The 72,089-nt window shown below is 41.9% G+C and overlaps 1 protein-coding gene across 1 annotated transcript; it reads left to right on the top strand.

Moving 5' to 3' along the window:
• The first annotated feature begins 34,805 nt into the window (after positions 1-34,805).
• On the top strand, positions 34,806-69,646 carry LOC110196858 (P2X purinoceptor 7-like). Its single transcript, XM_078151836.1, is given in 17 exon segments — positions 34,806-34,902; positions 38,348-38,543; positions 40,405-40,549; positions 43,843-43,911; positions 47,291-47,363; positions 48,559-48,700; positions 51,604-51,684; positions 51,880-52,009; positions 54,198-54,234; positions 54,237-54,311; positions 54,314-54,359; positions 61,695-61,785; positions 63,202-63,267; positions 63,353-63,502; positions 66,312-66,405; positions 66,848-66,860; positions 67,034-69,646. Coding segments are annotated over 17 exon segments (2,061 nt in total). The 3' UTR covers positions 67,590-69,646.
• The last annotated feature ends 2,443 nt before the right edge of the window (positions 69,647-72,089 follow it).

Here is a 72,089-nt window from a genome sequence, read left to right as displayed (position 1 = left end):
CCAGATGAAAGAGAAGGTGCTGCAAGCAGCCAGAAAGAAAGAATTTAAATATCATGGAACCACAGTCAGGATTACACAGGACCTTGCAGCTTCTACATTAAAAGACCCAGGGCATGGAACATGATATTCCATAAGGCAAAGGAGCTTGGAATGCAGCCAAGGATCAATTACCCAGCAAAAATGAGCATCATTTTTCAAGGGAGGAGGTGGATATTCAAAAATAGGAGACTTCCAAACTTTCCTGATAAAAAGACCAGAGCTCAACAAAAAATTTGATCTTCAAGTACAGGACTCAAGAAGGACTTAAAAAGGTAAATGGGACAGAAGGATACAATATGTTGTTAATAAGGGGGGGGCTGTTTAAACCCCTACAAGGGAATATGAGACTTGCAACCCTTGAGAACTGTATTGTTATTACACCTTGTTAAAGGAGTATACATAAAGAGGGTGGATATTAGTTGACTTTGATGTAATGATAAAAAAAAATCTAATCAAGTGGGTTAAATGGATCCAAATAAGTGGATCAATGTGATCTTAGAAAAGTACTGAGAAAGGAGGAGGCAGACAAGGGTAAATTACATTACAGGAAAAGACACAAAATCCTATTACAGCAGAGGGAAAGAAGGGGGGGAGCATTGTTTGAACCTTACTCTCATCAGATTTGGCTCAAGAAGGGCATAATATAATCAGTTAGGTATAGAAATCTAACTTGCCCTATAGGCAGTAGGAGGGAAAAGGGAAAGAAAAGGAGGGGGAAAGAAAAGGGAGGGGGAAAGAAGGGAGGGAAGCAGCAGTAAGACTAAAGGGGAAGAAAAGGGAAAGGGATAATAAAAGGGGGAAGGGACTGAAGGAGGCGGTGGTCAAAAGCAAAACACTAGTGAAGGGGAGAAAGGAAAAAGGAGAAAGAAAAGCATAAATGGGGGGAAAGGATGGAGAAAAAGACACAGATAGTAATCATAACTGTGAATGTGAATGGGATGAACTCTCCCATAAAACGGAAAGGGATTGCAGAATGGATTAAAAACCATAATCCTACAATATGTTGTTTACAGGAAACACATTTGAAAAAGAGTGACACATACAGGGTAAAGGTAAAAGGCTGGAGCAGAATATATTATGCATCAGCTGAAGTAAAAAAAGCAGGGGTAGCAATCCTGATCTCAGACAAAGCAAAAGCAAAAATAGATCTAATCAAAAGAGATAAGGAAGGAAACTACATCCTGCTAAAAGGCACCATAGACAATGAAGTAATATCATTACTAAATATATGCACCAAATGGTATAGCATCCAAATTCTTACAGGAGAAGTTCAGGGAGTTACAGGAAGAAACAGACAGCAAAACTATACTAGTGGGGGACCTGAACCTCCCCCTCTCAGCACTAGATAAGTCTAACCACAAAATAAACAAGAAAGAAGTTAAGGAGGTGAATAGAACATTAGAAAAGTTAGGTATGATAGACCTCTGGAGAAAACTGAATGGGGATAGAAAGGAATATACTTTTTTCTCGCAGTACATGGCACATACACAAAAATTGACCATGTACTAGGGCATAAAAACCTCACAATCCAATGCAGAAAGGCAGAAATATTAAATGCATCCTTTTCAGATCATGATGCAATAAAAATTATATGTAATAAAGGGCCATGGAAAGATAGACTAAAAAATAATTGGAAACTAAATAATCTAATCCTAAAAAATGATTGGGTCAAACAACAAATCATAGAAACAATCAATAATTTCATTCAAGAGAATGACAATAATGAGACAACATACCAAAACCTATGGGATGCAGCGAAAGCAGTTCTTAGGGGAAGTTTTATATCTCTAAATGCTTACATAAATAAAATAGAAAAAGAGGAGATTAATGAATTGGGCATACAACTAAAAAAACTAGAAAAAGAACAAATTAAAAATCCTCAACTAAACACCAAATTAGAAATATTGAAAACCAAAGGAAAAATTAATAAAATTGAAATTAAGAAAACTATTGAACTAATAAATAAAACTAAGAGCTGGTTTTATGAAAAAAACAATAAAATAGATAAGCCTTTGGTTAATTTAATTAAAAAAAAGAAAGAAGAAAACCAAATTACTAGTAATGAAAAGGGAAGCTACCACCAAGGAAGAGGAAATTAAAACAATAATTAGGAATTATTTTGCCCAACTATATGCCAACAAATTTGACAATCTTAGTGAAATGGATACATATTTACAAAAATATAAATTGCCCAGATTAACTGAAGAGGAAGTAAAATACTTAAATAACCCCATCTCAGAAAAAGAAATTGAACAAGCCATTGATGAACTCCCTAGGAAAAAATCTCCAGGGCCAGATGGATTTACATGCGAATTCTATCAAACATTTAAAGAACAATTAATTCCAATACTATATAGACTATTTGGGAAAATAGGTGAAGAAGGAGTCTTACCAAATTCTTTTTATGATACAAATATGGTGTTGATACCTAAACCAGGAAGAGTCAAAATAGAGAAAGAAAATTATAGACCAATTTCTCTAATGAATATAGATGCAAAAATTTTAAACAAAATATAGCAAGTAGATTACAGCAACTTATCACAAGAATAATACACTATGACCAGGTAGGATTTATACCAGGAATGCAGGGTTGGTTCAATATTAGGAAAACTATCAGCATCATTGAGCATATCAACAACAAAACCAACAGAAACCACATGATCATCTCAATAGATGCAGAAAAAGCTTTTGATAAAATACAACACCCATTCCTATTAAAAACACTAGAAAGCATAGGTATAAATGGAGTCTTCCTTAAAATAATAAATAGCAATATCTAAAACCTTCAGCAAGCATTATATGTAATGGGGACAGGCTAGAAGCATTTCCAATAAGATCGGGGTGAAACAAGGATGTCCATTATCACCACTGTTATTCAATATTGTACTGGAAACCTTAGCTTTAGCAATAAGAGAAGAAAAAGAAATTGAAGGCATTAGAATAGGCAAAGAAGAAACAAAGCTATCACTCTTTGCAGATGACATGATGATATACTTAGAGAATCCTAGAGAATCAAGTAAAAAACTACTTGAAATAATAAACAACTTTAGCAAAGTTGCAGGCTATAAAATAAACCCACATAAATCATCAGCATTTCTATATATTACCAACAAAGCCCAACAGCAAGAGATAGAAAGAGAAATCCCATTTAAACTTACTGTAGACATTATAAAATATTTAGGAGTCTACCTCCCGAAACAAACCCAGGAACTCTATGAACACAATTACAAAACACTTTTCACACAAATAAAATCAGATCTAAATAATTGGAAAAACATCAGTTGCTCATGGGTAGGCCGAGCTAATATAATAAAAATGACAATCCTACCTAAGCTAATTTACTTATTCAGTGCCATACCAATCAAACTACCAAAAAATTATTTTATAGAGTTAGAAAAAATAATAACAAGATTCATTTGGAAAAAAAAAGGTCCAGAATATCAAAGGAACTAATGAAAAGAAATGCAGGGGAAGGTGGCCTAGCAATTCCAGATCTTAAATTGTATTATAAAGCAGCAATCATCAAAACTGCTTGGTACTGGCTAAGAAATAGGGAGGTGGATCAGTGGAATAGGTTAAATATGCAAGACACAGTAGTCAATGACTATAGTAATCTATTATTTGATAAACCCAAAGACCCCAGCTTCTGGGATAAGAACCCACTCTTTGAAAAAAACTGCTGGGAAAACTGGAAAAGAGTATGGCAGAAACTAGGCATAGACCCAAATCTCACACCATATACCAAAATAAAGTCAAAATGGGTTCAGGACTTAGATATAAAGGCTGATACCATAAGTAAACTGGGAGAACAAGGAATAGTTTACCTATCAGATCTATGGAGAACAGAAGAATTCATGACCAAACAGGAGATAGAGAACATTATGAAAAGCAAAATGGATAATTTTGATTACATTAAATTGAAAAGTTTTTGCACAAAGCCAATGCAACTAAGATTAGAAGGAAGGTAGAAAATTGGGAAAGAATTTTTACAACCAGTCTTCTGATAAAGGCCTCATTTCTAAAATATATAGAGAATTAAGACAAATTTATAAGAACACAAGCCATTCCCCAATTGATAAATGGTCAAAGGATATGAACAGACAGTTCTCAGATGAAGAAATTAAAGCCATCTATAGTCATATGAAAAAATGCTCTAAATCGTTATTGATTAGAGAAATGCAAATCAAAACAACTCTGAGGTACCACATCACACCTATCAGATTGGCCAACATGACAAAACAGGAAAATGATAAATGTTGGAGAAGATGTGGGAAAATTGGAACACTAATCATTGTTGGTGGAGTTGTGAAATGATCCAACCATTTTGGAGAACAATTTGGAACTATGCCCAAAGGGCTACAAAAATGTGCATACCCTTTGATCCAGCAATAGCACTTCTAGGGCTATATCCCAAAGAGAACAAACAAATGGGAAAAGGACCCACATGTACAAAAATATTCATAGCAGCTCCTTTTGTGGTGGCAAAGAATTGGAAATTGAGAGGATGCCCATCCATTGGGGAATGGCTGAGCAAGTTGTGGTATATGAATGTAATGGAATACTATTGTGCTATAAGAAATGATGAACAGGCTGACTTCAGAAAAACCTGGAAAGACTTATATGGTCTGATGCTGAGTGAAGTGAGCAGAACCAAGAGGACTTTGTACACAGTAACAGCCATGTTATGCAAGGACTAAGATTGTTAAACTGAACCTTCTCAGCATTATGAGGATCTAAGACATCTCCAGAGGCCTCGGATGGAAAATGCTGTCCACATCCAAAGAAAGAACTATGGAAGTCGAATCGCTATCACTTACTTTTACCTTCTGTTGAGTTTTGTTTCATCTTTCTGATGGTTCTTCGTATTGGTTTTAATTTTTACTTACAACTTCACTAATGTGAAAATATGTTTAATGGGTATGTAAATGTAAAGCCTATATCAGATTGTGCGCCGTCTTGGGGAGGGTGGGGGGGAGGAAAAGGGAGAAAAATTTTCAACTCAAAAGCATATGGAAAAAATAAAAAAATTTAAATTTAAAAAAAAAAAGATATGAGCCTAGAGATTAGGAGAGAGGTTAAGGCTGCATAAGTAGCATAGAGATCACCACCAAACTCATTATCATTCCCTCTTAAAATCCTCCCCTCTTCTGAATTGCCTATTCCTTTTGAAGGCACGGCCATCTTGCAGTCACCTAGTTTTAAAGTCTTGGTGTCACCCTCAACTCCTCACTCACACTCACCTCACATACGCAGTCTGATGCCTAATCTTGTTTCTCTTTTCACGCCATCTCTCACATACACCCTCTCCTCTCCACTCACACAGCCACTACCCTAGTTTGGGTCTTTGTCACCTGTTGCCTAGAGACTGCCACTAACCACAAGTGGTCTTCCTGCCTCAAGTCTCTCCCTACTCCAGTCCATACCTTCTCAGTTTTTAGAGCACATGTGTGACCATGCCTACCCCCAGGCACACACACACACACACACACACACACACACTCACACTCACACTCAATTAATACCAACAACTCCCTGTTCCATGTAGGATCAAACGCAACATTCTTTGTTTGGTAGTTCAAGTTCTTCATAACCCAACCCCTTTCTTCCCTTCCCATTTTCTCACACTTAACTCTCCTCTAACTAACTGCCCATTCTAGACCTCCTGGCTTACATGCTGCTCCTCACATGTGGCAATCCTTCTCCACACCTTTTCCGTGGCTGTGGCCCAGTGGAATGCTCTGCCTCTTTATTGCTGCCTCTTCCAATCTGTGGCTTCCTTGAGGACTCAGCTTAACCAATAGGCAGCTTTCCCAAATCCTCCTACCCAAACCTAACTTGTACCTATGATTCAGGAATTGTTTATGCACTTAATTGTTTATGCATTATCTCCTGCACTAGAACGTAAGCTCCTTGAGGGTAGGGATTGTTTTGCCTTTTTCTGTATTCCCAGAGCTTACTCAGCACAGTGCCTTACACACAGCTTTTTGTTGTTTAGTTGTTTTAGTTGCGTCTTGCCTCTTCGTGACCCCATTTGGGGTTTTCTTGGCAAAGATACCGGAGTGGTTTGCCATTTCCTTTTCCAGCTCACTTTACAGATGAGGAAACTGAGAGAAATGGGGTGAAGTGACTTGCCCAGGGTCACACAGCAAATAAGTGTCTGAGGCCAGATTTGAACTCGGGTCTTCTTGACTCCAGGCCTGGCACTTTGCTGCCTGTTTGTTGATTGATTACTGAGCTAGAAAAACTTTCTTTCTCAGTAATTACTCTTATTTAACTATTCTTAAGTAGTAAAATTAGTGAATGTGTATAATTTCTTAACAAATGGAATCTATAACGAACGTAAACGTTGATTCAGCAAGTACTCTCTGACCTCATTCTCCCAAAGCAATGTTAGCTACAGCTCCTTCCCCAAGTGGCAGTGAGGTGGCTCTTTCTCCAAAACTACTGGAGAAAGCTTGAGTTCTCATTCTGGGCGTGTTCCTACATTGTTAAGTGTCAATTCCATTTAACCAACTAATACCAATTACCTTCTATAAAGGGATATTTACTTTAAAGATAGAGTAAGAAAGAGAGATGTAACATCTCAAAGACACTCTCCCCAACTGGGGAAAAGTGGGTTTAAACTTAGGGCATTTTTTACTTAGCATTGATTCCACCAACGTGGCATTGCCACTGAATGAGGCCCTGACTCAGCTATGGCTGGGCTGGTCCTGAGGGTCGCTACCTAGGGTCTCATGGGCGATCTGGCACAAAATCCATCCCGGACTTCACTCCCACACCTCCAGGATCTCAGGCAGTCCCCTCTCCTGACCTTTAGGAACTCACAAGATTGTTGTCTACACATTAACATCCTTCCCCAAAAATGAAAGAGTAAACGTTCAGGCAAAAACTTGAGGCTCATATTCATGGACCACATACTAGACTCAGAGGGAGAGAGCCTGAGGTTTCTCTCACCGAATTTACTTTTCCTTGACGCCATCAGCCAGGAAGAAGTCACAGGAAAAGAAGGGTCAAATCAAGAGAGGAGGATAAGGCTAACTAGTCATTCAGTCAGTCAATAAATATGCATTTATTAAGTGCTTATTATATACCAGGCAGCTAGAGTGCAGCAGATTAAGTGCTGGGCCCAGAGGCAGGAGGGCTCCACTTCCTGAGTTCAAATCTGTTCTCAGACACTTGCTAGCTGTATGACCCTGGGCAAGTCACTTCACCCTGTTTGCCTCAGTTTTCCTCATCTGTAAAGTGATCTGGAGAAGGAAATGTCAAACCACTCCATTATCTTTGCCAAGAAAACCCCATGGACTTTGTCCAAGGGAGCCAGTAAAGTTGGATGCAACTGAACAATAAATATGGTACATACTATCTCCAAAAATTGAACGTAAACTCCTCCAGGGCAGAGGTTATTTAATTTGTGTCTTTGTACCCCCAGTGTCTGGCAAACAGTAAGCACTTAATAAATACTCACTATTTAATAGATTGAAAATCATTATGTACCCATTTTCTTCTCCATGTTGCCCATCCCTTCAACTCGTCCTGTGCCTGGCCTTCCTGGTTAGTCCTTTCTGGACATTTTACACGTAAGTATCTAGTCCAAACTGTACTTGACCAAGAATGCCTTTGACAACATTCCCAAGCGATCGTGACGCTTCCTCGTGGAGACTTCCGCTGAGGCATTTGTTCATTCTGCCCAAATTTCCTGATATCAGAGCTAATGAAAGGATCCGCCTTCAAGTCGTCAAAGCCTTCCTTTTGTGTTCCGGGAGATGTCATTGGCAGGGGGGTGCTCTGGATAAGGACAACATACAGAAGTGCACTCCCATCTGAGGCTACCTACTTCACTTTTGGAAGTTTGAATAGTTCTAATTGTGGGGAAGGTTTTCCTTATGTCAAGGCATTGAGGTGACACCATGGATACAGCACCTTGCCTAGAGTCAGGAGGACCTGAGTTCAAATCTGTCCTCAGACACTTACAAGTTTTGAGACCCTGAGCAAGTCTGCCTCAGTTTCCCCAACTGTAAAATAAGCTGGAGAAGAAAATAGCAAATCACTCCAGTATCTTCACCAAGAAAACCCCAGACAGGGTCACAAAGAGTCAGAGAACAAGTAAACAACAATAAAATCCCACCTTCTTCGAGAAGTCTTTCCCAAACACCCCCCCCCGTTGATCATCTCCGATTTGTCCCGTATAGATCATTTGTACTTAGTTGTGGGTAGACTGTCTCCTCTGCCCCCCCTTAGATTGTGAGCCCCCTGAAAGCAGGGACTGTCTTTTGCCTTTCTTTATGCCCCCCAGAGCTTTGCACAGTGCCTGGAACACAGTAGGTGCCTAATAAATGTTTGTTGATGTGATTTGCCAACTGCTCACTCAACCAGGTCTTAAATCCACCTAAAACACTTGATCTGGACCACATCTCTCCATTGCATTCATCAGGACACCATCTACCAAGTATCTACCAAGAGGAAGAGTTGTAATTAGCATTGGTCACCAGATTAACCACACCGAAGAAATCACAGATATTTGAAATATTTAAATGAAGTTGGAGGTAGACTGAGAGCCTATTGTGGGGAAGTTTGTATTTGATTCTATAAGCAACTAAGAGCCACAGTTTTCTGAGCAAAGGAATTACATTATCTAAGTTGTGGAAAAATAAAACGAATTAGCCCTGGGAAGGACCTGAAGGGGTCAAGTGGTGTTTGTTTGGTTCAGCCTGCGTGAGAGCCCCTAGAAGTGTTTTCACAAAGGAAGAGAGGTTGATGTGGGAAGAAACACCTCCAGAAGATTCTAATCAAAAATAGAAAATATCGTGTGAAGATGAAAAGACTTCATTTCCCTCTGGTTTGAACTTCGCCTTTTCTAGGCAAGCTCAGACTTAGCCGGCAAAAGAACAGCAGGGTGCAGAGACCACCTCTGCAGGGAGGAAGTGAAAGTCATCCTGAATCAGAGCATTAGGCATAGGAGTGTGAAGTGGGTCTCTGCCAGGAGTGTCCATTAAGTCTGATGCTGGAAACGAAATTCTTGTCTTTGAATAGAATAACTCAATCTGCCCCCACGTATCTCTCCAGCCTTATCTTCGATCATTCCCCAAAGCAAACACTGAATTCCAAAGAGACTCACCTCCTTCGGTCAATTCACTGCCCTGCACATTCCTGCATTTTTTCCACACAGTGCCCTCTGCCAGAAATGCCTTCATTCTCCAAACCCATCCTTCAATGCCAAACTAAAATTTCGTCTGATTCGTGTGCCAAAGCACTCCAATTCACCGTGACCTTTCCAGGGGTATGCTGACAAATGTTTAACAATCACCTTGGGGGGGGGGGGAGTGCGCCACATACTTTTAAGTTTAATCTGTGTTATTAAGATTTTTTCCATCACTTTCTTAAGCCTAGGTAATCTATAAAACAAGTCAAGCCCGAATTTGTACTATTTGTCCATTTCTGAAAACTTAACCATCGGCTCTCCCCAGTACAGCTGGTTCCAACACACCGCTGCCTCACGTAGAAGTAGTTGCCAAAGATTAGAGCTGGGAGGGCCATTAGAGATTGCCTCAGTCCCGATATTTTCCACTTATAGAACATTTAACTTAAGCCTCAGTTTCCCCCTCTTTAAAATGTGCCTGGGAGGGGAGGGAAATGGACTAGGTAACATCAAAGGTATTTCCCAGCTCTAAACCCAAGATTAATCTAGCCCTCTCTTTTTATGGCGGATGTCTCAGATTGGAGAAGTCACACAGCAAAGCCAAGACAGGAACTCTGAATGCCTCACTCCCAGTCTCACCTTCTTTCCCCTGTATAGCCCTGCCCGCTGACTTGCTCTACCTTATAATCTTAAGGTACCACATATCATTAATTCACTATATGTGTGCATAAATGTATACATGGCTATGTAGATTTATATGTGTATACATGTGTGTGCATATATGTACCCATATATTGATATATGCATACATTTTATTATTTTATATTATATATACACTCACATACACACCTATATCTATAGATATGGATATTGGGGGGGTATATATGTAAACTGGGGTTTATATACATACATATGTATACACATACATGTGTGTGTGTAAATGGATAGGGATGAGAGAAATGATTATTAATAACCAATGATTTGGGGAGATCCAGAGTTCTACCTCTTTTTCTAGTACTCTTTTTTTTGGGGGAGAGGGGGCTAGGCAATGGGGTTAAGTGACTTGCCCAGAGTCACACAGCTAGTAAGTGTTATGTGGCCCTCTGAATCCAGGGCCAGAGCTCTATCCACTGCACCACCCAGCTGCCTCTCTCCCTCTTTTTCTAAAGTCCTCATTTCGAGACTCAGCCTGTGAAGGATAGGACTGATGAAAGCAGATAGGATGAACATTCTCCTCGGTCTGGGTGACCCCACCCAACCTTACAAGGAATTTAATCTATGGTGAAACTCTAGACTTGTGTTCTGCTTAGGCTCAGGAGGGAGATGTAGATCCTGGGGCTGATTTGGAAGTAAATAATGTGATCAAAGTTACACTTCCCCTAGCCTCCTATTATAATATTCATTCTCTCTCATTAATTGGGTTTTTTTAATTTTATTTTTTAATTTTTTTGCTTTTTGGTGAGGCAATGGGGTTAAGTGACTTGCCCAGGGTCACACAGCTAGTAAGTGTCAAGTGTCTGAGGCCGGATTTGAACTCAGGTCCTCCTGACTCCAAGGCTGGAGCTCCCTCCATACACTGCTCCTGTCCCCATTGTCTTAGTGGAGAGAGTGTAGGGAAGAAACCTATATTAAGTGCTTATTATGTGCCAGGCATTGTGCTAAATGCTTTAAAAATATTATCTCATCTGATCCTCACAACTTTGTCTTAGTACCTGACTGGAGAGTGCCACTTCTTAGCCACCAACAGGATGAGGAGGGAGAGAGAGGTGTCAAGATCGGGGACTGAGATGGTTGGGGAGTAAGCAGAGAGGCAGGTAGGTGGGGAAGGTTTCACACATTCCCCACCATCCTGCACCGGCCCCATGTGGCCTAACTTCCATCTAGTTAAAGGGAGAATTAGTCCAAATTAGAAGCCAGCATCTCGTAACTCTCCTCCCTTTTCTGAGCAAACTCATAGAAAATGCTGCCTAAGCTCCTTTCCTCTGCTTCCTTTCCTCCCACTCGATTCTTGTAATTTGCCTTCCAGCTGCACCATTCAACTAAAACTGACCTCTCCAAGATTGCCAAGGACTTCTTGATTGCCAAAATCCAAGGGCCTTTTCTCAGTCCTCATCTTCTTTGACCTTTCTGTAGATTTCAGCACTGTTGGTCCCCCTCTCCTCCTGCACACTCTCTCCTCCCTCGGATTTCATGACGTTGCTCCTCCTCCCTATCTGATCACTCCTTCTCTGGCTCCTTTGCTGGGTATTAATCTATATCCCAATCCCTAACCTTGGATACTCCCCAAGGCTCAATTATGGTCACTGTTCTATAATCTCTCTTTTGGTGATATCAGCAACCCCTATGGGTTCATTTCTCTCTCTGAAGACAACGTGTGTGTGTATGCGCGCGCACATGTGCTTTTTGTGTGTGTGTGTGTGTGTGTGTGTGTGTGTGTGTGTGTGTGTACACATTTATCCCTAACCTCTCTCTGGAAGTCCAATCCTATATCACCAATTACCTGTTGGACACCTCCAACTCACCAGGTCAAAAACAGAACTCTTTCTCTTCCCCTTAAATCCATTCCCCAATTTTACGGTCAATCAGACAACAAGCATTTATTGAGCACCTACTATGTGCCAATTAATTCCTTTTCAAAACTTCCCCAATTTAGGGGGAGCTAAGTGACACACCTACTATGTGGCAGCCACTATACTAAGCACCAGAGATAGAAAGAAAGGCAAAAACCAGTCCCTGCCCTCAAGGAGCTCCCAGTCTAATGGGAGGGATAATATGCAAACAACCTTGAACAAACGTTAGGGTATTAGGGTCCTGGTAGTGTCTAGGGCAGAGTTAGAAGCATAAGGCGTGATATTCACTATATGTCTTTGTTTTTTGACATGGAAATGATTTTCTTAATAAAGATGTTGAAATGTGTTAACCTCAGTAATCATTACATTAAAAAAGTTGTGAATTTGACAGTCTTATTCACAATTACAATAATAGTTTGCAAAGCTTTTAATGAATATTTCCTCTGTTTAGTCCTGCTCTGTCTCCCATTGCCTGGGTCACACCTCTCTGTTAACTGCCGACCTCAGATCCGTGTTCTCAAAGTCTCAGGCTGATGCTTAATTCGCCTTAACTCTGCAGATATGGCTAAGAGCACTCCCCCCACATCCTGCCCCAATTTATTTCCGTAGCCTGGTCTTCCTGGCTCTGAAACCATCTTTCTATCCGCTACCCAAGATGTGTCAAACGTGAGGTCCATGCAGCCCAGGACACTCCTGAGTGGGTCTGAACCAGATTAAAATGTAATTGGGAAATACTTAACAAAATAAATCAAAAGACGATATGGATAATGTTAATTTGTGGTTTTCTACTCAATATGTAGCTCCTCAGGGATCCATTTCTATTTAAGTCTGACACCCCTGCACTATGCCACACTGCATATAAGTAAGTATATGGACATATATATGCAGGCATATGTGCATATATTTATATATGCCTATGTATAGACAAATGCGTTTTTTTCAGACCTGTGATTTCATTGATACATAGCACTTCAGGATGAGTAAACTCCTTCTAAGTTACTATCTTTTCTTAAAGATGTTGCCTAGATCAGTAGTATCAAACAAATAGAAATGGAGCCATGAAACCTTACATAAGGACTCTTCTTGTTACCAATTCCACTTATAAATTTCATCTACTAAGTCTCAGGAATATCTATGAGATCAAGTTTAGATTTTCTACTTTGTCCTGTTTAAATGCCATATTTTGCACTTTAAAAATAAGTGTCTGCCACCCTGGGTGCTACCATTGGCTTTTTTTCTTGAATGTAGTCTCCAGTGAATTATTGATCGTCTCTCTTTCACTGTTCTTTCTGGTACCAGACTTGGCACATCTAGGTAGGCAGTATTAGCCCTCTTCTTCCTTCTGAATAGATTTGAAAGACTTAATTATGTTATTACTGCCCCTTCTTGGGTTCCCTCCTTGCTTGACCAAGAGCCCATCATCTATGTCTGTATTTTAAGCCATACTCCAGAAATCCAAAACCCTATCCCTGGACACTATCTTCTTAGCCAGCTGTTTGCTTCCCAAGTCTGTGGTTCTCTTCTGAACTACCTACGTTTAGGCCAAAATATTGATGAAAACACATACCAAGCCCTTCAGATCTTCACTGTTTTTTGCCCAGGATTTCAAGGTTATAGAATCTGAGTAAGAAAGAAGCCCAAAAACCATCAGGTATAAGCTAAACTATCCATGAATACTCTCTACATCGTACCTGGAAAGGGATTATCCATAAATGATCAAAGGATATGAACAGGCAGTTTAAAGACAAAGTAATCAAAGCTATCCATAGTCACATAAAAAATGCTCTATTGATTCACTATTGATTAGAGAAATGCAAATTAAAACAACTCTGATGTACCAATTCACACTTATCAGATTGGCTAATATGACAAAAAAAAAAAAGGAAAATGATGAATTTTGGAGGGGATGTGGGAAAACTGGGACATTAATGCACTCTTGGTGTGAACTGATCCAACCATTCTGGAGAACTATAAAACTGAATACCTTTTGACCAAGCAATGCCACTACCAGATCTGTATCCCAAAGAGATTGAAATCAAAAAAGAAAGGGGCCTATATGTACAGAAATATTTATAGCCACTTTTTTAGTGGTGGCAAAGAATTGGAAATTGCCCATCAGCTGGGGAACAGCCAAACAAGTTGTATATGATTGTAATAGAATACTATTATGCTATAAGAAATGACAAGCAGGATGCCCTCAGAAAAACCTGAAAAGACTTACATGAACTGATGCAAAGTGAAATGAGCAGGACCAGGAGAACATTGTACACAGTAATAGCAATATTGTAATATTGTGTGTTGCTATACTGTGAACAACTTAGCTTTTCTCGCTTTTCTCAGCAGCGTGATGATCCACTACAATACTGAAGGACTTATGATGAAAGGTGCTGTGCTTCTCCAGAGAAGGAACTCGTGGAGCCTGAATGCACATCAAAGATGCTTTCTCTTTACTTTCTTTATTTTTCTTAGATTTTTTGGCTGTGTTTTCTTTCACAGCATAACTTACATGGAAATGTGTTTTGTATGACTGCACATGTATAACCTATGTCGAATTGCTTGCCTTCTCAATGAGGGGAGAGGTGAGTGAGGGAAGAAAAGAATTTGGATCTGAAAATTTGAAAAAAGAATGTTAAAATTGTTTTTACATGTAATTGGGAAAAATAAAATATTAAATTATTTAAAAAATCATTAAGGACCCTCCAAAAAAAGAAATAAAGAAAAGATTTAATCTAGTCTTTGCTCAAAGCCCTTAGTGAGGAAGAACCCATTGAGAAGGGCCAAGGAATTAGTTGTTGTTGTTATTGGTGTTGCTCAGTTGTATCTGACTCTTCGTGACCCCATTTGGGGTTTTTTGGGCAGAGATACTAGAGTGCTTTGCCATTTCCTTCCCCAGCACATTTTACAGTTGAAGAAATTGAGGCAAACAGGGTTAAGTGACTTGCTCAGGGTCACACAGCTAGTAAGTATCTGAGGCTGGATTTGAACTCAGGTCTTCCTGGCTCCTGGTCTGGCTCTATATCTGAACTTTGTGCCACCTAGCTGCCCACTGAATTGGTGGATAACTGTAATTTTTAGGAAAGCTTTCCTCATATCAAGGCTAAATTTCTCACTATATCACCACTTCCTCTCATCACTCCTGGTTCTGCCTACTGAGTCCAAGCAGATCAAGTCTAAGAGAAGAGAAAAGGACCCAGGACAGAATGCTGAGGGACCTCTGTGGTTAGAGAGTGTGATCTGGATGAGGATCCAGCAAGGGAGACTGAGAAAGAGTGATCTGATAGGTAGGAGGAGAACCAGGAGAGAACCAGGGTGTCTAGAAAGACACCAAGAGACAAGAAAGTATCCAGGAGGAGAGAGTGATCAGCAGTGTCAAACACTGCAGAAAGATCAAGGAGAATGAGGATTAAGAAAAGGCCATTGGATTTGGCAATGAAGAGATCACTGGTAACTTTGGAGTTTGGCAGTATCAATAGAAAGTAAAGAGTTGAGAAGAGAGTGGGAGGAGAGAGAGTGGAAGCACCCATTGTAGACGGCCTTTTCAAGGAGTTTAGCTACAAAAGGAGGAAGAGATAGAGGATGATCATTAGTGGTTGGAAGGATCAAGTGAGGGGAGCCATGGGCATGTCTATAAGCAATAGGGAAGGAGCCAGTAGACAGGAAGAGATCGAAGATTAATAAGAGAGTGGGGAAGACAGAGAGGAAATGCTGGAGAAGACAGGATGGAATAGGCTCATTTGTGCAGGTGAAGGTTTGCCTTGGGAAGGACTAAGCCCACCTCTTCACATGAGACAGGGAAGGAGGAGACAGAGGCAGAAGGCAAGGTTCTCAGCTAGGGGGGAGAGGGACAGGGAGCCATAGAAAGCTTGAGGAAGGATGAAAAGGTTTCAAAGAGCCATTGTGGAGAACTGATGAGAGAGGTATAGTAGGATTGCCTAGCAGTAGTGGACAGCTGGGGCTGTGTAACACAAGTTTGTAGTGGACCCAACCAGAATAGTTGTGACTTTCTCTTCCTTCATTCTGTGTATAGGAGCAAAGGTGGTAGATATTGAGAGTGATCCAAGGCTGAAGCTTGGCAGGGCAAGATCAGAAATCTGATGAGATGACCAGGGATTCAAGAGCAGGGTAGAGTTGAACTTGTTCACCAAGAGATCAAGAAAGAGGAAGGAGGAGAGGATGGTTAGTGCAGGGCAGATGATCTGGGAGAATATTTGCTATTTATTAGTATAGCCAGTCTTTCTGCTAGTTATCCTCCATGGCTCATAGCTGGTCATTGGCAATTTCATGGGTCATGGAGATCAGCGTCTCCGAAGACAAGCATTACCCTAAGGACCTGAATATTCAGAATTTGGAGAATTGCTGTCACTGATCTCCAATGACCTGCTACATTTGTATGGCATTTCTCTTTTAGAAAGCACTCCTCTCACAACAACCTAATGAGGTAGACAGGGCAAATATTATTATCTTCTTCTTACAGATGAGGAAACTGAAGGTCATCATTGACACAGAGAAAGAGTCAATTAAATGGGTACATAGGCAGGGCACTGAAGAAAACACTGGAATACTCTTTGGTAAGAAAAATACAAGCTCATGTTTTCTTTTACAATATGGCTGATATGGAAATATGTTTTGCATGACTACACGTTAACCTATATCAAATTACTTGTCTTCTCAATGAGGGGGTGGGGAAGGAGGAGGGAGAGAATTTGGAACTCAAAATTTAAAAAATGAATGTTAAAAATTGTTCTTACATGTAATTGGGGAAAGTAGAATACTAAATAAATTTTTTTAAAAAAAGAAAAATATGAGCTCAAGCCAAAAAGGTAAACAGAAAGGACTTTGTAAAAACAACAATAACAACCACAATCTGCTAAGAGACACACACTTAGTCTTGTGCAGCTGGAATAACTCTAGTTTGCTCAAAAAGTTTATCTTCTAATTGAAAAACAATGATTCTATGACAGTTCTTCCTTATACTGGTAGTCCCAATGATCTTGGAATGATTAGAAAGCTATCACAGTTACAGGCTTAAGAAATTCTAATAGCTCTAAATCTCTTAAACTCTACCCCTCCCCCATTCTCTTACCACCACTAAATCTGTCTGTCAGTCTACTTGGTCTGCTTATGCCAATTGCCATGAGCACTTGAGATGGTTCCCTCCAGGACAGAAATGTTATTTCTACTGTTTATTAGAGTCATTCTCTTAGTGGGCAGCCAGCTGGCAGACCGGATAGAACCTCGAGGTTGTTGATTGATTGATCCCTGATAGAAGGAACAAGATAAAGATGAGGTGGTCATCATCACTAGCAAATCCTTTTCTTTTACCCTAATTAGTCTAAACCTTAAATATGTATCCTTTGTACATCAGCCTCACATTAGGGTGATGGACCGAGATGTACTTGGAAAAACTCTGCAAGATATGAAAGGCAAAAAAAAGTCCCAGTAAGTTAAGCCATTTCCATTGATGGCACTTAGGGCTTATAAAGCTATTTTTATAATACTGAGATGCTTAGGCGGTGCAACGGATAGTGCCCTGAATCTGGAGTCAGGAAGACTTGAGTTCAAATCTGGCCTCAGACACTAGCTGTATGATCCTGGGTGAAGTAATTACACATACACACACACACACACACACACACTCACATAGCTTGGATTTTGTTGCTGTTTCACAAGGAATGAGTCAGGTCATTGTTAAGGACGGAGCAATCATGGAAATTTGTAAAAATCTTTACCATCAAAAGAACGTAATAGCTCCACTTGGATCGGTGCCTCCCAGAGATGTCTAGGTAGGTGCTGGGTCAGCACTTCAAACTCTCCATATCCAAGGCCAGACTCAACATCTTCTCCCTTAAACCTGCTTTTCTTCCCAACCTCCTTTCTTTTGGTTATGGGAATGCAATCCTCAAAAACTTCACTTTTCTTTGACTTTGTCTTCTTCCCCATTGCATCTTGCCCGTTTACAGTCTAGAAATCTCATTTACAAAACATGTCCTGAATCCATCCTTCTTCCTCTCCTCTCCCACCCCTACTGCCCCAGTTGAAGCCTTCATTGACTCTTCACTCTTGTAGTACCTTCCTCACTGGTCTGTGTGCCTCCAGCCTGTGCCCTCTCTTGTGCAAACATCACACAACCAGACATAGTAGCCTTTTTTTCTTTTTTCTCAAACTCAAGCAGGGTTAAGTGACTTGCCCAAGGTCACACAACTAGTAAGTGTCTGAGACCAGATTTGAACTCAAGTCCTCCTGACTTCAGGGGCAGTGCTCTATCCACTGCTCCACCTAGCTGCCCCCAGTAGTCTTTCTAAGGTACATATCTGTCTGTCACTCTCCTGTTCGATGATCTTCAATGACTCTCCTATTACCTGTGGAATGAAATATCAGACAGGCATTTAAAAATCTCCACAATCAGGCCCAGCTCTCTAACCACTGTGCTACCTAACACACAGGATGACAGAATCCAAAAAACATCTTGACAAATCAGAATATTGGGTTGACTCTAGTAAGATGAAATTAACTAGGATTAATGTAGGATAGAGCACTGAGCCTGGAGACGGGAGCTGGCCGCAGACCCCTACTAGCTGTGTGACCCTGGGCAAGTCACTCCATGTTCCTTAATCCACTGGAGAAGTAAATGGCAAACCACCCCAGTATCTTTGCCAAGAAAACCCCATGGACAGTATTGGTGCACTATGGTGCATGGGCTCATGGAGAGACAGGAGCCACTGAACAAGAAAATGTAGTCTTGTACTTGGGTTTTAAAAAATCATTTATCCAGACATAACATCGGTCATTAAGCACCTACTGTGTGTCAGGCACTGTGCTAAGCACTGGGGATACAAAAAGAGGCAAAAACTAGTCCCTGACCTCAAGAAGCTTACAATCTAACGGGGAGGACAACATGCAAACAAATACATGCAAAGCAAGTGCTTTCTCTCTCTCTCTCTCTCTCTCTCTCTCTCTCTCTCTCTCAATATATATATTATATATACATATTTCAAATTATACATAAAACAATTAACAGAATGAAAGAGTAAGATGTGATTGGACTAGATTTTCCCCAGATGACTGGGGTTTTTTAAAGGCTGGAAGCTCCATATGAGCCAACAATGTGGTATGGAAACTTAGGAAAATAAGGTTATCACAAGCTGCCTTAAAAAAAAAAAAAAAGCCTGACTTCCTGAAATAAGGGCTAGGAAGTCCTTCTGGCCCATGCCCTGGTCAGACCACTTTCCATAGCTGGTGCTACAATCTAGGAAGCACATTGATAAATTAGAGAATATATATAGAGAGGCAAGCAGGATGGCAAAGAGCCCAGAGTCCAGGCCATATGAAGAACCTGGGGACAATTAAAACTATCCAAAAGTGGAATGGGAGGCAGAGGTCTTCAAAGATAAGCTGAATCTCCTTTTGTTGGCTGTGTTATGAAGGAGATTCTTGGCATTTGCTCAGGGAGTGGATGAGGTGGCCTTCGGGAGCCCTGCGTGAACTCTCAACCTTGTGTGATTCCATGATCTCTATCAGTTTGGAGACTTGCTTTCTGCAGAGACCCCAAAGGGATTTCACAGATTTAGCTAAGCTGCCCCCACCACCACGCTGTTCCCTCAGCCGCAGTCCTATATGCAGCTTCGTAAAGAAAAGCCAAAGTCTCCATGCCAGGTAAGGCTCAATGGTACTGTGTGGATACAGCCCTTCCCGACTCCTAGAAAGCAGCAAGTTCATAGCGGAGCTCTGCTGTCGCAGGAAAGGGGGTCCCTGTATCACCACCTCAGCCCTGTTGAAGGAGCCGTTCTTCTCCAGGTCCACGCTCAGCTTCATCTTGCTATACCAAGAGCCCTGCTGGAGATAGATGCAGATGCCTTGAACCACCAGCTCCGTCGCTGTGCCTACAGGCGCTATATCGACTGGCGCTTTGGCTCTGAGGACATGGCGGGCTTCACCATCCTTACTCAAGTTCTGTCGGTGGAAGATCCAGGAGCCCTTTCCCAAGGAGAATGGGTGGTGTAGTGATTTCAGGAATCATCACCCAAATACACACATATGGGAATTCCTTATACTACAGAAATCACAGGTTCATCCCTATCCTGAAAGTACAAGAGATACAAACAAAGATGTGACTGTCTCTGGCTCTAGGGAGCTTACATTCTACTAGGGGAAGGGGGATTAGCTATTTAATCTGTGCACAAATAAGTAGAACCCCAGGAAAAGACTTAATTAGATCAAGGAGCAGTGGGAGGGAGGAGCACGGATGGCTTTACTAAGGAGATAGTCCCAGAGTTCAACCTAAGAGGAAGATAAAGAAAAATCTCCTATTTATTGGGAGGTGATATCGTCTCATTTTCAGGTGAATTCAACTTTTAACTGATTAAAAGACTAATTAGTAGAGATATATCTAGTACTGTTCTAAGCACGGAAGATAAAGACAATGGATGAGTTTCTACTCACTGCCTTTCATTTGAAGGTCTGAATATTCAGGAAATGCTCATGAATAAATAGAGCTTCCACATTAACCTGAAGTGGCTTCATTGGTTTCCTGACCTTTTCTTTTGATTAGACTTCTGACTGTTTTTGATAGATTGCTTTCTGTTTCATTACCACCACCTCTGATTTCCTGTTTTCTAAGTCACTAAGTAGTTGCATAACAAGGATAAGCAATCTTGAAGGGTCCAAGTCACTGGGTTATAGATTTAGACCTCACAGGTCATGTCATCTAAGCTTCTCATTTTACAGAGGGCTCTAGCTAAGTGGTTAAAATGGGATTTGAACCCAGGCCAGGCCCTGCTCTTATGAAGCTCACATTCTAATGGAGGAAATGACATGTACAAGATATATCCAGAATAGATGGAAGGTTACCCCCAGAGGGGAAGGCACTAGCAGCTGGGGGCACTGGGAAAAGCTGAGCCTTGAGGGAAGTCAGAGGTGAGAAGAGAGGGCATAATAGGCATGAGGCACAGCCAGGGCAAAGACATGGAGTCAGGAGGTGAAGTGTTGTGTTTGAGGAACTTAATCAATCAAAAAACATGTATTCAGTGCCTACCATGTCCCTGGCACTAAGCTAAGTTTTGGGGATACAGAAAAAGGGCAAAAGACAGTCCCTGTCATCAATGAGCTTAAAATCTAGTTAGGGAAACAATAAATAGCCGTGTGTAAACAAGCTGTTGTTCAGTTGTGCCCAACTCTTCTTGACCCCATTTGGGGTTTTCTTGAAGTTGTTTGCTTTTCCTTCTCTATTTTACAGATGAGAAACTGAGGCAAGCAGGGTTAAGTGACTTGCTCAGGGTCACACAGTTTGCATTTGAGGCTGGATTTGAATTCAGGTCTTCCTTACTCCAGGCCTGGAGCTCTATCCACTGCACCACCTAACTGCTAACAAACCAAGTTATATACGGGATAAATAGGCAATAACTAACAGAAGGAAGGCACTGGAATGAAGAGGGGTTTGGGGAAAGATTCCTACAGAAGGTAGGATTTGAGTGAAGCCAGGGAGGTCAGTAGTGGGAGTGAAGGAGTGAGGGTGTTCCAGGGAGGGGGATGGCCAATGAAAAGTCAGATTTGGGGGACCAAGTGTTATGTGTGAGAAATAGCAAGAAGATCCATGTCAATGGGATACGTGTAAGAAGACTGGAAAGGCAAGAAGGGACTGGGCGAGTGTCCATTAAGTATCCAAGCTGGAATGTGTCCAAGCTAGGGTACATGAGAGGTAATGTGGAGTAGTGGATGGAAAACTGACCTCAAAAGACCTGAGGTCAAGTTCCACTTGCAACATATCCTGGCCTTGCAACCCCAGGGAAGTCTAGAATGTCTCTTAGCACCCCAGATAACTCTCTGTGACTATTTGATGTCAATGTAATGGGCAGAGTTGATTTAAGTCCCCAGTAGAAGAGTCAGGAGAGCCCACTTGTAGAAAGACCCAACAATATATAATTGAGGCACTTTGAAGAAGGTTGGAGCATGATCCTGTCTGCTAATCACAGGGAGAGGAGGCTTGTTGTTTGGCTCTGGAGCTGGAACTGGTGCTCTGCCTGTTTGAGTGAGACATGATATTGTAAGGGGAGAGGCCTCGGACCCTCCCCATCTAAGGTCAGCAAGTGGTCCAGGAATACAGTTCTCTGCCCTATGCCTCTTATCACTTATTTTTTCTTGGTTTAGGAGAAGGAGATTAGAGAGGGCTACAACCTTGTGAATTTCAAAAAGTCAGAAGAATGAGACACCAGGAGGTCTGTGATGGGTTCAAGCAGCCAGCCAGTCCCCAAGGCTACAACCTTTGGGACCCAGTTCAAGAGTAGTAGAAATGGAGTCTTAATGTACCCTTCTGCCATGAATACCAAATTTGGAAGTGAACTTTGATGTGACCAATGCTATATAGAAACTGCATAAGTCTGAGCCCACCTTCCCCAGGGACAAAAGTGGTCTCGCATGACATCATGTATCATTTGAGAAGTAATTGTCCTTCTTTTCTTGCAATATCTATAAAGTAAATATCTCTTTATAAAAGCTAATTGATGCTAATTGATTCCCATGACTGAATGAAGTTTTCTCTCAAGACAGAAATTGTACTAGACCCATAATTGAATGGAAGGTGAATTGAGCTAGCTCCATAACCCAGTCACAAGATGGAGGTGTTGAAAATAAACAGAGGAAATAACGCAAATAGGTAAGTTAGACAGACTCAGGATGAGTGAAGCAGGGAAACCTTGAATACACTTCCCTCAGGAAGCAGGTGTGGAACTCAAGATGAGCACACACCCTCCAGAAGCCAGAACAAACCTTCTGCAAGTCCCTCCTAGCTGACTTTCATAGGTAGAAGTCAGCGCAGGTGACAGACTTCCCCAAATACCCACGCTCCCCTAGGTAAGTTTCAAGCATGTGCACTCTAAGTAAAGCTTAAACTTTGTCCTCCTTCCAGCCTCTTTAATCAAACTGAAGAGGTCTAGGACTTTGGGGACCCCAAGATCACGGTACCAGGCCCTGCTGAATGAATTCAACTCAAATCTTCATCCAGAGGAAAAGTTTATTAGTGATAAATCACATTGATCAGCTGATGCCTGTAAAGATGAGCGGGCATCAGAGGTTCTCAGCCCTGTGGGCCTGAGATTCTCAGCATCTGAATGAGGGCCAAGGTGGAGAAGGGGGTTGGGAAAAGGGTCTAGGTAACAATTCTAATTGGAGAGGTCTGAGAGATTGAATAGACAATGGGAATAACTAATGGAGGGAACAGGAAGGCAGAAGCTTGAAAGGCATCTGCACAAAATCAAGGTGGGGCTAGGATTTTCAAAAGGAGATAAAGGAAGGCCTTTCTGGGGCCTATAGACAAAAGGGAGCCAGATCTGAATAAGATTAAGGCTAAAGCTTTCAAAGGGAGATGAGGGGAGCTGATTAGGAAATTTGAAGGTTTAAGGGTTTTCCGGGTCCTGTAGACAAACAGGAGCCAGATTCTATTCAGAGCAAGGGTTGAAGGTGCATCTATCTGAATAAGATCTAAAGGTAAGCTAGGGCTTTCAAGTGGAGATAAAAGCTGGGGTCTGTAGGCAAGTGGGAGCCAGATTCCCTTTGGGTCAAAGGCAAAAATCTTCTCTTGGGCCCTGCCCCCATCAAAACCACCAGGTTCAACTGGTTCCTGAAACTCCTGACCCTTTCCTTCCAATTTCCTTATATGGAAACATAATCGTTTCTTACTTCTCACAATGTTAATTGGTTCCTATAATTGAATAAAGTTTTCTCACAAGACAGAAGTTGTACTAGATCCATAGTTGATTAGAAAGGGAACTGAGCTAGCTCCAAAACTGAGTCACGAGATGGAGTCAAGTGATTCACTCAATTCCCACAATTCCCTCATGGGGAATATACCAGAATGGGGGTTTGAGATGATGGCAATCGAGGAGAAACACCCTAACCCCTGATGAGCATGTCTAGAATTCTGATGGCGAGATGTAAACACTCTGCCTCTGATAGTGAGGTCAGAGGTTTCCTTCCACAGACAAAGTGTTGACCTATTTTGGTTAGAGAGAGTTTCCTCAATCATTAGTCAATATTAAGAAACAATTAAGCCCCTAAGTACCAGGCACCTTTCTAAGCCTGGGGATACAAAAGGAGGCAAAAAACAGTCCCTGCCCTCAAGGAGCTTGCAATAAACAAGCAAACACATGCAAACAAGCTATCTACTGGATAAATAGAGGGAAAGCACTGGAATTAAGAGGGGCTGGAGAAGGCTTCCCATAAAAGATTTTTAGTAAGGACTTGAAGGAAACCAGAAGGTAGAGAAGAGGGGAGAAATTTCCAGGCATGAGGGACAGCCAGAGAAAATGCCCAGAGCCAAGAGATGGAGTGTCTTATTTGTGGAACCTCCATGAGACCAGTGTCATTGGATATCAGGAAGTAAGGTATAAGAAGACTGGACAGGTTATAGGGGGCTTTAAACACCAAGGAGAAGGTTTTATATTTGATTCTGGAGTTTACTGAGTGAGGGTGAGTGGTGTTAATGGGTATAGGCCCAAGCCAAGACCTTTGCTCCTTGCCCCAAAAAGAATTTGGACCCCATTTGTCTACGGACCCCAGAAAACCCTTAAACTCAGTCTAGTCTCAAACTGAAGCTATGTTCCACTCAATTGCTTTTCCTTATCGACTCTATCTCCCTTTGAAAACCTAATGAAGAAGGGGGGCGGAGCCAAGATGGTAGAGTAAAAGCAGTGAGAGCTTGAGCTCTCCCCCAAACCCCTCCAAATACTCATAAAAAATGGCTCTAAACAAATTCTGAAGTGGCAGAACCCACAAAAAGACAGAGTGGAACAAATTTCCAGCCCAAGACAACCTGGATGATTGATCAGAAAGGTATATCGTGCTCGGGCCACAGCGTGGGCACGCAGGCCGCAGGGAACGTGGAGCAGGCCTCAGAGGACTGAATCTAGGGCAGCTGTGGACGTTTCCAGAGTCCTCAATCCACCAATGACAAAGACAACTTAGAAGGTCAGTGGGAAAAGTCTGTTTCTGTCGTGCTGAGAAGGAAGGCGGGTTCAGCTCCATTCCCCAAGAGGGTGGTGCTGGGGGGGCATCTGCTTCCCCAGCTTCTGGCCCACAGACTGAGGGGGAATCCATTGGCTGATCAGAGAGGGATTGCAGGGATCTCTTTGCCAGTGCTAAGGCAGGAATCTGTTGCTTTGCCCATGTTTGGATCTGGGTCACAGTTCTGGGCAGGGTGCTGGGGTGAGGAGGAGCACTGGCTGGTGGAGCTTGTAGTGGCTGTGAGAGGAACCCCTCCTCACAGTTACAGGACAGAAAGGAATGCTTGTGGTCACAGGCCAGGAAAGGAGTAAACACCTCGCCCCTTATCATACCACCTTGGAAGAACTGAAAATTTACAGGTCCCTACAAGTATCTCTGAAAACAGCTGTACAAACCCCGAAGCTTGGGACAGTACATTCTCCACATTGGAAGCAGATCGTACCTTAACAAAGAGTTTAAAACTCAAGTAATTGGCCGGATCATGAGCAAGCAGTGCAAAAAGAGTCAGACTATATTATCTTACTTTGGTGAAAAAGAAGACAAAATATACAACCAGAAGAAGACAACAAAGTCAAAGCCCTACATCCAAAGCCTCCAAGAAAAATATGAATTGGTCCCAGGCCTTGGAAGAGCTCAAAAAGATTTTGAGAAGCAAGTAAGGGAAGTAGAGGAAAAACCTGAGAGTGCTGCTAAAGGAGACCCAAAAAATACTGAGAAAATAACACTTAAAAAATAGCCTAACCCAAATGGCAAAGAGGTCCAAAAAGCCAATGAGGAGAAAATGCCCTAAAAAGAAAAATTGGCCAAATGGAAAAGGAAGTCCAAAAGATTACTGAAGAAAATACTTCCTTAAAAATTAGAATAGAGCAATTGGAAGATAGTGACTTTATGAGAAATCAAGACACTGTAAAACAAATCCAAAAGAATGAAAAATTAGAAAACAATGTGAAATATCTCATTGGAAAAACAACTGACCTGGAAAATAGATCCAGGAGAGAGAATTTAAAAATTATTGGACTATCTGAAAGCCATGATCAAAAAAAGAGCCTAGACATCATCTTTCAAGAAATTATCAAGGAAAACTGCCCTGATATATTAGAACCAGAGGGCAAAATAGAAATTGAAAGAATCCACAGATCTCCTCCTGAAAGAAATCCCCAAAGGAAAACTCCTAGGAATATTGTAGCCAAATTCCAGAGTTCCCAGGTCAAGGAGAAAATATTACAAGCTGCCAGAAGGAAACATTCAAGTACTGTGGAAACACAATCAGGATAACACAAGATTTAGCAGCTTCTACATTAAAGGACAGGGCATGGAATATAATATTCCGGAGGGCAAAGGAGATAGGATTACAACCAAGAATCACCTACCAGCAAAACTGAGTATAATCCTTCAGGGGAAAAATGGTCATTCAGTGAAATAGAGGACTTTCAAGCATTCTTGATGAAAAGACCAGAGCTGAATAGAAAATTTGACTTTCAAATACAGGACTCAGTGGAACATGAAGAGGTAAACAGGAAAGAGAAATCATAAGAGACTTATTAAGATTGAACTGTTTACATTCCTGCATGGAAAGATGATATTTATAACTCATGAGACTTTGTCAGTATTAGGGTGGAGGAAAAAATTATATGTATAGATAGATATAGATAGATAGATAGATAGATAGATAGATAGATAGAGGGCACAGGGTGAATTGAAGATTAAGGGGTCATATCTGGAGAATAAAATTAAGGGATGAGAGAGGATTATACTGGAAGAAGAAGAAAGGGAGAGGTAGAATGGGGTAAATTATCTCAAAAAAAAACAGAAAAGAAAAGTCTCTTACAGTGGAGGGGAAACGGGGAAGGTGAGAGGGAATGAGTGAATCTTATTCTCATAGGATTTGGCTTAAGGAGGGAATAACATACACATTCAATTGGGTATGGAAATCTGTCTTACCCTACAGGAAAATAGGGGGAAAGGGGACAAGAGAGCAGGGGATGATAGAGAGGAGGGCAGATTGGGAAAGGGGTAATCAGAAGTAAATACTTCTGAGGAGGGACAGGGTCAAAAGAAAGAATAGAATAAATGGGAGGGCAGGATAGGATTAAGGGAAATAGAGTTAGTTTTTCACAACATGTCTACTATGGACATGTTTTGCATAACTGCACATGTACAACCTATATTGAGTTGCTTGCCTTTTCAATGAGGGTGGGTGGGGAGGGAGGAAGAGAGAAAATTTGAAACCTAAAGTTTTAAAAACATATGTTTAAAAAAAATGTTTTCACATGCTACTGGGAAATAATACAGGAAATGGGGTGCAGAAGTCTATCCTGCCCTACAGGAAAATAGAAGGGGAAGGGGATAAGAGAAGGGGAGAGAAATAGAAGAGAGGACAGAGTAGGGGAAGGGATAGTCAGAATGCATGATATCTTGGGGTGGGGGAGTGGGGAGATGGGGTGAAAATATGGAACTCAAAAACTTGTGGAAGTGAATGTTGAAAACTAAAAATAAATAAATTCATATTAAGAAAAAAAAAACCTAATGAAGCCCTGGTATATTTCCCACCTTTGATCTTATCCAGATCTCATTCAAACTTCTTCCTTCCAGTTCCCTTCATTATCTCCCATTATCTATTCAACCTCCCAGACATTCCCATTGGAATTCTCCCTAACCTCACCCCAGCTTCAGGATCTTTCTCCCAGCCCCTCCTCTGAACACCCAAAATTATTTGGGTGTATATACAGTCCATTTTGTCCCCCATTTAAATGCTGAGACTTCCTCATGCCTACTTGTCCTTATGGGCATCACTAATGTTCAGATTCCTTAAGAATCTGGCCTGTATGATTTATCCCTAATAAACTGTCTTCGCTGAAACAAGATTTGGGTTGAATTCTTTGGGCAGAACCCACCACATATCGTGATCTCAGGGTCCCAGAACCCCTAAATCACTAGATCTCATCAGTGTGACATAGTCAAACCTACTCTTTAGGAAAATCACTTTAGTGGCCAAATGAAGGGTGAATTGGATGGGAAGAGATGACGTGTGGCAGGCAGATCCACCCACTACAATAGCCCTGGATGAGGTAATAGAGGATCTGCAGGAGAGATGTTCTGAAGGTACAAAAGACAGACCGAGGCAACAAATTGGATGGAGAGGGGGGAGGGTGAGAGACAGTGAGGAGTCACAGAGGGTACCTAGGTTGTGAGCCTGAGGGATTGGGAGGCTGGTGGTGCCCTTATGGTAATAGGGAAGACAGGAAAGGATAGGAATTCCTAATACTAAGGAAATCATAGGTTCAGTCCTCATCATTATCCCTATGTGCAAGAGATACAAAGACAAAATATGATCTCTGCCTTCAAGGAGCTTACATTTTACTGGGGTAGGGGTGTAGGCATTTAAGCTGTACACAGATAAGTAAAAATAAGAGGAAAAAAATCTAATTAGAGCAAGGGGAGCTAGGTGGCACAGTGGATAGAGCTCCCTGCTTGAAGTCAGGAAGACCTGAGCTCAAATTTGGCCTCAGACACTTACTAGCTGTGTGACCCTGGACAAGTCACTTGCCTCAGTTTCCTCATCTGTAAAATGAGCTGGAGAAGAAAATGGCAAACCACTCCAGTGTCTCTGTCAGGAAGACCCCCAAGTGGGGTCACAAAGAGTCTGGGACATGACTAAACAACAGCAAGGGGGGTGGGGAGGAGTATGGGCCCCAGGGCTCAGCCTAGGAGGAAGATAAAGACAAATTCTCCTGTTGAATTTGAGGGGTTATAGTCTCATTTTCCACTGAATTCAACTTAATTAAATTAATTAAAAGATAGATGTAGGTACATATGCATATACATATAGATATATATGCATGTATATTATTGGGGGGAGGATTTAAAGACAGTTGATGAGTTTCCACCCACCTTCTTGCATTGAAGGTGTGAATATTCAGCTTTTGGGGGATGAGCATGAATAAACAGAGCTTCCGCCTTACGCTGAGGTGGCTTCATTGACTTTCTGACCTTTTCTTTTGACTAGATGTTGCAGGTTTTGAATAGATTGCTTTCTGTTTCATTACCACCTCTGGTTTCCTGTTTTTTTGGAGGTTTTGCTTTTTTTTTTTTTGCTAAGGCAGTTAGGGTTAAATATCTTGCCCAGGGTCCCACAGCTAGTATGTGTTGAGTCTAAGGCCAGCTTTGAACTCAGGTCTTCCTGACTCCAAGACTGATTGTCGCCTGCAACCAGATCGTACACCGAAGGAGAGGCGTGAAATAACTTATGACATGGGCCAGGTGGAGTAGAATTACTGACTCAGTTTATTCATCTGAGGGCACAGAATATATAGGGAAGATCTAGCCTAACTTCAAAGAGTCCTCCCCGTGAGATACTCCCCAGAACATCTGCTGAGGATGTAACAATCATGAATTTCCTCCTTATCAGGGTTCCTAGATTGGCTGTAGATTCCAAGGTTTTCCCAGGCGCCTTGGCGCCACATGCATAGAGGAGTAAATACGTAAATCTAAGGTTCAAAGAGAGAGAAGGGATGTCTCAGAGACCTCTTTATCAGGAAGGAATTGGGGAGCTGTACCACTTAATCCCTGAGCCCTTTGGGGTGAAAGCCTGAGCAGAGGTCAAACTCTGCCTTGGATCTTAAACCCTTATCAGACTCTTAAGATCGGCCCTCAACAACTGATGCTTTATCCACTGTGCCACCTAGCTACTCCTGGTTTCCTGTTTTCTAAATCACTAAGAAACCAGGGAAGCTACGAAGCAGAGGTGAAGAGAGAGGGCATAACAGACATGAAGTACAGCCAGGTCAGACATGGGAGTGAGGAGATGGAATGACGTGTTTGAGAAACTCAATCAATCAATAAACATTAAGTGCCTACTATGTGCCAGGAACTGTGTTAAGTGCTAGACTGTGACTGGTCCAGTGTATCTAAATTATCAAGGAATGGAGGAAGGTAATATATAAGAAGACGGAAAGGAGCCAGGCTATGAAGAGCTTTAAATGCCAAACAGAGGAGTTTATTTTTGATTCCAGAAGCAAGAGGGATACACTAGAGTTTACTGAGTCAGGGAGTGTGACAAGGTCACACTTTATCTCCTAAAGCACTCCCGGTTGCTTAGATTGGAGAGGTAATGGAGCCCTGAGGCAAGGATGCCAATTAGAAATCTGCACAATAGGCTAAATGTGAGGTGATGAGGTCTCAAGCTAAGGGAGGGGCTGTGTGAATGTAATAAATCTCTGACAGCGGTTGTGAAGAAAAACTGTATGATTTAACAACTGATTAGATGTGTGGGGTGAGTTAGAGGGAAGTCACGGGGGGGGGTGGACTTGTGGAGGGTTGGAAGGGCCTTCAGAGACCAACGCTATCTTTTGCTGGGTCCATATCACATCTGCTAGTGTGGAGGGGTGTTACAATTACTCAGCATCCATCCCCCACTAGCTTTCATAGGTGAAAGAGATCATAGAATTCAGAGCTGGAAGGGACTTTGGGGGGAAGGGGGGTTGGACCTGTGATTTCATTGGAACTTTTTGTGTGGAAACTCTGGCTTGCACCCATCTGTTAGAAATAGGCTTGACACCAAAAATTTAGTGTCAAGAAAATTTATTGCAGAGAAAGTCCAGAGATCTAGACGTTTCTGGCCAGAAGTGGGCTCCACCCCTCTGCAGGAGGTATGGGCCCTGAATGCAAGGGCAAGTGTGCTTTTATGCAGTTGAATTCGAGGGAAACCTCCCAGGCCTGGATTGGTCCAACCTTCCCAGGTTACACCTTTCCTTACATGTTTCCCCTTGATATGCTCAAGTATGTTCCCCCTCCCTCAGTCATACGTCCCATGACTCGTTAATGAGGCTCTAATTTTATGCGGGGTGTGTCAGATAATAGTAATGAAGCTCATTAAGCAGGCGCACTAACATTTTTCAGGTGTCCTCAGGTTGACCCTAACTGGTCTGAGCTGGATTGACCCTTATCTTGATTTGGGGGTCTTTTTGGAACAATCCACTTACTTTTTATTGGCTAAGCCCTAGCCCACCTGGAGCTGTTGTTCTTTAAATCCTGCATTATTCTACCTGTGGAAATATAAGCCCTTCTAACTCTAACACATCTAACTCTGTGGTCTTTGGAAAATCCTCCTTGGAGGGATCCTCTTCCCTCTCAGAGCCTCAGTTTGAAATAAGAGGGTTGGATTAGATGTTCTCTAAGGTCCCTTCCAGCTCCAGACAATGGCTCCGTGGGACCTAAATCCAGGGTCAATATCTTGCCATCTCCCTGCTCGAGGACCCTGGCTAAGGAGCATTTGAGATACCAAAAGTTCATAGCATATACAATCCAAGAAATGATCCAACTGAAAAATGTATGGCTTCCTACATCTATACCCAGATAACCAAGAAATAGTCCAGATGAGCTAGGGATCTCAAGGAGGTACCTGTGACCTCCCAGATATCACTGAGATGGATGGGGGTGGGGAGAATCATGACTAGATTATGGTTCTGTATGGGTATGACTTAACCAAAAGAAACAGGAGGGATAAAAGGGAGCATGGGATAGCATTGTATATTAAGAAGGTATTCGGGTTGTAAAACAGGGAAGGAGGATGGATAGGTTTCCCCCCAACCAAAAAGAGAACAGAAGGAACTCTAGAAGGAATCACAGACCAAGTAGGACAGCTTTGAAAATTACACATAGGCTCTGTGACATGCTTAAAGAGAAAAGGAAGCTCTGTCCACATAATAGAGAACCCCCATTCCATGTACCATCATCTTCTGTTCTATGAGCACAGGAAAGCTCGTTTTATTTGGTGTTTGTTAAGTTCAGATTTTGGTTGTTCTTGTGTAAAGAATGGGCGGGGGGGGGGGACTTGCCATGTGACGACATCATCTAGGAACCAGATCTGTCTAATTCTAATAGGGCAGACTATGTCCACTGGGCAGAAATGATAGGAAGCTTGGGGAGAAGTGATCACACCCTCCTAGAGTTTGCATAGAGAAGAGAAATGAGCATGAAAGTGTTCTGCACTACTTGGTCTTTCATCAATTGGTTTCCTTCCTCCACACATCCCGCCCCCTGCTGTCTGATATACAGAAAGCAAAGATCAGATAACAGCCATAATATGGCATCAGGGTGTTGACCAGGAATTAAACTAAGCATAAAAATATCACCACACCAGGGAATCCCTTTATGCAATATGAACAAGTTCCTCGATTGAGTTGGAAAGGGAGTTTGGAATTGACTGGCTTTTTTTTTTTTAATTTGGCTAGGCAACGGGGTTGAATGACTTGCCTGGGGTCACACAGCTAGTGTTATGTGTCTGAGGCTGGCTTTGAACTCAGGTCCTTCTGAATCCAGGGCCAGTGCTCTATCCACTGCACCACCTAGCTGCCCCCAATTGACTGGCTTTTTAAAAATTGGCCCTGGATACCCTCAACAAGTTTAACCTGCCAACCATGGAGGCAACAACACAAATCATTGTTTTGGTTTTTTCCAAAACAAAACTCAACATCCTTGCCTCAGAAATTAACTCTTCCTCTTCCTTTCTCTATTTCTGCCATTGGCATTTCCATTCACTCACTCAGCCATACTTGAAACCTCAATTGTTATTCAGTTGTTTTTCAATCGTGTACAACTCTTTGTGACCCTTTTAGGGTTTTCTTGGCAGAGATACTAGAGTGGTTTGTCATTTCCTTCTCCAGTTCATTTTACCAATGAAGAAACTGAGGCAAACAGGGCTAAGTGACTTGCCCAGGGTCACACAGCTAGTAAATGTCTGAGGCCAGATTTGAACTCAGGAAAATGAGTCTTCCTGACTCCAAGTCCAGCACTCCATCCACTGCACCATCTAGCTGCGCTGAAGCCTCAACGCTACCTTCAAAATCTGGCTCTAGTCTAGCTTTCCAGGTTTGCTGAATATTATTCTCTTTTATATAATCTCCATTCCAACCCAACTGACCTTCTTGTTGTTTCCCCACGTAAAGCATTCTATCACCATCTCGATGTCTTTGCAGAAGCTGTCTCCCATCCGTGACATTCCCTTCCTCCTTACCTCTGCCTCTTAGAATCCCCAGCTTTGTCCAACATTAAGCTCTAATGACACCTTCTGCAAGAAGCCTATGCTTTCCTACCCCAAGTTGCCCCTGTCCTTCCCCATGAAATTTACCTTGTAATTATTTCACATTTACATTTTTGTATATGGAAGGATAGGGAGTAATGGAGTCAATCAACCAAGTCCCCCCACCCTACTTAAGTGATCAAAGGCTATGTTCGGTATCTTCATGAAACTATGTCAGGCAGTCATTCAGTCACGGGCTTTAGACAAAGTTGGGGAAAGTCCTTATTGACTGGAATAATGTTGCATAAAAAGAGTGTTTGGATTGGCTGAGAGAACTTGGTCTCCCTCTGGAGGGCCAGGGAGCTAGTTCAGAACTCAAGAGATTTGAGTAAGCAGAAAGTAGACTCCAGTTAGACTACTAAAAAGAAATAGACTAGAGTGAAAGAGTAGAGCTCTGGGCCTCAGTTACACACACACACACACACACACACACCTTGATCAGAGAAGGACCTGATGAACTTCAGACATCTAGAGGACTGTCTTCCCGTTGGCATTCCAATAGGTGGGTCATCACCAGTCACCTCAGCTCTTGTCTTGCAGCTGGACCCTGATAACTGCAGGAGACAGTGGAGCTGATCACCCTGCCTCACTTGAACCCAACTTACTTGCAAGTCAAGACACCACCCTTCTGATGTCATTGGTCCTCTTGGAGAATGAAGGGCCAACAACCACCACCATTCTGTCTTTATTGGAGCCAGGGACAGGCTGGAGATAGAGCCATAGTTCTACAAAGGGCCCCCAGAAAACTACGCTATACCTGAAGGGGATGTCTTGAGGATTCCAGCAAAAGAACTTCCTGGAGTATCCTTTGCCACATGCTCTCTCTAAATTGGAGCCCGTCTTCCTCTGGACTCTCTATGTACTGGTGGGACAGTTGTCTCACAGATTTTCAGAGGAGATGTTTTGTACCAACTCTTCTTGCTATACCACCTTAGTAAACTGGTTGTTGTTTAGTCATTTTCATTGTATCTGACTCTTCATGACCCCATTTGGGGTTTTCTTGGCAAAAATACTGAAGTGGTTTGCCATTTCCTTCTCCAGTTCATTTTACAGATGAGAAAACTGAGGCCAGCAGGTTTAAATGACTTGCCCAGTAGTCACATAGCTAGTAAGTGTCTGAGGCCAGATTTAAATTTAGGAAGATGAGCCTTCCTGACTCCAGAGCTGGCACTTTATCCACGATGGTGCCGCTTAGCTGCCCACTTTAGAAAACGCTACTTTCTGAAACCTGAGTCTGGCTAACTAATTGATATCAACTGATAATCATGGCAGTGCCTACACCAATGGGGGCTCATAAGCTATATAGTATTAGCACTAAAAAGACAACCCTCAAGAGTAGTCTAGGGTTAGTCTTGATGAGACTCAGTAGTTACACTCTGGGGACCCAACTTTTCGGTGCGAGTAGGAGTTGGGATATTTGTCTTAGATGATGAAATTCAGGCCTGTAAGAGTGAAGTGATTTGTCCTTGGTCACACAGTGATGAGGTGTAAAAGGCAAGACATTATGGAATCTCAGAGTTGGGAGGGACTTTTGCTAGAGGCTGTCTAGGGCATCCTGTCCCTGACCAAGAATCCCTCCAACAAATCTCAGAAAAGTGGCCATTTGAGGGCCTTCAATACTGGGATCCTATGGCCTTTTGAGGTAGCCCATTCTGTGTTAGGAAGTGTTTTCCTTACTTTCTCTCCTCAACTTCGATCCATTGCCCTGAGGCCAAGTAGGATTAAGCTAATAATCCCTTTTCCACCCCATGGTCCAGTTACTTGAAGAAAATGATCACATATCTCTAAGACTTCTCCAGATAAGCCTGCCCAGTGCATTCAACAAATCCTCCCATTGCATGAATTCCATCCCTCTCTTATGGATACGCTCCAAGGTCTCCTTCCTACAACATTACCAGAACTGGACAGAACTCCAGCCTGAGAAACCTCCACCTTCTTCATTGGTGACTCTTTCCCTGGGACTGTCATCTCAGGAAAGATCTCTGCCATGCTTCTCCTCACTCATGGCTGGATACTCTCCAGAATCCTCCTCTTTTCCTGCTACATTGCCTTTACACTGGTGCCCTTCCTCCAGGAGTGTGCTGGTAAATGTTTAACAACCAGCTCTCCAAGAAAAAAAATGTCACACTTGTAAGTTAATTCTGCATTGTTCACATTTTCTTTTCTTCTCACACTTTCTCCATCACAATCAACAAAACAATAAATCGAACACTGATTCGTAGTGTTTGCTGATTTAAGAGTTGTAAATGGTCACATTTAAAAATTAACAGCCAGGTCTCTCCAGCTGGTTCCAGTACACCCCTGCCTATTTCCCTTGACTCTCCCCTCTTTCTAGTCCCCTGTTTGTGTTGTCTTCCCCATGAGAATGTAAGCTCCTCAAGGGCAGAGACTGACTTTCTTCCTTATATTTTTGTCCCTGGCACAGTACCTGGCACATAGTAAGCTCTTAATAAATGCTCTATCTATCTATCTATCTATCTATCTATCTATCTATCTATCTATCTATCCATCTATCTATCCATCCATCCATCCATCCATCCATCCATCCATCCATCCATCCATCCATCTATCTATCTATCTATCTATCTATCTATCTATCTATCTATCTATCCATCTATCCATCCATCCATCCATCCATCCATCCATCCATCCATCCATCCATCCATCCATCCATCCATCCATCCATCTATCTATCTATCTATCTATCTATCTATCTATCTATCTATCTATCATCTATCTCTCTCTCTCTCCCTATTCTTTCTCCCTCTTTTTCTCCTCTCTCTCTTTCTCTTAGCTATCCATTTCTCTCACACATCTATCTATCCATTTATCTCCCTCTTTTCTCTTTCTATATATAATCTATCTATGCATCCCATCCATTTCTCTCACACATCTCTCTGTCTCTTTCTCTCTCTTCATTCTATCTGTCTCTGTCTCTCTGTCTCTCTCTTTTTCTGTCTCTGTCTCTCTCTTTTTCTTTCTCTCTCCCTCTCCCCCCTTCCTCCCTCCCTCCCTTTCTCTCTCTCCCTCCACCTCCCTCTCTCTCCTCTCTCTCTCTCTCTCTCTCTCTCTCTCCCATTTTTTCTCTCTCCTCTCTCCCCTTGCTCTCTCTCTCTCTGTCTCTTTCTGTTTCTGTCTGTGTGTGTGTGTCTCTCTCTCCCCATCTGTTTATCTGTGTGTTGCGTCTGACCAGGGTGCAGATTCCAGGGGGATGGATGATCACTTCTTGTGCAGCATTTACAGTCTGAGGCCAACATATCCCATTGTTGACTCCACAACCCATTAAAAGCCATAAAGCTTTTGTAGAGCTGCTGTTGCCTATCCAGACCTTGACCATCTTATTCTTGTAAAGTTGATTTTTTGGAACTCAGGTGTCCAACTTTACATTGATCTCTGTTAAATGTCACATCATCAAAGTTGGCCCATCATTCCACCTTGCCAGAAACTCTCGGGGTCCTAAAGCATATGAGTCAGCCTCTGCACCAAATTCAATTGGCCCTGGGATGGTACTTTGCCTACCCATTATCTAACCCACTAGCTATTCCTCCCAACCTAATCCACCTGAAAATTTGTCAAATATCCATTCTGTGCCTTCTTCCAACACTGATAGCATTGACAATGATGCTCAAGGTCATGGGGCCAGGGACTGATCCTTGAGGCACTTTACTAGAGACCTTCCTCCAGGTTGACCTTCATCTGATTAATGATTATTCTTTATTAGGTCTAGTCTTTGGACCACGTCTGGCTCCACCACATTGTGCTATCCTCTAGAGCACATCTTTCCCTGTTATCCACAAGGGTGGCATAAAAGACTCTGCCAAATGCTTTGCTGAAATCTAAGAATATTCATCTACCTAGGCTGGTTTAATGCTATAGATGATTTTGAAGGATGGGTTGAAATCTTTCAACCTCCAGGGACTTTATGGTCTTGGGCAAATCATTTAACCTCTGTTTGCCTCTTTTTTCCTGAACTGCGAAATGGGGATAATAATAGTACCTACCTTTTGGTGTTATTGTGAGGATTGAGTGAGATAATATTTGTAAAGCGCTTAGTATGATTCCTGGCACATAGTAGGTGCTTAATAAATGCTAGCTATCGTCATCATTATCATCATTATTATTATTACAGACTTGCACCACCCCACTCAGTGAGATCTTTCCACTTAGTTCAATAGACAATGGGGAGCTGCAGGTGCCTTAATGAGGCAGCTGTTGGCATAGGGCATAGAGCAGCAGACCTGGAGTCAGGAAGACCTGAGTTCAGATTTGGTCACAGATGCTGTGTGAGCCTGGGAAAGTTATTAAACTTCTGCTTGCCTCAGTTTCCTCAACTGTAAAATAGGGATGGGGCAACTAGGTGGTGTAATGGATAGAGCATCAGGCCTAGAGTCAGGAAGACTCATTTTCCTGAGTTCAAATCTGCCCTCGGACATTTACTAGCTGTGTGACCCTGGGCAAGTCATTTCACCCTGTTTGCCTCAGTTTCCTTATCTGTCAAATGAGCTAGAGAAAGAAATGGCAAACCACTCCAGTATCTTTGCCAAGAAAACCCCAAATGGGATCGCAAAGAGTAGGACATGACTGAACAGCAACAAAATGGGGATAATAACAGTACCTACCTCCCAGGCTTGTCAGGAGGATCAAATGAGATCATATTTGGTTTTTGTTTGTTTATTTGTTTTATTTTTTTTTCTGTTGTTGGGCAATGGGGGTTAAGTAACTTGCCCAGGGTCACACAGATAGTGTTATGTGTCTGAGACCGCATTTGAACTCAGGTCCTCCTGAATCCAGAGCCGGTGCTCTATGCACTGCACCACCTAACTGCCCCAGAGATCATATTTGTAAAAAGCACTTTGCACAGTGCCTGGCACATAGTAGGTGCTTAATAAATGTTTTTTTCCCTCCTTCCATACACTCTGGGCATCCTCCACATCCTCTTCCTTCTGGGATTCACATGTTTCACTGGGGACCTGGATTCTGATAGGGGAGCTTCTACCTTAACTTGCTCAGAATCAGTCCATCAGCACATCATTTCCTGGAGATTTCCAAATCGTGCTGCCATGATTGTACCCAAAGGCTTTTCCAGCTCCCCTTTAACTGTTATCTTGCCCCCTTAGAATGGAAGCTCCATGTGAGCAGGGACTACCTTGATTGCTTGTTTTTATAGCTCCAGCATTTAGCACAGTGTTCAGCACATATTAAGTGCTTAATGAATGTTTTTTTCAGCCGTCTATCCATTCCTTTATTCGTATTAATACAGGTACCTCTGGAAGCTTGATGTAGCCAGGGATTACGTCCAGAACAAATGATTTCCCTTAGTGCACAAAGTATGCCTAAGTGAGGCCAAACTATCAGAGAAGGCTTATCTCTAGATGAATCTCTAGCCTTGGCAGGTGTTGGGTTCCTACTTAAGCAAAACTGAAAGTTCTCTTCAAAATCGTCAAAATCAAGAGAGAAGTACTTCTTAATTGTTCACACTTCCCCTATTCAGTAAGCTCGGACAGCACAGAAGGAGACAGTGCTGCTGAGCACCATCGACCATCACCACTGCTGCCACGCAGGTACCCCCGCCACCTCCTCCCCTGATGGCAATGAAATGCCAGAGGGACTGGTGCTACTCTAATAGCCTGTTCAGTATTAAGACTGAGAAAGTTGTAGAAATTCAGAATGTCTGGTATGGGACTCTGAAGTGGGTCATTTGTGTCCTCATCATCACCTACATTTGGTAAGTCTGAGACCATGAGAAAGCTGCATTTTCCTTGTCTTCCTCCTCTCCAGCTCCTCTTATCCTCACCTTCTTATCTCCCTTCACCAACACTCTTGCCTTTTTTTTCGCCCAGATCCCCCTTCCTTTAATGCCTTTGCTTCTCTTATCCAAATTCTACCCATCACCCAAAGCCCAGCTCACATTTCATCTGCTTAACAAATATCCTTAACTACTCCATCCCGCTCCTTACAGCCCCATTGGAAGTTGACATAATGGAATGGTCTGCTATGGCAATCACACTGGTGTCTGGCACACTATGGGTACTTGATAAATTCTTGCTGGTTGACTTTGTATCTCTTTTCCTCCACATGTAGTATTGGGCACAAAGTATAGTAATATATATAGATATAATTATAAATAATATCATAATAGATAATAAATAATGGTTGAATAATTGAATAAATGAAATGTAAGTCAGATGGCAACATCGAACTTATCTGACTCTCCGTTTTCTTGCCTATAAAATAATAAAATATATGAATATATTACAAATATAAAATATATTTTATATAATGCATATTTATAATATTGTGTTAATATATTACTATAATAGGATATTAATATAGAGGTATAATATGTTATGAACATATTGTGGATAAATATATGATCAAATATGAAATGATATCCCATTGGCATATTTACTAAGACAGCAAGTAGCACAGTGACCAGAGGCAGTTTGTTTTCGCTTTTTTTTTTTTTGGTGAGGCAACCAGGGTTAAGTGACTTGCCCAAGGTCACAAAGCTAGAAAGTGACAAGTATCTGAGGCCAAATTTGAACTTAGGTCCTCCTGACTCTAAGGCCAGAGCTCTATCCACTACAGCACCTAGCTGCCCCTAGAGGCAGTTTGGTGGTATAGTGGGGAGAATGCTGAAGTTGGAGTCAGGAAGACCTGAAATCCAATCTAGCCTCAGATACTTACTAGCTATGCGACCCTGGGCAAATCACTTAATATCTTTTAACCTCAGGTTTTTCATCTATAAATTGGGGGTTACTAATAACACTTACCTTCCAGGATTGTTGTGAGGATCAAGTAAGATATGTGTAAAGTGCTTTTAAACCTTAAATCTCTATGTAAAAGCTAGTTATTATTAGTGGCTACATGAAATTTATTTGAGGAAATGAGGGGAAGAGGCACTAACAGCTGGGGAAAATCAGGAAAGACCTCATGTAGAAGGTGAGCTAAGATTTGAAGGAAACTAGTGATTCTAAAAGATGAATATGAGGTGGGAGTACATCCCAAGCATAGGGGAAGGACAGTACAAAGGCCTGGAGGTGGGAGATTGAGTATCCTGTGTGAAGGACAGCAAGAAGGCTAGTTTGGAGTGTATGAAAGAGAGTGATATATAATAAAGCAGACCTTGCCTTCAAGGAGCTTACATTCTATTGAGAGATATAATATGTACATTACAAAGATAAGTAAATACAAAGTAATATACAAAGTAAGTAAATACAAAGTCATGTTCAAAGTAATACACAAAGTAAGTAAATACAAAGTGGTGTACAAAGTAAATACAAAGTAAGTAAATACAATGAAGTGGAAATGTCAGGAAAGATACATAGGACAGAGATCACAGCTGAGCTGAACACTGAAAAAGGCTTGGATTCCAAGAGGTAGGAATAATGAAAAAGGAGTGCAATCTGGGCAAATATTTGTTGAATGAGGGCAAATTATCCTAGAAACTTCTTTAGACTAGGAATCTCTTTTCCATTACTCTCTTTTCCACAAATTTTAAGGCTAAGAAGGTGCAGGTTCACAGTCAAAGGACTTAGAAATCATAGCAAAATGACTTATTTGTCTTTTCTTCTTGCCACATTCAGCTTTGGCTTGTGGAGTGAGAAACTGTACCAGCGCAAGGAACCCCTTATCAGCTCCGTGCACACCAAAGTAAAAGGAATAGCAGAGGTGACCGTAGGGAATCAGACCAGAGTGTTGGACACAGCTGATTTTACCTTCCCCTTGCAGGTGAGAATCCCTGAATTTCCATATGCAAGAATCAGGCCACTTGGGTATTAATTTTCTTATCATTGAGAGTTTTTTTAATGATCAATTTTTTTTTCAATTAACAAGCATTTATTTTCTCTTCTTCTTACTCTTCTCCCCTCCCCATCAAAAAAAAAAAGCCCTTTATATCCAAGATGCATAATCATTCAAAACAAATTCCATCAGCCATCTTTAAAAATTTACATTTCATTCTGTCCCCTGAGCTTATCACGTGTCTTTCAGGAGGTGGTCAGCATTCCTCATCATTGGTCCTCCAAAATTCCATATGGTCATTGTGCTGATCAGAGTTCGTAAACCTTTCAAACTTGTTTGTTGCTAATTGTTATAAACTGTTCTCATTCTGTTCACTTCCTTCTGCATCAATTCATATAGCTCTTCACCAGGTTTCTCTGAAACTGCTACTTTTGTCCTTTCTTACAGCAAATAATGTTCTGTCTCATTCATGTACAGCCATTCCTCACTTGATGGGCACCCCCTCAGTCTCCAGTTCTCTGCCCCCACAAAAAAAGCTGCTATCAATATTTTTGTTTATATTTCTTCTTTCTTTGATCTCTTTGGGGTATAGGCCTAGTAACAGTTATCACTGGGTTAAAGTCTATGTAGTTTAAAGACTTTTTGATAGTATCAAAAGTTCACCGATTTCCCCTTAAGAGCCAGAACAAGGAGACCCTAACCAAAGAATTTAATATAGATGGGCCCCTCATCATGTAAGCTGTCTATCTAAAAAACCCAACTCATTGAACAGGAAAGAATAAACATAAGATTATCCGCCCTGATATCAAATGACCAAAGAACCATAGGAGCTTTGCAGTGGCTGTTAACACCCAGAAAACTCACACAGGTTATCACAACCACAGTTAGCTCTAAAATAAAATAAAACCAAAGAGATAACAGTGGTCACAAGCAAAAAGCTTTTTTTATTCTGTTGGAGGAGAAAAACTAGACACACATGTACCAAGGCCCCCTCTACTACTACTACTACTACTACTACTACTACTACTACTACTATTATTATTATTATTATTATTATTGATGAAGCAATTGGGGTTAAGTGACTTGCCCAAGGTCATACAACTAATAAGTGTCAAGGGTCTGAGGTCAGATTTGAACTCAGATCCTCCTGACTCCAAGGCCAGAGCCTTATCCGCTGCACAGCCTAGCTGCCCCAGGACCCCCGCTACTAGGAGACCCCCTTAAGTGCAGGCAAATCTCAATACATATACTAGTATCTACACAGTGAGCTGTGACAATGAGGGGTAACAGCAATGGTGAGACAAGTTTGATTCATGGCAAGACTTTGTGCCCAGAACATGGGTACTACAGATGCTTGTCTAAGCTCAGAGACCAACCGTGCTGGTGTGAAACAATTCTACGATTTTGCTGTGGCTGAGATCATCCAGAGGGTGAGTGCAAAGGATTGTTGTTATGCCAAGTTCAGGGCACAGCTTGCTCACTGGGCCTTAGCTCTGGAAAACAGGGTGTCTCCTAATAGTAAAAAGAGAGGGATGGTCTTGGCCTGGGGATCCTGACAAGATCTACCATGCTCACTCAGACCCAGAAGATGGATTAGGGGACAACGGATTGCCAAAGGCTTCTTCACCTGACTCTACTTGTTACCACTTCCTTTAAGATAGAGTTAATTTAAAATAACTTAATTTACTTAAGTCTGATTTACATACTTTTCAGAAAGACAGCCATTGTGGAAAGGAAAATACATTTAGCTTGAAAAGAAAAGAACCTGGCCTTTGGAAAATGCCATGTGGCCTCATTCATTCCTGATGAATGCCCATGTCTGCTACATATCAGTGCACAGTTCTAGGCAATGTGGCTAACAAAGGGTTAAGTGAAATCCTGTCCTTGCCCTCAGGGGGTTTACAATTTAGCAGTGTAGAGGTAACTTGATGTAGTGGACAGAGCTTTGGGTCTGGACTCAGGAAGAGCTTGGTATTGTGTGGGACAGCGACCCCAACCCAAATTAAACTCAGAGACTTCTCAAGGTGGAAAGCAAAGGTTACCTTTATTACAATCTCGAGAGATGGCTGTCTACTCCTTTGATACACGTGGAGAGAGAGAGAGAGACACGCGGAGTAACAGGGGCCACCTTATGAAAGCAAATCTCTGCCCACCACATAGACAAGTTTCCACCCACCACTATCCCTTACCCCTTTAACTGGGGGTGGGTTTACATTCTAAGCTTGAAAGTTTCTTCCTATCCTCTTAACTGGGAGGTGAGGCTTACATTCCAGGCAGCAAAATTCAAAGACAAGGAAAGAGGCCGGAAGCCAAGGGCAAACGGCTTAGGTTGGGGGTGGGGCAGGGCTTATTCTTTCTGTTAAGTGCTTAAAAAGGGGGTCTGAGTGGGGGAGGATTTTGAAAGTAATAATCAAGAATTATTTGACCCTTTGAGGAGCCTTCACTTCAGAGAGTTGATTTCTCACACTACCTTCTGAACTCATTACCTTAATTATACTGAGAAGTCTTCACCAGGACATCCCATTCAGTATGAATCCTGTCTCAGAAACTTAACAAGTGACCCTGGGCATGTCACTTAGTCTCAGTCTGCCTAAGTTTCATAATCCCTAAAATGAGAGGGTTGGTCTAGGTAAAAGTCTAAAGTCTCTTCCAAATTTATCTACTCTTTTTTTTTTTTCAAATTTATCTACTCTTAAGAGACTACCACAGGGAATACTGTGACCATTCCCTGATCTTAACTAGGATTAAGGTTAGGGTTAGAATTCAGGGTTACGGAGTCCCATGATTGGTTATCTGGGCAGGGTGGGATGCCACCCATTTCCTAACCTTTTTATGGGTTGACCCCTTAGGGTCAATACCACAGCCTCCCAGTGGCTCCTACTTTGGAAACTGTTCTCTGCACACAGCTTTGCCTGTCTCCACACCAGGCAGTCTGTAACTACATTTTTTCCAGACTTTTGTTTAATAAAGAGACTAATAGCTTGCCTCAGGAATGCTCTGGCCCAATGCATTATCAATTGTTCTGTGATTCTGCTAACCATCCCTGGGATTTCTCTCACCAAAATACCTCTTCCCTTGTTACCTGTCCCACCTATGTGTTGTCCTCCTGCATAAGACGTACTATTTGTATCCCTATACTTTAGCATGGTATCTGGCTTAATAAATGTCTTTTTATTCATTGATGATAATAACATTTCCATCATTATTATTAACAGCAACAAAAATCTAGAACTTTGGCAAATTCCACTTATTTGAAATTTCTATGTTCTTTTTCTCCTCAGGGGAATTCATTCTTTGTGATTACTAACTTTCTAACCACGGAAGGCCAGATGCAGGGGATTTGTTCCGAGGTAAGGGAGATTGTGAGTGGGGGTGGAAGACCTGATGATGACACCTGCATAGGTAGGTCTGCTAGAGGCAGGGACGGTGCAATCTGGAACCAAAAGAGACACTGTCTTTCATGGTCTCTGAAGAGGGTGTGTGTGTGGGTGGGTGTGTATGTTCTGAAATCTTTTTGGGGGAGGAGGTGAGAGAATACTCAGGAAAAATGGCTATGAGGCACTCCAGATACTCAAGAAATGCAGGAACTGTTGTGTTTTTTTAAATTAATTGTACCTCCCAACATTTAGCACAGTGCCTGGCACGTAATACGTGCTTAATAAGTGTTTATTGGATAGGAATAAGGGCTAGCTTGTGATTTCCCAGGTAGCGAATTCTCTGATGACTAAATCCCTTTCAGCAAGGAGGGTTGAAACTATCCCAGAGAGTAACCTATAGCATTGAGAGTTTGAGTGACTTCCCTAAGGTCACACATCCAGTTCCATATTAGAATCAGGACTCAAACCCAGGTCTTCTTGGCTCTGAGACCTGCTTTCTCTCTGAGATGCCTTACTGCAGATACTCTGGCTCAGCTGAATTAGGAATGACAACAGGGGCCCCTGAGAGTTCCTATAGCCCAGAGGTAAACTGAGTCTCCGTTCCAGTCACCAGCAATGCAGCTCTTCCAAGGAGGTTAGCCCAGCTCATGCTCTGAGCCCGGCAAGGAGCAAGGAGCTCAGACCGACTTTCTGTTCCCTCCAGAAGAGGGGGTGACCACATCAATCATTGACATTTATAATCTACTGCAAGGCCTCAAAATGCGCTCTGTACAAGTTGGTGGAGAACAGGGATTTCTTTGGATTTTAAGAGAATGTAATCAATTTGATTCATCGAAAACAGAACTCCTGGCAGGGCCATAAGACAGAATCTCAGAATCTTAAATGCAAATGTTATCTCATTTGATAATGAGCCTGGAAGTATGAGGCTATCATTATCTCCCTTTTACAAATGCGTAAGATGTGTAACTTGTCCAGGATCACACAGCCAGGAAGTGTCTGAGGGAAGATTTGAACTTAGGTCTAGGTGGCACAGCAGATAGAGCACCAGGCCTAAGCTCGGGAAGACCTGAGTTTAAATCTGACCTCAGACATTTACTAGCCGTGTGACCCTGGACAAGTCACTTAACCCTTATTTCCTCAGTTTCCTCATCTGTAAAATGAACTGCAGAAGAAAATGGCAAACCTCTCCAGTACCTTTGCCAAGAAAACCTCAAATTGGGACATGAAGAGTTGGACACAACTGAAAATGAATGATTAACAAGGAATAATGGCTAGACCCATGATTTCATTAACACGGGGAACTCCTAGGTATGGAAATTCCATCTCCCAGTGAAGGGTGACTCTTTTTCTGTTACTTGTAATCTTAGAGTTGCTCACAACCTTGAAAAGTGAAGCAACTTTCCCAGGGTCACACAGCCAGGATGTGTCAGAAGAAGAATTTTATTCTAGGCTCTGACTTTGAGGCTGGTTTTCTCTCCACAGTAATAATAACAATAACATTTAAATAGTGCTTTAAGATTTGCAAAGTGCTTCACAAATATTATCTCATTTCTATCCTCACAACAACCTTTAGAGATGAGTGCTATTATTATCATGCCCATTTTACAGATGAGGAAACTGAGGCAAACAGAGGCTACGAGACTCACCCAGGGACACACAGCTAGTAAGTGTCTGAGGATTTAAACTCGGCTCTTCCTGACTCCAGACCCAGCACCACCTAGTAACCTCTCACATGCACAAGTCAAATTATTATAATGAATATTTTTTAACTATATTACTAAATTCTGGTGATTTTCTTCATTTCTTCTCCATTAATTATATTATCCCTGCTCTCAATTTAGATTTTGGTCATTTGGTTTCCCTCTCTTCTTTTTAATTTGATTTGTTTGTGGTTCATCAATTTTGACTAGGATTTTCACAAATAGCTCATTTATTTATTAATTTAGTCATTAGTTTAGTTGGAATTGTGTTAATTTCTCCTTAATTCTGATAATTCCTTGTTCATGGTATTAGTGCATTAATTTGCTGACCTCTGATTTCTTTTGTTTGCAAATACAACTCAACATTCTTTTCCTTTTTTGTTAATGTAAGTATTCAGGGAGATAGATTTGCCTTTGAGGACCATTTTAGTTACATCCCACAAATTTAGCTCAATGGTCTAGCCCATTTTTTGGGATCCTGACTGTATTATGCATCGTATTAGCTCTCTCTCCTAGCTTGATGTCAACTACAGATTTTTTTATATCATTCCATCTATTCCTTTACCTAAGTAACTGATTGGGCAGCTAGGTGGCGCAGTGGGTAGAGCGCCAGCTCTGAATCAGGAAGCCCTGAGTTCAAATCTAGCCTCAGATACTTACTATGTGTGTGACCCTGGGCAAATCACTTAACCCTGGTTGCCTCAGTTTCCTCATCTGTAAAATGATCTGCAGAAGGGAATGACAAATTACTCCAGTTTCTTTGCCAAGAAAATAGACCAAACAACAAGTGGAGGATAAAAATGCAAAGTGAGATAGAGCTAAGCATGGATCCCTGGGGTGATTCACTGGAAACCTCCTTGGAAATTGACTCTGAACCATTAAGGATTACTCTTCAACCTCCAACTAGTCCTAAATCCTTTTGATTGTATCATTTACTCGTCTCACCTCTCCCCATATTCCATAAACCAGTCCACCTGTTCATCATGTCAGGCTCTCTCCAGCTATCACTGAATGAAGCCATCCCCATACCTTTTATGGCCCGGGCACTGTGCTAAGCACTAGGGATGCTAATGCTTACCTTCTAATACAGAGAGATGACACATATAGAGCAGTAGTGGCCTGGGAGGGGTGTGTTAGTTTTGGAAGCTACAATGATGGTGAGTGGAGCAACAGAAGAGTAGATGGGCATGCCCATTCTAGTGGCAATGGTAGAATTGATTTGTTCATGGGTCCAGAATTGGAAATTGGGCCTGGGAGAGGGTATATCCATGACAGCAGGGTATGGGTGGGCTACAGAGTGAAGGATAACTGAAGACAGCCTAAATACAATAGGCTATGTGATTTCTCCATGGCACAAGGGAGGAGTGTGAGAAGGTAGCCTAGCCATAAGAGGCATATCTTTAAAAAGTAACTCTGCCCTTTAAAGTTTTTTGAAATACTTTTTCACATAACAACCTTACGAGGTTGATGGGGCAAATATTGGTATCCCCATTTTCTAGGTAATGAAGAATTGAAGCTTGTCACAGAGCTAGTGGGACTTGAAAACTTGGGACTTGAACCCAGTACATTTGACTCTAAATCCTGTGCTTTTCTCTCTCCTGTAGGATAAGCTTTCACTCATGTCCTCTTGCCTTGTCGTTTTCCCCCTACAGTATCCCACCAACAGAACTTGCTGTTCTTCTGATCAAGATTGCAAAAAGGGGAGGACCGACTCACTGAGCAAGGGTACGTGTTATTTCTTGTTCCTGAGAGCCTGAGTCCAGTATGGTAAAGGAACTCTCATTTGAGACATATCAGTGACTCCCACTTAAGCCTCTGTCAGGGCCCAGAATCCTCAGTCATCTCCTTATTGCTCAGCTGTTTCAGTTGTGTCCAACTCTTCGTGATCCCATTTGGGATCTTCTTGGCAAACATACTAGCGTGGTTTGCCATTTCCTTTTCCAGCTCCTTTTACAGATGAGGAAACCTAGGCAAACAGGGTGAAATGACTTACCCAGGATGACACAGCTAGTAAGTGTCTGAGGCTGGATGTGAACTCAGTTCTTCCTGACTCCAGGCCCAGAGCTCTATCCAATGCACCACCCAGATCCCCATAAACTCAAATCCTACTCCAGTGCTACACATAGGAGACCCTGGGTTCTCAAAGGCTATGCCAGTGGAACACAATGTCTATAAAAAGAATGGAAGCTCCTTGAGGGCAGAAACAGTTTCCTCTTTATCTTTGTATCCTCAGCACTTAGATCAATGTATGACACCTAGAAGCCTGAAGGAATGTTCTATTTTTCCAATAGAATGTAAGCTCCAGGAGGGCAGACTATTTCCTTTTTGCTTTTGTATCAGCAGAACCTTGCCCAGAGCCTAGTACAGAGTTAGATGCTTAATAAATGCTGTTGAATGGAATCAAAATAAAAAATACCTTAAAATATGTAACAATTTGATTTTTATATTAAATTTTTTTAATGGCTCTTTGGCTATTAACATCAAGAGAGACATAAATCAGGCAGTTGAGCCCTTGCCAAAAGCAACCATGATGATGAGTATCGAGCACAAAATCCAAAGGGAAGAGAGATTCCTACACTTAACAGAGTGCCTGGCACATAGCAAGTGCTCAATAAAGACTAGGGGACTGACTCTCTGACCAAAGCTTTGTACACAGTAAGCACTTAATAAATGTTTGTTAATTGCTACAATGTCTCCACTGAGCCTTACAACAGTCCTGTAAGTTGGGTACTATAGATCTCAGCAGCCACATTTTAATGATGAAGACACCAAGGCTCAGAGAGGTTAGATTTATAAACCTAATAAGCATCAGAGCTAGGATTTGAACCCAGGTTTCTACTGATTTCAAGTCAAGCTCCCTTACCACCATGCCACTCTATTCTTTCCAGCAATGACTTTTACAATGTTATCATTCCTATAGGGGTTCAAACAGGAAGGTGTATAAAATATAACTTGACCAGTGACCATCCAAAGACCCATGACCTCCCAGATATCTGCAAGGACCAAAAGACCTGTGAAATCTCTGCTTGGTGTCCTATAGAGCCAAAAAAAGAGACTCCTCGGTAAGTAAGAAGCTGAATGGACTCATTCCTGTCTTAGTATAGACATTGTGGGGAGGGAACCTGCAGCCTCAAGGTCACATGAGGCTCTTCAGGCCCTCCAGTGTACCCCTTTGACTGAAAAGGGTCACATGTGGCCTTGAGGCCCCACTTGAGGACCTAGAGGGCCACACGTGGCCTCAAGGCCAAAGGTTCCCCACCTGTATGAAGGAATTTTTTATGCTTTTTTTTGTTAATTTTTTAACTTTTATTTTCAGTTCCAAATTCTCTCCCTCTTTCTACCACCTGTCCTATCCATTAAAGAGGCAAGAAATAGGATACCATTATACGTGTTAAGCCATATAAAACATATTTCCACATTAGCCACATGCATTGATGAATTGAATCTCTCTTTGAACAATGACAATAGAACTTAGAGATCTCTTAGATTTTTGCAGAACCTGGTCAAGTTAAAGCAATAGGTCTGGGACACTCAGCTAGGCAAAGGAAGCTATTAGTACCTCCCTCACCTCCCTAAATAACTTATTTTATATGTATATTTCGTGTGAGAAGAAATATGTGGTTCCCCACCCTCTCTCATCCCTAACACATACTCTTTAGTTGATGCAGTCAAAGAAATCCCAGACTCTAATCATAAGGTGATAATAAAGTACTAACAGAGCCATAAAATGGGTCTATGCCCTGATCCCCTTGTGAAGTGCAACCAACTTTTTGATTGTAAGCTCCTTGGGGGCAGGGACTATCTTTTGCCTCTTTTTGTATCATTAGTGCTTAGCACCAATGTTTATTAATTCATTGATTGGCTCAGGAAGCAAAGAATACTTACGAATTGTTGCTGTTCAATCATTTTTGGTCATGTCCGACTCTTCCTGACTCCATCTGGGGTTTCCTTTTTTTTTTAATTTAATTTTTAAAAATAATATTTTATTTTTTCCCTAGTTATGTGTAAAAACAATTTTTAACATTTGTTTTTTTAAAGTTTTGAGTTCCAAATTCTTTCCTCCCTTTTCTCCCCTTCTCCTTCCTTGAGATAGTAAGCAATCTGATACAGGTTATACATGTGCAATCATGTAAAACATATTTACATGTTAGTCATTTTACAAAAGAAAACTTGAACCAAAAGAAGAAATGAACAAAGGAAAGAAAGTTAAAAATACTTTGCTCCGGGGGCAGCTAGGTGGTGCAGTGAATAGAGCACTGGCCCTGGAGTCAGGAGGACCTGCATTCAAATTTGACCTCAGACACTTGACACTTACTAGCTGCATGACCCTGAGCAAGTCATTTAACCCCATTGCTTAGCTGGAAAAAAAAAAAGAACAAACAAACAAAAATAGTATGCTTCAATCTGTATTCAGACCTCATCAGTTCTTTCTCTAGAGGCAGGTAGCATTTTTCATCATGGATCTTTTGGGATTGTCTTAAATCATTGTATTACTGAGAATAGCTAAATTATTCACAGTTGATCATTGTAAAAAATTGCTGTTACTGTGTAGAATGTTCTCCTGGATCTGCTCACTTCACTCTGCATCAGTTCATGTAAGTCTTTTCAGGTTTTTCTGAAATGATCCTGCTTGTCATTTCTCATAGCACTTCTTATAGCAATAATATTCCATTATAATTACATACCACATCTTGTTCAATCATTCCCCAATTGATGGACATGCCCTCAATTTCCAATTCTCAGCCACCACAAAAAGAGGTGCTATAAGGTTGGGGTTTTTTTGTAGAAATATGTTCTTTTCCTTTTAAAAAGGAATTTCTTTAGGATACAGACCTAGTAATGGTATTGCTGAGTCAAAGGATTTGCACAGTTTTATAGTCCTTTGAGCATAGTTCCAAATTGCTCTCCAAAATGGTTGGATCAGTTCACAACTCCACCAACAGTGCATTAGTGTCTCAATTTTCTCACTTCCCTTCCAATATTTATCATTTTCCTTTTCTGTCATATTAGCCAATCTGATAGGTGTGAAGTGATACATCAGAGTTGGTTTAATTTGCATTTCTCTAATAAATAGTGATTTAGAGCATTTTTATATGACTATAGCTATCTTTGATTTGTCTAAAAATGCCCTGTTCATATCATTTGACCATTTGTCAATTGGGGAGTGACTTGTATTCTTATAAATGTGACTCAGTTCTCAATACAGTTGAGAAATTAGGCCTTTATCAGAGACGTCTGTGGTTTTCTTGGCAAAGACACAGAAATGGTTTGCCATTTCCTTCTCCAGCTCTCATACAAATGAGGAAACTGAAGCAAACAGGGTGAAGTAACTTGCCCAGGGTCACACAGCTAGTAAGTATCTGAGGCCGGATTTGAACTCAGGAAGATGAGTCTTCTTGATTCTGGGCCCAAAATTTCCACTACTTTCCAGTCAAGCTAGCCTACCAGATGTTCCCTAACTTCAGCACAAATTTGTGGAATAGGACTGAATATTTTTTATATGTGTCCTGCCTCCCAGGGCAGCTAGGTGGCACAGTGGATATAGCAACAGCCCTGAGTCAGGAAGACCTGAGTTCAAATCCAGCCTCAGGCACTTACTAGCTGTGTGACTCTGGGCAAGTCACTTAACCCTGTTTGCCTCAGTTTCTTCATCTGTAAAATGAGCTGGAGAAGAAAATGGCCAACCACTCCAGTATCTTTGCCAAGAATATCCCAAATGGGGTCACAAAGAGTCAGACAAAATGGAACAACAGCCATCTGCCCCTTTACTCAGTTGTGAGGTCTTTAAGAGCCAGGGACTGTGTCTTATTTAATGGATGTATTCCTACCTCCACATTCCTGAGCTAGCTTGGGTTTCTCCACATAGTAGGATCCCATATTTATTTTTGTGGAAATTGTCATAGTTTTTCCATAGCTGATGCTGGACAATGATCGCCACAACACATCCTGTCCTTTCTTTTCTCAGTCCAGCACTCCTGGCCAGTGCTGAAAACTTCACCGTCCTCATAAAGAACAGCATTCACTTCCCAGGCCACAATTATAGCACGTAAGTAGTTTTTCATTCATTCATTTCCTAGGCTACAGCTACTGTTTTATATAAATTCTTTTCCATTCATTCATTCACTTCCTGGACCCCAACTACAATAGATAAATATACCCAATTCCTGGCTCCACCCTAAAGACGAAGTGGGTGCAACTTTTCAACAGAGATGACTTTGTCACTTGTTTTTTGCTTTTGCAGAAGAAATATCCTGCCAGGAATTGACTTTTCCTGTAGGTTTCACAAGACCTTAAAGCCTGACTGTCCCATTTTCCAGCTAGGAGATGTCTTACAGGAAACAGGGGACAATTTTTCATCTGTGGCTGTCCACGTAAGTAGGGCCATTTTACTATGAAGAGTATCTTCCCAGACATCCTCATGTGAATTTGGTTCAGAGTTTAGAGGGGAATGGATAGGCAGTAGCAACCACCATACAAGATGGGAATATCTGAAAGGGACCAGATTACTGAGATACCATGCCCAGGAGGTACCTCTGCTAATCCTTCTAGATAAATGTAAGCAGTATGGGTATTCCACAGCCCTTTGGCAAAGGCCTAGTTGCCCTTATAATTAAGAGCTTGGACTGGCCATTCCCCACTAGTATGGAACACACTTCTTCCTCACCTGTACTTCGAAGAATCCCTAACTTCTTCAAGATGTAACTGAAGCACCGCCTTTGATATGAAGTCTAATCCCCACCACACTGCTAGTGCCCATTATCACTGCCATATAGAGATTTATAATTTATTCTGTGTATGCTTATGTAGCCCTTACCACAAGCCTCCAAGGACTACTGAGATAATCCCCTGGGAGAAGGAATTAATGGTCACCCATGTTCTGCCTTGCTACCCCCATTCATACCCATTGTCCTTTATTTCTCACCCCTTCTATCTCTTGCTCCAGAACTATAGTCAACACCCCTCACCTCACCGCCTGCCACTGCCTCTAGAAAAAAGTACATCAATGGATGGCTTTATGGTCCCACTTACCATCTTTGCGACTTCCCAGACAATAACACTGCTTTCCAGGCCACCACGCCTCTTCATACGTTGTCTCCCCATTAGAATGTAAGCTCCTCAAGGGCAGAGTTCATCTCGCTTTTGCATATACAAATACAAACATACAAATAGTGCTTAGCACAGTGTTAGGCACACAGAAAGTGTTTAATAAATTATTTTTATTTATTCATTCATTCATGTATACTTAACTAGTAGTATTAGTATAATAATATAGCATATGATAATACTAAATGAACAAAGCTGACAAATGTTAGAGGAGTCCACAGGGAAAAATAAGGACTCTTTTGTCAAGGTTGTCAAGTAATGTTTCATGGAAGAAGAGGGATTTCAACTGAGTCAGGAAAGATAGGATTCAGACTGCTAGGATAAAATATAAACTCCTGTTTGGTTTTTAAAGGCCTTCACAATCAGGCCCAATTTTATCTTTTCAGTCTCATTAAACATCATTTTCTTTTCATTCTAAGATCCAGCCGAACTGGTCTTCTCTCTGTTCTTCACACACAACACTCCATCACCCATCACCATAGCTGGCCCCTATGCCTGGGATGCACTTATTCCTCATCTCTACCTCCTTACCTTCTCTTCTAAGATGACTTTCCATCTACTTTGGATCAAATGATTCTCTCTATCTGTCTGTATGTCTGTCTCTCTCTTTATGTCTCTCTCCATCTCTGTCTCTGTTTCTGTCTTTCTCTCTATACATATATCCATCTATATATATCTGTATCTATATCACTTTCCAAACTTTAAAGGGGTACCTAAATGTTAGCCATTAAGCCATTATTTAACTTGTTTGTATGTCCCTATTTATGTAAACTCAATAAGATAAAAGCTCCTAGAAAGCAGTACTATTTTTGCTCTTTATTTCTATTCCCAACACTTAGCACAGGGCCCGCTTATTAGCAGGTGCTTAATAAATGCTTATTAATTACTGGTAAATTCCTTCTTCCTTCAAGAGGCAGCTCAAGAACCACCTTCTACATCAACACTTTCCTTTTCCCCTCTAGCTGCTAGTGCTCTCCCTCCCTATCCCCCTTGGAATGATTTTGTAATTGTTCGTATATACTTATTCTGTATTATTCTGCATGTTACTTATTAACCTTCCCAATGGAATGTAAGCTCCTTGAGGGCAGGGCTCATTTCATTCTTTGTGTTAGTATCATTAGTCCTTGGCCCAAAGATGGAACATAGTAGGTGCTTAATAACTGTTTGTTGATTGATTGGAAAGGCCTCCCAGTTGAAGACATTGTCTGAGCAAAGTCCTGATGCTGGGAAAGTATAGATGGGTGGCTAAAGCAAAAGATTCACCTGCAAGGGCAGTTAGGTAGCTGTGGAGTCAGGAGGACCTGAGTTCAAATCCAGCCTCAGACACATAGCATTCACTAGCTGTGTGACTCTGGGCAAGTCATTTAGCCCCAATTGTCTCACCAAAAGAAAAAAAAAGGATTTGCCTTCATTGTGGCGCAGTCCTTCATGTAAGTCTCTGTTTCCCTTTTCCAGGGTGGAATTGTGGGCATTGAGATCTACTGGGACTGTGACTAGATGCCTGGTTCCATTCCTGTGGCCCCAAATATAGTTTCCGTCGCCTGGACAATAAGATGAGCACGAAGTCTTTGCTCCAGAGAATAGCTGGCTAGCTTCAGTTTTATCAAAATCCTTCAGGTACATTAAACAGATGCATCACGAGCCAGGAGCCAGCTCAGCCCTTCAAATAATGTTTAAGAGATTTACCCTTTAGGGCAGGAATTGCCTCAGTTCCATGGTATTGTATCTAACTTTTTTCCAGACTAAGCTGATGCATTGAGAGTAGGGGGTGGTGGAGGGACTGAAATATATTAGCAAAATACCTAACTGCTGGTGTAGCAGGCACGGAGCATGTTCAATGGGGGTGCCCAGCAGGACCCCTGCTCACCTCCAGCTGGAGCATACCTCATGGAGTGCTGAACTGATGGCTTGGCCACTTTCTGAGAAATGCGCTCAGCTCTGAAGACCAGGCACTTTGGAAAAACCCAGCTGACTTCGAATGGTCCTTTGGGTCTCCCTTACCCCCAACTACGAGTGCAGTCGGAACTCTCCACCAGTTTAAGAATGTCTGCTCGCTAGGTGTCCCTATGTTCTTCTTTCTCCCTCTTTCTTTTTTCTCGGAGCCTTCTGGCTTGCCAAAAAGCACGGACCGGGAGGGAGTTGTTGAAACAGTGAGGAAGCAGGTAAAACGCTGACCCAGCAATCACACACACACACACACACACGTTGCAACACTCATTACAATGTTCCGATGAGTTGTAATGAGTTTTCTCGTGCTGTAATGCCTTGCTATTGGTCAGTCGTTTGAGTTCCGTCTGACTCTTCCTGACCCCAGTTGGGGTTTTCTTGGCAAAGATACTGGAATGCTTTGCCATTTCCTTCTCCAGCTCGTTTTACTGATGAGGAATCTGCCCAGGGTCACACAGCTAGGAAGAGTTTGAGGTCACGTTTGAACTCAAGATGAGTCTTCTTAACCAGCACTCTATCCACTCTGCCATCTAGTGGCGTCACATATAACAGTAATGTAGTTTAATATCTGTAATGGCTCTGTTGATAAGAGTCCAGGACTTGGAGTCTAGAAGATCTCATTTCAAGTAGAGCCTCAGACGCTTACCAGCTGTGTGACCCTGGACAAGTTGCTTAACCTCTTCATGCCTCAGTTTCCTCACCTGTAAAATGGGCATAATAATAGCACTTATAGGGTTGTTAGGAGAATCAAATAAGTTAATATATGTAAAGTCCTTTGCAAACTTTAAAGTACTGTATAACCACTAACTATAGTTCCAATGTTTTAAATATCAGCCTCCTAGAAGAGTATAACAATAATAATATAATTATGATATATAATTAGAACACATTATAATATATAATTATGGACATAATTATATTATATTACAAGTAACTTAATTTAAGTTTTTGTCAATGAAAATTCTAGACTCTTTTGTATTTTTAAGTATTTCTTGTGTAGTAAAGGAAATAAACTGCTGACCTGCACCTGATCTATCCTGTATATTAAGTACCTTCCAACTCCCTTTTGGGAAAAGGGAAGGGAATTAACATTTGTTTAATATAGAATGCCTACTAGGTGCCAGGTACTGTGCTAAGCACCTTTACCAATATCATCTAATTTGATCCTTTTCACAACCCTACAAGGTGGGTACTGTTATTATCCCCATTTTACAGATGAGGAAACTGAGGCCAACAGGGTCCCACAGCTATTAATTGAGGCTGCATTTGAACTCAGATCTTCTAGACTCCAGGCCTAGCACTCTATTCACTGCACCACCTAGCTGCCTTGTCCTTGGTCATAAGTCGCACCAAAGCTTTCTTTAAGTCATTTTCCTTGGGTCCACACTGAGGATGTAATAAAAGGCAGAGTTTGAGGTAAAGGAGCTTGGCTCTTTTCTGAACTCGATCTGTGATCATGGGTCCAGAGCTGAAAGGGACCGATAAGTTGCAGATGAGGACTCTTCTTCATAAGTTCAAATCCAGCCTCAGACACTTACTAGCTGTGTGACCCTGGGCAAGTCACCTAACTCCAGCTCCCTTAGGCCCAGCAGCATCTTCGAACTTTGTTCCCCCAGACCAACCAGGAGAGTGCTGGTAAATATTTTTAGAAAGCACGCTCAACACATTTTAAGTTTAGTTTATATTATTAAAATTTTCTCCATCGCTTTCTCAAGTCTAGCTAATTGATGAAACAGTAACTTCAAGCCATCATTTGCAGCATTTGCTAATGTCTGAGGTATAAACGCTCACTCTGAAAATTTAATAACGCTGGCTCTGAGCACACCCTTGGAACCAATCTTCTCTGCCTCATTTGTCTGTGGATGACTGGCGAGAAGAGCAGATGGCTTGATGAGAGACTTCAAGAAGTGATTATGAGCCCAGAAATACGCCGAAGGACTCTAGTTCAGATCCTTTGAATGGTAGAAGTGGGACCTCATGTCAGGGTCCCACAGCACTGAACAAAAGCCTGCATGCCTGGGTCCAGAAGAGGTGTTGGGCCAAGGGGTGCTCACTCTCTCCCTCTTCCATTAAAGACCCCTCTCAGCTCTGGGCTCATGCAGAAAAGCTGTTTCAGTCACAGGGGTGCCTGGTACCCAAAGGGAGGGATCTAGCTCTTTTTAAAAAAATTCTCTGGCTCTTTATACTCCCACACTTAGATGTGGCTCATATATAGGGTAGTCCCCAAAAGGAATAGAAAGATACTCAGTATACAAAGTATATCATGTTCATCTTCTCTAAGAAGTACTACAGTAGCTCCAGGGAACACTTATTATAGCACAACTAGCATAGACTGAGGAACATGGGACTTGACCTCTCAAACTTGCAAGGTCCATCTCAGATCACTGGTAAGTCACCCATGCTCAGGAAAAGAATGAAAAAGGAAGAGAGGTAACCAGAAGCCTGGCTCAAGGTTGCCTAGGGGAGCCCTCACTTTAGCAGCCAGGTGTGAGCAAGTGGCCATTTCTGCTGGGGTGAGGGGGGGTATCCATCCCCCACACCTCATGGGAAGTCTGAAAGAGAGAGACAGAGAGACAGAGAGAGAGAGAGACAGACAGACAGAGGACACAGAGACAGAGACAGAGAGACAGAGACAGAGAGAGCTACCTGCCACACATGTTTCAAAGACAGGAAGGCACAGAGAAAAAAGAAGAAAAAGACAGAGATACAGAGAGAGGAAAGCTATTTCTCCTCCTGAAGTGATGAAGCACCACTCCCTCAGAGGTATCATTGAGATTGCAGTGGTGGAGACCAAAGAAACACTCAAGGTTTGCTCTGTCATCATGAAACTCCAAGTATTTCAGAGCTGAGTAAGTCCCCAGAAAGTACTTTTTTCCCATTGAAGTAGGTTAGGGCTTGATATTGGGACTTTTCCAGAGTTGTGAGGTTGTCATTATTCAGTTGTTTCAGTTGTGTCCTCAACTCTTTGTGACCCCATTTGGGATTTTCTTGGCAAAGATACTAGAGTGGTTTACCATTTCCTCCTGCAAACATTCAGCATTTCCTATGTTGTTCTGAGGTCATGCCCTATATCAGAATGGTAGGCTGGAAGCCAAGAGACCTGATTAGAACATAAGCTCCTTGAGAGCAGGAATTATTTCATTCATTGTGTTTTTATCCCCAATGTCCAGCAAAGTGTCTGCCTCATGGTAGGCATTCAATAAATGCTTACTGACTGACTGATTATGTTTGGGGTCCCCAGTTCCTAAGTCAGTGCCCGGTACATAATAGGTGCTTCACGAACACATTTTGGTTGATTGAGTTCTTGATTACGAGTCCTATTTCTGCTACTAACTCATTGGGTGGTCTTGAAAAAGACCCTTCCTCTTTTGGCATCTTCAGTCTCCTCATCTGTAAAATGGACACATCTTTTGAGGAGACAATGTAGTATGATGGAAAAAGCAATAGATGTGTAGTCTGAGTACTTGAGTTTGAAACTAGCTTAGTCCCTTGACAACTGTGTGGTCTTGGCAAAATCATTTGACTTCTGTGCTCACTGTCCTCATGGGTATTGGACCAATGTTACCTAACTGCTCCCAGTGCAGTGATCTCTCTGGTACTGGCCAGCTCTAGGATTCTATTTCCTCCCTTCTGTCCTCATAAACCACCCCGTACTTAAAAGCCTCACCCAGTAGTGGACACTCAGAAGACATTCAACAATTACTTGAAGGTGTGCAGGGCCTGTTATTTACCTAAAGGCTATTCGGGTATAGACACCCGACAGAAAGGTGTCTTTACTTGGTGTAAATGGAGTTCCATTAAGAGAGGAATCCAATTCAATTCAACAAACATTTAATTGCCACTCTGGGATACAAAAGAGGCAAAAAACAGTCCCTACCCTCAAGAAGCTTACAAGCAAGCAATATATACAAGCAAATTATATATAGGTTGGTCAGGAAGTGGCAGCAGATAGAGTGCTGGGCTTGGAATCAGGAAGACTCATCTTCCAGAGTTCAAACTCAGCCTCAGATACGTCCTCCCTGTGTGACCCTATGCAAGTCACTTTGCCTTGTTTGCCTCAGTTTCCTCATCTGTAAAATGAGCTGGAGAAGGAAAGGGCAAACCATGCCAGTGTCTCTGCCAAGAAAACCCCAAATGGGGTCACAAAGAGTCAGACATAATCAAAGAACTGAACAAGTATGATACACACACAATGTCCCAAAAGTCTTAGCACAGTTTTAAGTTTGAATAACTTAAATAAACAAACAAATTGCTAAATGATTATTCAAATGTGAACATGTTCTTGCAGTACCCATTGTAATTATCAAGTGACTCCTTTCTGGACCCGATGCTAAGTTCGTTTCTTTCTGTTTTACCTTCAAAATGGGTTTTGACCTTCAATAGCTTCAAACTGCCCTCAGACTTTTGGAGGACCTTGCATATATCAAAGTAGCCAGGGCATATTCTTAATCATCTTCTCCCCACGTGTTTAATATAATAACATCTAATATTTATAATAAAACAATAACATTTAAACCTTACTTCAATTTAACGCATTTATTAAATAGCTATGCTCAAGTTCTGGGAAATAAAAGAATGAAAGTAACAGCGGCCCAGTCGCTAGAGGGCTAAACTAGGAGTCAGAAAGACCTGAGTTCAAATCCAGCCTCAGACACTTACTATATATGACACTGGGCAAATCACTTTACTTCTGTGTACCTCAGCTTCTCCTCTGTAAAATGGGGACAATAATAGCACCTACCCCCCAAGATTGTAACTGGCAAGTCCTTTCACCTCTGTCCGCCTCAGTTTTCTCCTCAGTAAAATGGGGATAACTGGGGGCAACTAGGTGGTGCAGTGGATAGAGCACTGGCCCTGGAGTCAGGAGGACCTGAGTTCAAATCTGGCCTCAGACACTTGACACTTACTAGTTATGTGACCCTGGGCAAGTGACTTAACCCCAATTGCCTCGCAAAAAGTTAAATTAAATTAAAAATAAAAATAAAATGTGGATAACTATAATGCCTACTTCCCACAGTTGTTGTGAGGATCAAACGAGATAATAATGGGAAAGCTCTTTGGAGACCTCAAAGTGATAGAGAAATGTGAGCTTTTCTACTTGTAATCTCTTCTGATCATCACCAACAGCCCTATGAGTTGGGTGCTGTTATTATACCCTACTACACAGATGAGAAAACTGAGGTTCAGAGCAGCTGTGACTTGCGCATGGATACAACAGCTAGTAAGGTTAAGAGGTATGATTTGAACCTAGATCCCTACCGGCTCCAAATCAAGCACTCTTCCTACTGCATTAGTTCTTTTTTTTTTTTAATTTTTTTTTTTAGGCAATTGGGTTAAGTGACTTGCCTAGGGTCACACAGCTAGTAAGTGTCAAGTGTTTGGCCTGAGGCTGGTTTTGAGCTCAGGTCCTCCTGACATCAGGGCCGTGCTCTAGCCACTGTGCCACCTAGCTGCCCCTTACATCAGTTCTAAAAGAAGAAATGCACAAAGGGGACAAAGATTGGGGGTGAGGAGAGTAGGGTTGACCTTCTGTGACATGCGATTCAAGCTTTATTAATCATCCATTTCAAAAGACTACAACTCTCAGGTTTTGGCAAAGACAGCTGAGGAAGATCATTTGTACATTTGCAGAGCCTTATACGTAGTAAACATTTAATAAATGCTTGAGAACCTCCTGATTTCTTCTGTTTCTGTGTCCCTGCTCCATATGCTGGGACCTATGCAACCTCCAATTATTGGTATGCAAGGACGAGCTCTCTTAGTGTTCTGAGACTTTAATGATAACCTAGAAGGCAACGCCATTATATCCCAAGGAGTAATAGGACTGCTGGAGTTTGATTTTAAATGTCGCTATTCTCTGGTTGTACTCATGAAGGTTTTAATGACCTTCTAGAGCTAGTGATTTGTTCATTTTAATGCCAAATTAGAAAGCAGCTACTTGCTGTGTAATTGATGAAGTGTTGATCTTGGATTAGTAGAGGCGGGAACATGGGGACACTTCCCACCCTACCCTACCCTAACTTAGCCCTGAGAACAGTTCTTGCATTTGGATTGGAGTCTTGGGCCCAAGAAACAAAGCCACACTAGAAAATGGACCAGCAGGCATTACCTCTCATTTCTTCTTGAAGGCGGGGCCTCCCAGAGTGCAAAATGACTTGAACATTTTAGAACAAAAGAACTGGGCACAGTTTTATTAAACACTTTGGTGATTGGCTTACTAAGGGAGTGGGTCAGTGCGTGGTCCAATCCCAACTCAACATTGTTCATCAGTACAAGGACTTACATGACCCTAGAGACTGGCCCCAAGTGCATGCAAGCACCACTTACTCTTTCTTCGGACCCCTCTCCTTTATTTTAGCAGCATGGAGTGGAGGAATGGACAGAGCGATGGACCTACAGTCAGGAAGCCAAGTCAAAAAGCATTTAAGTACTTAGTATACACCAGGCACCATTCTGAGTACTGGGGAAGAGACAACTCTTCCCTTAAAGACCTTATATTCTAATAGATGAAGGCCATACTTAAAAGGGATGTGGGGGAGGTATCTGCATTGGGGGATGTAGTGCAGTAGTCCAGAAGAAGAAGCATGGCTCCCTCAAAATGGGGATTCTGGGAGGAACTCACCAATGAAAGAAGGGGTCCCATAAGGATGGAGGAAGAAGGCAACTAAAGTATAGGCTCAAATCCTGCCTTAGACACTTACTAGCTATGTGACCCTGGGCAAGGCACTTAACCACTTAATGCCTCAGTTTCCTCATCTCCAAAATGAAGGAGGCTCTAAGATCCCTTCAAGCTCCAAATTTTTCAGTCAGATCCAGTTTTCTATACTATGCCCATAAGGTCTTAATTCCTTTGCCAACCTGGGTGTGATCCTACCCCATCACCCAGATCCATTGAGATGCAAGGTCCTAGTCTTACCCCAACACAAGGAAGGACTTTTATTTATTTTTCTTCCCTTAACAGCATCCCCCAGAGACTTCTAACTGTGGATTCATTCCCTCTTATAGATATGCCAAATACTATATGGAAGAGGGTAGAGAAAAACGGACTCTCATCAAAGCTTACGGGATCCGATTTGACATTCAGGTTTTTGGCACAGTAAGTATTGCTGGCTCTCTCCCCACACACACACACACCCATCCCCTTATACTCTCTGCTTGGGCATAGAACCACTCAGAGCTTTTCTGACTCAGTAATTGCAAGCTAGCTCTCATGCAATTAGATTGGGAAAGAAACAACCTTATGCTTTATAATCAATAATTACAGAAAAGATACAAGGGAACTACCATATGGATGATCATTTATTTATGCATTTCTTTGTTTATTCGTGTCTTTATTTGTCTATTCATTTTTGTGTGTCTACTAATTTATTCATTTGTTTGTTTGTTTGAGACTGGTTCATCTTATCTTTCCTAGAATGGAAGCTTTAACCTGCTCCATTTTCCCTAGCGAGGCTGGTTTGCCCCCTCCTTAATGCCCCCACCTTAAAATGGTGACTTAACCATTTTAGCATCAGACTTAGAGTGGACACTCCATCGGCTTTGGCCCTTTGGAAGCACAGAGTTCCCCAAACTCAACTGATCCCCCAGCCTCAGTCTCCCCAGCACCAAGGACTACAGGCACGTGCTACGATGCCTAATTAACATCTAAATTACTGAAAATTTTGCTGGTGGTTGTTAAGTTTGCCGGCATGTTATAATTACTGAATAATAATAATGATGATGTTAACAACGTTCACTCAAGGTTGTATGGCATAGTAGCTAAAGAGTCCTCAGAATCAGGGAGACCTGGTTTCAAGTCCTACCACTGACACAGCCTGGCTAATGCCCCCAGGCTACTCTGTAAGCAGAGTTGCAGATAAGTAGAATGGAATTCCCTCATCCAGAATCAGTCTATTTAATTCATTCACATAGTGATTATATGGTCTACAAAGTATTAACAACAACCCTGAAAGGCAGAAATCGCAATATTATTTTTCCCATTTTAGAGGGAAGGAAATTGAGGCTCATGCCTGATGCCCAAAGCAACAACCCATTATACCTGTGCACAGGCACCAGGATGACAGACATATGGGGAGGAATTTGTGCTATGCTTTCTCACTGGTACCAGCCAAGACAGCCCTGCAGATCTGTGTGGGGTAGCTGGTTCAGAAGTCTCACTTTCCAGAGGAAAAATGAAAAATGATTCAGCGCTAGCCTTTCCTTCCATGGGTTGGCTCCCGAAGGAACTTCTAAAATCAGAGCTTCATCCAGGCCCAGACAGATCCAAGCTGGATCGTGGGAACAAGGTACATGCAAATCAGATGCAAATCAGACCCCTTGAGACCAGCTAGTCACTCTCAGCCTGTCTGTTGACTTAGCCTTATTGTGACATTTCCCATGAGTGCCGTAATGGCTCTGTCAATTTCTGCCATTCAATAGGTGTCCCCATGACATGCCATCAAGGGAAATTGTGATGTTTGGGCCCAGGCTCTTCCATCCCGAATTTTAAATAACCTTTTCCAATTTATTTAAGGGAGGAAAGTTTGACATTTTCCAGCTGATTGTGTACATGGGCTCCACTATCTCCTACTTCGGTCTGGTAAGCAATTTTATTTTCTACATTTCTGAAAACTTTCTGGCTCAAGAGTTCTAATCTTTTTTTTTTATCCTTTTTTCCCCCTTAGGCCACAGTGTTGATTGACTATCTTATTCAGATGTACACAAAGAACTGTTGTAGATCTTGGTTTTATCCCTGTTGTAAGGTCTGTGAGCCCTGTTCTGTCAATGAATACTACTACGACAAGAAATACGAAATCGTTGGCCAGCCTAAGTCGGTAAGTGCCACTGTCTTCCTCAACCTAACGCCAGAACACTGCTGTGATTTACAAAAAGTCAGCTGGTACCAGAGGCTCATAGGTCAAGACCTAGAAGTGGCTGCACTGGTCAACTAGTCCAGCCTGTTTATTTTACAGATGAGAAAACTGAAGGCCAAGAAAGTTAAGTAACTTGTCCAAGGTTCCAAAGCTGGTAAGCATCAGAGTGGGATTTTACCTCATAAAGGATGCAAGAGTCCTGGGCTGGATCCCCTATGTGCTACTGAACTTCTCTCTTCTTTACTCACAGACTACTCTCCTACCCTTGGCCTGAAGTCTTCTCAGGCTTTACCATTGTTTATAAGGTGGCTCTAGACAAAAATGGGAAGCAGAAGGATAAGGAAAACAAACTTGATAATTTGGCCAAGAAGGGAGCTCTCAGGGTAGGGAATCTGCCATGTTGGATTGAAGCAGCAAAACAGCAACTGAAGAATTCAGCCCTCCTCCTTTAGGCTTCATGTTATACATGTTGATGAGATCCCAGACCAAGTCTTCATTAAGCACCTACTATGTGCTAGGCAGTAGGCTAAGTGCTGGGGTTACAAACAGACTGTAACTTGGTTTGCCTTCCTTAGTCCTACTCTCTGAAGGCCAGTTCTATTACACTCTCCCAGCCCCAGGGTTCTCAGGTATCTTGAAAAGATTGAGGAGTCTCTGTTCTCTAAGGCTGGCTTAAGCCTTCACCAATTACGTTCTCCATGACTAGCCCCCTGATTCTGTTTCAACACTAAATATCAGGGGAATATTTACTTCAAAGTTATACAGAATATACAGACAAACATTTCCTACAACAGTTTGGGCCTTGATACCACCTGGGGAACAGAGGAGATTAGGCTCACAATTGTTCATCTGTTCAGGACCAAAATCCCACTGAGCTAGCATCCTAGATCCTTGTTTCTTAGGGCTTCACTGCTAGACTGGCTATAACACAAAGCCTGGATTCCTGGACTCCTGGATCCTGATGGATTAAACTCCCAGATTATTTGCTCTACCCAAAACTGAAAAGGACCACAAGAGGGAAAAAAAAAACTCAGGCCCATTTCTCGGGGTCATGTAGCCTACAGAAAATGTGAGGGAGGTGGCCCTCAGATCCTCTCCAATTACTGAATGGTCTTACCTGCTATGAGTGAAGAAGTCCTTCATCCTCAGATGTAAATGCAAATGCAGGAAAAACCTAAATGTGCTCAGTCAGGTTGTTTTAAAGACACAGACAGTTCTAGCTATAAGGCTACTGGAAAAAGGCTGCTCCCAACCCCAAGGCAGGCCATCACAGAATGTCTATGCATGCACCAGTTCTCCTGTCTTCCAGAAGCAGATCTCCCAGTATCACCACATTTTGGTGGTCTAGACATAGGCCAAACCCCCATTACACAAAGAAAAAGCAAAAATAGTACCTGCCCTCAAGTAGCTTAATTTCTAAATAGTGAGATCAACATATAAACAAATAAATACACACTAGATAAATACAGAGTAGAAGGAAAGTAGCCTTAATATTGGGGTATTATATAAAGTGTTACGTGATATCAAATCTTGAGGATTTAGGGTTTACAAAAACACCACAGGGTTGTTGTTTTTTTTTTTTTTGGTTAGGCAATGGGGTTAAGTGACTCACCCAGGGTCACACAGCTAGTAAGTTTTAAGTGTTTGTTGTGAGGCCAGATTTGAACTCAGGTCCTCCTGAATCCAGGGCTGGTACTCTATCCACTGTGCTACCTAGCTGCCCCTGGGTTTTTTTTTAATTCAAGAATATAGATATCTTTCCTTTATGGCATGGCTGAATGCAGTACTTCTTGTCTATTATATAGATTTTTAAAACATTAAATAAACTTTCAGCTTCATGAAAAAAAAAACTGTTCTCTAGAACTGAAATTGGGATGAAGTTATTAGATAGGATTTGGAAGAGAGAATTGGATACTTCTAAACATTTCATTTTGCTATATTACAGAATTCCCTTAAAGTGCTAATAATTGAGGAAATACAAATGATTTCAAAAGTTTATAGATGATACTTGGAGGTGTGATCAACTTAGGCTATAAGCAGTAAACATGCAGAAAGCCCTTCTAATGGGCAATGTCTGAGATTGGTAGTCAAGGTATCTGGGCTCCATTTCTGACTCATAGATGGACTTGGGTGTTGAAATAATGGACATAATTAAAGCTGCAGGTGAGTCTCAATATCCTGAGAGATGAAACAGGGATAATACTTGCCTTTGAATAACTAGGTGGTGCAGTGGATAAAATGCTGGGCCTAGAGTCAGGAAGACTCATCTTCCTGAGTTCAAATCTGGCCTCAGATACTTATTAGTTGGGTGACCCTGGGCAAGTCACTTCACCCTGTTTGCCTCAGTTTCCTCATCTGTAAAATGGAGCTGGAGAAGGAAAAGGCAAATCACTCCAGTGTCTTTGCCAAGAAAACCCCAAATGGTGTGGTGGAGAGTCAGACACAACTTAAAAAATGACTGAATGGAATACTTGCCCTTGGACAATGATTATGAAGTGACTTCTCATGGAAGGAAGATCCAGCACTCTCATTTTAAGAATTTATTAAGCACCTACTATGTTCCAGGCACTGTGCTAAGCACTGGAGGCCCTGTGAGGCTTGGAGAGGTGAAGTAACTTGCCTAAGGTCACAAGCTAATAGGTGGCACAGATGGGATTCATACTAAGAACCTCATGCCCTGGACATGGTGCTCTTTTCACTGTCAGTCTCAATCTGCTGAGTGTTCATAATTATTCATAGATCATTTTTTCTCAACCTTTTTTTATTCTAGACATTAAAGTATGTTTCCTTTGTGGATGAGCCGAACATTAGGATGGTAAATCAAGATTCGCTAAAGGAAAGTTTGCAAGATATAGAGGGTGATGGTGCATGGGGTTTGTTTTTCTGTTGCTTTTCCCTTTGCTGAGAATCGTTCACATAATTAACAGGAGTTTATTAAGTGCCTGCTATATGTAGGCACAAGTATATACAACATATATATATACACGTACAAAGAATGAAGCATTGTCTGATTGCACAGGCATAAGCCCCACGTCAACAAATAAGAATGAACAAAAGAGGGGAACTCAGTTGAGCAAAGCTGAACAATATATTGGGAAAGTCTGACATTGTATGAAGCGATCAGCACCACAGTCCTCCACCTCTGCAAAGAAGTGGGGTGAGCCTGTCATTTTTCTTCTGTAGCACCTAGCAAGGTGCTTTGAATTTAATAAATGATTGTCTAATCAAATGAAATTGATTTGTGTCTGTAAGGAGGCAGGTGAGGAATTCAGCTCCATTACCTCTTAAGGAAGTACAGATGCAGAGACCCATCTCCTAAGTCAGGGGTAGGGAACCTGCAGCCTCGAGACCACATGTGGCCTTCTATGTCCTCAAGTGCGGCCCTTTGACTGAATCAAAACTGGCCTCGAGGCCACAGGTGCCCCACTCCTGTAAGTAGTTGGATGGGGATATGTCATTTTGGATCAGTCTGGAACGTTGTCTTTTGCAGAGACCCCAAAAGGATTTCACAGACTTGGCCAAGCTATCCCCACCACCACACCCTGACCCCAGCCTCAGTCCTGCAGCCTCAGAAGAAATGCAGTGTCTTAAGGAAGAGCCAGGTTCTCCATCCCCAGCAAGGCCCGAGTGGTGCTTCTGTGGACAGTGCCACCCATCCCAACTCCCAGAAAGCAGCAAGTTCATAGAGGAGCTCTGCTGCCGCAGGAAGGAGGGTCCCTGCATCACCACCTCAGCCGTATTTGAGGAGCTGGTCCTCTCCAGGGCCACCCTGCACTTCAGCTTGCTCTACCAAGAGCCCTTGCTGGAGATGGATGCAGATGACTTGAATGACCGGCTCCGTCACTGTGCCTACAGGCGCTACATCGACTGGCACTTTGGCTCCGAGGACATGGCCGGCTTTGCTATCCTACCCAGCTGTTGCCAGTGGAAGATCCGGGAGCAATTTCCCAAGAAGGATGGAAAGTACACTGGCTTCAGGAGTTCTAAGAGATACAACTGGAAAGGCAAATCTTTTAGCCATCATTCTTTTAATGATTCATGTGTCTAAAGGTCTACATTAAGACTGGTCAACAAACTTTGAGACAAGGAAACATATTGTTTTCCTGCCTTGAAGCTCTGTATGTACCAGGATGCACAATATCCAATAGGAAAAATGATAGGTTGAGGGTTAGGAGACCCAGGTTCTAGTCCCTGCTCTGACAGTTCGGTAATTACTCATTTGGCTCTAAGCAAACCTCTTAGCCTCAGTATACCTGCTAGCTTATCAGTCTTGGCAGCCTTGTTTAGCCCCTTGTCTGCTTTGAATGCCATGGTAACTAGGTGGTTCAGTGAATTGAACTATGGACCTGAAGTGAGAAAGACCTAAGTTTAAATCTGCCCTTGTATATTTTTTCTAGCTGTGTGAATCTGAGCAAGTCACTTAACCTCTGTCTACCTCAGTTTACTTACCTGTAAAATGAGGATAATAATAACACCTACCTCCCAGGATTGTAGTGAGGATAAAATGAGATCATATCTGTAATGCTTTTTGCAAACCTTACTATGCTATATAAATGCTGGCTGTCCTCATTTTCTATCTCATTAAGACATTCCAACATATGAGGAACTAAACGAAAGCTGTGAATGAATGTTCGACTTCTTGGTGCATCTCAAAAAAGTACCGTACTTGACAGTTGATACCGGCCTGAGAAAGTAAAGCATGACCGAATTCAGGCGATGTGAAAATATAATGGCATCTCTTAATTCTTTTGTTGTTATTTGCTACCCCCAACCCTTAAACTGTAAAGAGAAGAGTCTCATTTACTCTAAACCAAGGCCATGAGAGCAAGACTCCACTTCTTTTGGGTGAATAAACCACTTACAAGGTCAACCATGTGGTCAGCCAGTGCCTTGTGGCCCATCCCTCCTGCCTTTTCATCTTCCTTCACCCCCCTCCATCAGGTATAATACTCAGAGATCCCTAAAATGTAGATTTTGAAGCAGAAGCAACAGTTACCACCTCATTTCTCTTTTTTTAAATATAAATTTATTTTTAGTTTTCAATATTTACTTCCAAAAGATTTTGAGTTCCAAATTTTCACCCCTTCTCACCCCTCCCCCCACCCCAAGATGGCATGCATTCTGAATATCCCTTCCCCTAGTCTGTCCTCTCTTCTATCTCTCCCCCCCTTCTCTTATCCCCTTCCCCTTCTATTTTCCTGTAGGGCAGGATAGACTTCTGCACCCCATTTCCTGTATTTCTTATTTCCCAGTAGCATGTGAAAACATTGTTTTTAAACATATGTTTTTAAAACTTTAGGTTTCAAATTTTCTCTCTTCCTCCCTCCACACCCACCCTCATTGAAAAGGCAAGCAACTCAATATAGGTTATACATGTGCAGTTATGCAAAACACTTCCATAGTAGACTTGTTGTGAAAAACTAACTCTATTTCCCTTAATCCTATCCTGCCTTCCCATTTATTCTATTCTTTCTTTTGACCCTGTCCCTCCTCAGAAATATTTGCTTCTGATTACCCCCTTTCCCAATCTGCCCCCTCCTCTCTATCATCACCCTGTTCTCTTGTTTCTTTTCTGGGTTTTTTTTGTGAGATAATTTACCCCATTCTACTGCTCCCTTTCTTCTTCTCCAAGTATAATCCTCTCTCATCCCTTAATTTTATTCTCCAGATATGACCCTTTAATCTTCAACTCACCCTGTGCCCCCTATCTATCTATCTATCTAGCTAGCTAGCTAGCTAGCTATCTATACATACATATATATAATTTTTTTCCTCCAACTACCCTAATACTGACAAAGGTCTCATGAGTTATAAATATCATCTTTCCATGCAGGAATCCTATCTCCTTTGCCCTCAGGAATATTATATTCCATGCCCCGCAGTCCCTTAATGTAGAAGCTGCTAAATCTTGTGTTATCCTGATTGTGTTTCCACAGTACTTGAATTGTTTCTTTCTGGCAGCTTGTAATATTTTCTCCTTGACCTGGGAACTCTGGAATTTGGCTACAATATTCCTAGGAGTTTTCCTTTGGGGATCTCTTTCAGGAGGAGATTGGTGGATTCTTTCAATTTCTATTTTGCCCTCTGGTTCTAAAATATCAGGGCAGTTTTCCTTGATAATTTCTTGAAAGATGATGTCTAGGCTCTTTTTTTGATCATGGCTTTCAGATAGTCCAATAATTTTTAAATTCTCTCTCCTGGATCTATTTTCCAGGTCAGTTGTTTTTCCAATGAGATATTTCACATTGTTTTCTATTTTTCATTCTTTTGGATTTGTTTTACAGTGTCTTGATTTCTCATAAAGTCACTAGCTTCCAATTGCTCTATTCTAATTTTTAAGGAAGTATTTTCTTCAGTAATCTTTTGGACTTCCTTTTCCATTTGGCCAATTTTGCTTTTTAGGGCATTCTTCTCCTCATTGGCTTTTTGGACCTCTTTTGCCATTTGGGTTAGGCTATTTTTTAAGGTGTTATTTTCTTCAGTATTTTTTGGGTCTCCTTTAGCAAGCTGTTGACTTGTTTTTCATGATTTTCTTGCATCACTCTCATTTCTCTTCCTAGTTTTTCCTCTATTTCCCTTACTTGCTTCTCAAAATCCCTTTTGAGCTCTTCCAAGGCCTGGGACTGATTCATATTTTTCTTGGAGGCTTTGGATGTAGGAGCTTTGACTTTGTTGTCTTCTTCTGGTTGTATATTTTGATCTTCTTTGTCACCAAAGTAAGATAATATAGTCTGACTCTTTTTGTGCTGCTTGCTCATGATCCTGGCCAATTACTTGAGTTTTAAACTCTTTGTTAAGGTAAGAGTCTGCTTCCAATGTGGAGAATGTACTGTCCCAAGCTTCGGGGGTTTGTACAGCTGTTTTCATAGGGACCTGTAAATTTTGAGTTCTTCCAAGGTGGTACGATAAGGGGTGAGGTGTTTACTTTTTTCCTGGCCTGTGACCACAAGTACTCCTTTCTGTCCTGTAACTGCGAGGAGGGTTTGTTCTTCACAGCCACTACAAGTTCCACCATGCCAGCTCTCCTCCTCACCGCAGGACCAACGCCCGGAACTGTGACCCAGATCCGAGCTGAGGTGTTTGCTTTTTTCCTGGCCTGTGACCACAAGTACTCCTTTCTGTCCTGTAACTGCGAGGAGGGTTTGTTCTTCAGAGCCACTACAAGTTCCACCATGCCAGCTCTCCTCCTCACCGCAGGACCGACTCCCGGAACTGTGACCCAGATCCGAGCACGGGCAAAACAAGAGATTCCTGCCTCAGCACTGGCAAAGAGATTCCTGCAATCCCTCTCTGATCAGCCACTGGATTCCCCTTCAGTCTATGGGCTGGAAGCTCAGAAGGCAGCTGCCCCCCCTAGGGCCACACTCTTGGGGAATGGAGCTTAGACCCTGTTTCCTCTCTCAGCACTGCATAAACAGAGTTTTCCCACTGACCTTCTAAGTTGTCTTTGGCATTCGTGGATTGAAGAGTCTGGAATCTGCCACTGCTGCCCACGATTCAGTCCTCTGAGGCCTGCTCCAGGTTTGCTGCGGCCTGCACGCCCATGCTGCGCTGCACTCTTCTCCCAGCCTTGTGAGATATACCTTTCTGATCAATCATCCAGGTTGTCTTGGGCTGAAAATTTGTTCCACTCTGTCTTATTGTGGGTTCTGCTCTTTAGAATTTGTTTAGAGCCATTTTTTATGAGTATTTGGAGGGGTTTGGGGGAGAGCTCAAGTAAGTCACTGCTTTCACTCCTCCATCTTCCCCACCTCATTTCTCCACCAGTCATTCCTTTAGAATCCCAGAGAACTGAGAAAACTGGTGATGCATCATTAATGTGTGCCATGGTATGACTTACTCTATATATCATGCAAAAGGTTGGAAGCTGGCTTTTGCTGTTGCTTCTCACAATGGATATATAGATCCTGGAACTTGCATGTCGTAGATGGCGAACGTAAGGCAACCTACAAGCCCAAATCAAGATCCATTCTTTCTTCTCTATGTATCCCAAAGAAAATCAAAATGCTTGTTGTCTTCTATCTTTGATTCCTGATCAAGGTCCAGCTGGTTTTAAAATAGTCTTTAATAAATCTCTATACAAGCTTTGTACATAAACTGTCTTTTATTTCTTTGGCATAGCCACTGGTTTATCATGGAATTACCCATTTAGAAAGCATTTGCTGCTAAATTGTAGGGAATGGATAGAAGCATCTGATCACTTCTTCTGCCCCTAAAAGTCCTATGAATTCCCAATCCAAGTCACTATGTTACAGAGAGATTGTGGAGGCAAAATAAAACAACATTCATGAAAATTCTTTGAAAACACTGGAATAGGACTTCTTGGCTCAAATGGTGTCTCTGACAATTATCCTGCTTTTATGGGACCTTTGGTCAGCCACTTAACTTCTCTACTCTTCAGATTCTTTGCCAGTAAAATGAGATGACTTCTGAAGTTGGTTCCAGCTCTAAAAAATTATGATTCTATGATTCAAAGTTAAAAGTGCTATAGAAATGTAAATATCAGACTCACAGAGTTGAAAGAAGCCCCAGAGGCCATCTTGTCCAA

This window comes from Phascolarctos cinereus, unplaced genomic scaffold, assembly GCF_003287225.1.
Source record: "Phascolarctos cinereus isolate Bilbo 61053 unplaced genomic scaffold, phaCin_HiC Scaffold_4;HRSCAF=312, whole genome shotgun sequence".
NCBI lineage: Eukaryota > Metazoa > Chordata > Mammalia > Diprotodontia > Phascolarctidae > Phascolarctos > Phascolarctos cinereus.
Note: the sequence above shows the minus strand (reverse complement) of the source record. Positions and strands in the feature narration are given on the sequence as shown.